At 47.6% G+C, this 72,089-nt stretch overlaps 1 protein-coding gene and 1 pseudogene across 1 annotated transcript; one reads left to right on the forward strand and one right to left on the reverse strand.

Annotated features, from left to right (window-relative positions):
- Positions 1-25,434: 25,434 nt before the first annotated feature.
- On the reverse strand, positions 25,435-33,542 carry LOC117833350 (uncharacterized). Its single transcript, XM_034712808.2, has 13 exons — positions 33,373-33,542; positions 33,220-33,286; positions 32,661-32,771; positions 31,848-32,037; positions 31,631-31,716; positions 31,288-31,465; positions 30,041-30,152; positions 29,557-29,684; positions 28,045-28,251; positions 27,839-27,948; positions 27,109-27,232; positions 26,677-26,826; positions 25,435-25,983 (listed from the first exon to the last, which is right to left on the reverse strand). The coding sequence occupies exons 1-13, from the start codon at positions 33,464-33,466 to the stop codon at positions 25,762-25,764; spliced, it is 1,779 nt and encodes a 592-aa protein (XP_034568699.1). The 5' UTR covers positions 33,467-33,542; the 3' UTR covers positions 25,435-25,761.
- A 37,766-nt stretch (positions 33,543-71,308) lies between these two features.
- LOC140220242 (uncharacterized) overlaps positions 71,309-72,089 on the forward strand; it is a 5,660-nt pseudogene continuing 4,879 nt past the window's right edge.

A 72,089-nucleotide genomic window follows, 5' to 3' on the forward strand; every position in this document is an offset into this window, starting at 1 on the left:
GGTCGTCTCGCTGATACGGAAACCAAATGGTTGCATCTTCACTGAAGCCATTATAGAAGCATCGAAAGTACTCCGCTACCTTTGTAGCCGAATACATGCAACCTGGGAAAGCTGATGCCGCTTCACCAAAGGACATGCATCGGCGACGTTCGGTTGGGTCTTCTGCCGATTCGATGTTGGGGAACATCATGCGATCCACCTGCTGCTGAGTGATCTTGCTCATGTAAAGGTTCAGCCACAAATTGATGAACCACCAGGGTCCGCCTTGATTACCGATCGGCTCTCCCTTGGATAGTCTTATGCCGATTTGATGGAGCATGTGGTACGCGGCCCCCAGCAGATGTTTCCCAAGAGGGACATGGTTTCCTCTGGATAGTGCTTCAGCTAAGGCCTGGGTGTTGGTTGTTGGGCCGGCGGCTCTTCCACAGAAGAAGTGTTTTTCTAACCACATCATCAAGAAAGCCGTGTGCTCCCTATTCTCAACAGTCCCGGTCCTCTTATTGCTTCTGATAAAGCCCTTCCACCCGCCGATTCCCCTTGTGTCCAGCCGATGTGATGTTGTGGCTAGGAGGTGGTAAGGTGTGTCCGGGGAAGATATGTCAAGGCCGGTCAACAGGACCACATCGGCCAGTGTTGGGGTCATAGGACCGTGCCCAAATAAGAAGGCATTAAGTGCATCAGACCAGAAATAACAAGCTGCCATCACTAACGGCTCATTTTTCTCCATCTGGGATAAGGATAGGTTGATGCACTGGCCGATTTTGAGCTCTTCCCATGAGACGCTCTTGGATGCGGCTACCCGTTGGTACCACTCTCTCCAATCTGGGGTTTCATTCGGCCAGGACCTAAAAGTACCCAGCCAGTGATCTAAGTCCATATCAGACAGTTTGAAGGGTATCCTATGGGTTTCCAAATTTATAAGATCTATTGGATCTGGGCTTCCCATGGGTCCGAGACAAACAAGGCTGGGATTTCCCGTAAGGTGAATGGTAATTTGGTGCCTAACTGCCTAAAAAAGGAAAGGGGAGTGTAGAAAAGTAAGAAACAGATCTAAGGTAAATATATTGCCGATAGAAGAAGGATTCGGTATTTACCTCTGGAATGAAGTTCTGAGTGATCGGCGTAGTCGCCGGTGCAGATGCGGACGATGGAGCCGCGATGGGGATCGCCATTGGGATCTCCGATGAAGCTCCTTCTTCTGTGGATGGAGCAACGACTGTCGCCACCACCGCCGGAGGCGCTACTTCTGGGACATCGCGCGCGGGAGAGCTGCCGGAAGGAGCCGCCATTGGAGGAGAAGAGGAAAAAGTAACAGGAGGTGGAGTTAGGAAGCTTCGGCGGCAAGGGAAAGATACCGAAGGAAGAAGAAGGCGCGCGCGCTGGGAAAAGAGACGTGAGCTTGAAGATGAAGTGTGGGGTGAAACGCTATTTAAAGGATGCCTGAAGGGGGGTAAGAATGGAATTTTCACCGCGCCGGCGTTTCGAGTTTTTCGGGAGTAGTGGCTGTCGTGGGCGCCCGTTTCGAAAAATTGCAATGATCAGCTGGAAGACTGCGAAATGGAAGGATATTTTCACTGCGGCCGTTTCGGAGGGGAGGTTATAAAGAATTTCGAAGTAAAAGACTATGTTTTACTCCGAAACTGGGGGGCATGTGTTGACGCCAGATTTCGTCACTAGTAGAATCGGCGCCAAGAAGAGGGGGAATCGGAGAAGCACAGTTGGGAATCGGCCAAATGGTGCTACAGTGTGAGATCGGCCAGTGACTTCTGTCTCACTTCGGGTCGAATATACCAGATTCCCAATCGGTAGCCTTTTGCCGATGAGGAATCGGCCGATTGAGAGGATGGGTTAAATGGGCCTGTATGGGCTTGGAAAGGGATAGAAGGATGAGGAGGAAATCAGCCCACGAAGAGTGGAGTAACCAACCTAGCACAAATCGTGCTTGTAGATATTCGTTTTCTGTTTGAATTAAGGATAGAATTCTAGTCGGTTAAGAAGTTATCTGTACGGGGTTATAAATAGCTACCTTTGTAAATCTGTAATCATCAACCAATCAATACAACAAGTTACTTTTTCCTCGTACTTACTTTCAAGCAAGCGACTTCGCTATTACTTTTCTCCTTTTCACGAGTTCGTGCGGGTTGGCAGGGCTGCATCATCTTGATCTCCGGCCGATTCTGTAAGTTCCGTTTATCGAGTAATATCTAAGCTTTAACTTCGGGTGTATCGCTGTTGTTTCATTTAGATTTATTCACTAGTTATCGATATTTACTAGAATTATAGGGTTTTCGCCTGTTGTTCTAGTTTTATCACCAGTTATCCAGCTAGGAATCGGTAGTTTCGGCTTCATTACTTTCATGCTGTTAAATTCATCTATTGCCAATTAGATCTATTCCTAGTGTTGTTATCATAGCTTTGTATCGATTGCTCTAGTAATTCTCTATCTACAAGGCTGCACTGATCGGTTGCTTTATAGCCGATTTCTTCATTATAGCAAATCGGCCGATTCGCTGATAAGCTCTCTCGAGATCGAAAACTTAGCCGATCGTGATTTCTGAACCTGACACGTATTCTTCCTTGCCAATCAACAGGTCAGATTGGCTGGCACGCCGCGCGAACCGCACCAGGGCATTCACCCGAACAGGAGCTAAGCAGATTCTCCCGGGTCGTGTGTCGGACGTTGGGATTCGGTTGACCGATTTCTAGCGCCAACAGCTTCGCATAAGCACGATATGCACTAGTAGTGTGCACGCCATTCTGAGGCTCTTCTGGGTAAGGCGTATTGAGAACGTACTCTTTTTTCTCTTGTTTGAGAACAATTCTCAGGTTCCAATTCCACACGACAAAATTTGTTCCATTTAGCTTTTCTCCATCTAGGATTGATCGCAAATTAAAGTTTGAGGCACTCGACATTTTCTACAACAATAAGATATGCAACGGTCAGCACTTCTATTATTAACACTTTTAATGAAAGAATTCCTGCTATATTATGCGAACGTTCCCCGGCGTTGCATAGCGGGACGAGATCCAATGTTCACTGTGATACTAGTGAGCTTTGGCATCACTGCTAGCATCATAGTGAACAAGGTAGGAAACACTTGCCAATCGCATCCAATGCGACTCTCGTTTGTTGGGCGACATCATATGTCTCAGCTCCCAACACTTATGCCCCAAAGACCAGGTCTGACTTGATAGCTCTGTCAAGCAAACTAACACTATGCCACAGTGTCTGATGAGGACACTACGAGTACATCTACACCAGCAGCACCTCAGGCGCCTCCAGTTGCTCCTCCACCTCAGGCGCCTACAGTTGATCATCCAGTTGGGCCGATCACTCGAGCCCGTGCGAGAGAATTAAACTTCATCATGGTGTTAAGGAATGAAGGCCATCGGAATAAGAAGATGGCCCAACAGGGCAGCCCAGGTGGGGCGCCTAGGGTTGGGCGCGCGTGACCCCTCCCGACTCCAGGGGCTGCGCCCCCTTTATTTAGTCGGAGTCCTTTTTGTTTACGACTTGAGTTTTGTTTTACATCTAGCTTTAGCTACTCTTGAACACGCGCAAATACGCGCTGTCCTTGTGTGATTCAGAACTCCACCTTCGAGTGATATTTAGATTGCCCGCCTCTTTTTCTTGTTCGTTCTTCGACTGCGGACAGGAATCGATCTTCGTGATCAGGCTGATCTCGCACCGGCGAGGTTGGTAACCATCGGGAGTTGGTTCAGCGATTGCATTGGCGCTTCGGGTTCGCTTGTCGTAGTCGGATCGTGAGGGTCTACTTCCACCAAGTCGAATTTATCTCCACTCACCGAAAGATCGGGCACTCCGACTCTATCAAGTGGTATCAGCTTTCCAGGTTGATCGGTGAGTTTTACCGAGTATTTTTCCCTTCCTACAGTCCACAAAAACCAAAAGAAATTTTTTTCAGGTTAGATCCTTGTCCCACCAACCGTTTAGCCTCGCACATTCTTTCAATAAGTGTCTTTGTTGAATTTGTGTGCCTACTCATTCAATTGTTGCTGGTTACTTGTGTTTAATCTCTTGTTTCTCGTTTTCCCTCTAACCCTAGTTTTCGCAGCCGCCGCCATTCCGCTGCTCGCCAACCCTACCACGCCGCGCCCACCGCCCCCCCCCCCCCTCACGACAACCGCGCCGCGCCATCCCACCCCTCTGATCGCCCCTCCCCTGTCCAAAACAAAAAAAAGGGTAGAAAGCACTCACAAAAAAAAGGAAAGTGCAAAAAAAAAGGACAGAAGAAAAAAAAATAGGGAGAAGGAAGGTGATCCGGTTTTGTTTCGGTGGAAACCCCCCTGGGTCACAACACTCCAGGGCAACTTCCCCCCCCCCCCCCCCACGCATTCCGTGCCAGCTTTTCATATCCGTATCTCTCTTTCTTTGTACTTTTTTTTCTGAGGTCCGCCTTACTCCAGGCAATCGCTCCTCCAATCTTTCACGAGTTCCACCGGTTGGTTGCAGTTCGCCCCTGTGTGCATGGTAAGAACGGATAAGAATTTGATAACAGCACTAGTGTGAGCGCCTTGTGAGCCGTTACACCCCTATTTTGTCGTCGCTTTTGTTCTTGTATTTGCGCTAACCATGGCAAATGATGTCGACGCGGGGGCTAACCAGCTGCAGGGCATACGGGCACAAGTTGAAGGGCTTGTCACTGACATTCAGACGATTCATGAACGGCTGGACTCGACGATCTCCTCGACGACCGAGCGATGTGATCAGCTCGACCTTGCACAGACGACCGCTAAGGCCACACTCGACTCAGTTGTGGCAAGACTCGATGCATTGCACACAACAGTCGCAGAGTTGCAGCAGGGTTATGGTGGTGACTCAGACCAGGACGATGGCGACTGCCGAGGCCGTGCCCGCCGCGTGCCACACCGTCCCGGTAATGATTCCTTTTCCAAGATTAAATTTAAAATTCCACCTTTTAATGGCAAATATGATCCTGCTGCATATCTTGATTGGGAATTAGAAGTTGAACAGATATTTTCATGCCATGATATTCTTGCTAATTCTCAAGTTAAAGCTGCTATTAGTGAATTTACTGATTTTGCTTTAATTTGGTGGCGTGAATATAAACACAAACATCCCAATACCATTCCAACCACTTGGGAGCAATTAAAAACTGCTATGCGCCACAGATTTGTGCCTTCTTATTATGCCCGAGATTTGCTTAATAAAATGCAACGTTTTCAGCAAGGTTCCAAATCTGTTGAGGAATATTTCCAGGAATTACAAATAGGCATGATTCGTTGTGGGTTATTGGAGGAAAATGACGCTGCTATGGCACGTTTTCGTGGTGGTTTGAACCGCGAAATTCAGGATATACTTGATTATAAGGACTACACAGATATGACAACATTATTTGAATATGCTTGCAAAGCTGAACGTGAAGTGCAGGGATGCCGCTCGACGACATATTCTAACTCTTTAGCAGGAAGAAGCTCGACATCCAACTCCGCACCCGCTCTCCCTGCGCCACCCACGCCCACCACTACACCACGCGAGCGAACAGCCAAACCTGCAGGCGCTGCCCCTTCCACAGGCGCCGCCCCTCCCACAGGCCGTACACGGGATATTCAGTGTCATTGTTGCAAAGGATTTGGCCACGTGATTTGGGACTGTCCGAACAAGCGCACTTTGCTTCTTCGTGACGATGGTGAGTACTCTTCCGCTAGTGATTCTGAAGATACTCGACATGCGATGCTTGCCACTGACCATGCAGCTATGGAGGTACATGTCAACCCGGGCGACGCCGATAGGTATGAAAGTCTTGTTGTGCAGCGTGTTCTTAGTACACAGGTCGCCCCGTCCGAGAAGAATCAGCGACACACTCTTTTCCATACCAAGGGCGTTGTGCAGGAGCGGTCGATTCGCATCATCATCGACAGCGGCAGCTGCAACAATTTGGTGAGTACTACGCTGGTTGAAAAGTTGTCTTTACCCACTCGTAAGCATCCACATCCATATCACATTCAATGGCTTAATGATGGTGGGAAAATTAGAATTACTCGATCAGTACGTGTTCCTTTCTCCATGGGTGCTTATTCTGATTTTGTTGATTGTGATGTTATTCCCATGGAAGCATGCTCTCTGTTACTTGGGCGACCTTGGCAATATGCTACTGATAGCTTGCATCATGGTCGTTCAAATCACTATTCTTTCATGTTTAAGGGTCAGAAAATAATTATACATCCAATGACACCTGAACAAATTCTTAAAGATGATCTTACTAGAGCTGCTAAAACTGCTAAACAACTTGACGCATCGCCATCTGTTAATTCTGAAATCAAGTTGAATGCTCCTATTTCGCTTGCCACACGTGCTGATTTTGATGAGTTACGCAATGCTCCTTTGCCATGCTATGCCCTTATATGCTCTAGTGTGCTCGTTTCACTTGATGATGCACCATCTTTGGATATTCCCCCTGCGGTTGCTAACATTTTGCAGGAGTACGCTGATGTCTTTCCAAAAGATTTGCCACCGGGACTCCCACCACTTCGTGGCATTGAGCACCAGATCGACCTCATTCCCGGCACACAGCTTCCGAACCGCGCATCGTACCGTACAAATCCGGATGAGACGAAGGAAATCCAGCGCCAGGTACAGGCGTTGCTTGACAAGGGTTATATTCGTGAGTCTCTTAGCCCTTGCTCCGTTCCTGTGTTACTTGTTCCAAAGAAAGATGGCTCATGGCGTATGTGTGTAGACTGTCGTGCTATTAATAACATTACCATTCGCTACCAATACCCTATACCACGTCTTGATTATATGCTAGATGAGCTTAGTGGTGCCATTATTTTCACTAAGATTGATTTGCGTAGTGGCTACCATCAGATTCGCATGAAATTAGGTGATGAATGGAAAACGGCTTTTAAAACGAAATTTGGGTTATATGAATGGTTGGTTATGCCGTTTGGTTTGACAAATGCTCCTAGCACATTTATGCGTTTGATGAATGAAGTTCTGAGGCCCTTCATAGGATTGTTTGTAGTTGTCTATTTTGATGATATCCTCATTTACAGCAAGTCTATGGAAGAGCATTTCGAACATTTGCGTGCTGTTTTTGATGCGTTGCGTGCGGCCCATTTATTTGCTAACCTCGAAAAATGCATGTTTTGCACCCAACGTGTCTCGTTTCTTGGCTATGTTGTTACTCCACAGGGCATTGAGGTGGATCGCAGCAAGATTGATGCCATTCGGGAGTGGCCTGCACCGACGACGGTCACACAAATTCGAAGCTTTCTTGGCCTTGCAGGTTTCTACCGCCGGTTTGTTCGTGATTTTAGCTCCATTGCAGCGCCTCTACATGAGCTTACAAAGAAGGATGTTCCCTTTGCTTGGAGTGATTCGCAAGAGGTTGCGTTCAACACCTTGAAAGATAAGTTAACAAATGCTCCTCTCTTGCAGTTGCCTGATTTTACTAAAGTGTTTGAGCTTGAATGCGATGCTAGCGGTATTGGGCTAGGTGCTGTTTTGTTACAAGAAGGAAAACCGGTTGCTTACTTTAGCGAGAAATTAAGTGGTGCTAGCTTGAATTATTCTACTTATGATAAGGAGCTTTATGCTTTAGTGCGCACTTTGCATACTTGGCAGCACTACCTTTGGCATCGCGAGTTTATAATTCATTCTGATCATGAGGCTTTAAAACATATTCGTACCCAAACAAACCTGAACCGTCGTCATGCTAAATGGGTAGAATTCATTGAGTCTTTCCCTTACATTATTAAACACAAGAGCGGGAAGGAAAATGTCATTGCTGATGCTTTGTCTCATCGCTATACCATGCTGTCACAGTTAGATTTTAAAATCTTTGGCTTGCAAACTGTGAAGGATCAATATGTGGATGATGCTGATTTTGAAGATGCTTTCGCCCACTGTATTCATGGCAAACCATGGGGCAAATTTCACATACAGGACGGGTTCCTATTTCGCGCTAACAAGCTGTGTGTTCCAGCTAGCTCGGTTCGTCGTTTGTTGTTACAGGAAGCGCATGGAGGCGGTCTCATGGGGCATTTTGGCGTCTACAAGACGCATGAAGTGTTGGCTGCCCACTTCTTTTGGCCCCGGATGCGCGCTGATGTTGAGAGCCTTGTTGCACGCTGCACTACTTGCCAGAAAGCTAAGTCACGATTGAACAACCATGGTTTGTACATGCCTTTGCCTGTTCCTACTTCCCCTTGGCTTGATATTTCTATGGACTTTGTTTTGGGATTGCCTAGAACTAAGAAGGGGAGGGACAGTATTTTTGTGGTTGTTGATCGTTTCTCCAAAATGGCTCATTTTATACCTTGTCATAAGACTCATGATGCTAGCAATGTTGCTGAATTGTTCTTTCGCGAGATTATTCGTTTGCATGGTATTCCAAATACAATAGTCTCTGATCGTGATGCTAAGTTTCTCAGTCATTTTTGGAGATCACTGTGGAATAAAATGGGAACTAAATTGCTGTTTAGCACCACTTGTCACCCTCAGACTGATGGACAAACTGAGGTGGTTAATCGAACCTTGTCCACTATGCTTAGGGCTGTTTTAGATAAACACTTGAAACGTTGGGAAGATTGCTTGCCTCATGTTGAGTTTGCTTATAATCATGCAACGCATTCTTCTACAAAGATGTGTCCTTTTCAGGTTGTTTATGGTTATATTCCTCGGGCGCCTATTGATTTGTTTGCCCTTGATGCCAAGGACGCCCCACACATAGATGCCGCTGCACATGTTGCTCAAATGATTAGCTTGCATGAGCAAACTCAACAAAACATTACTACTGCTAATGCTAAATATCAGGTTGCGGGTAGTAAAGGGAGAAAACATGTTACTTTTGCACCAGGTGATCTGGTTTGGTTGCATTTGAGAAAGGATCGTTTTCCTACTTTACGTCGTTCTAAATTGATGCCACGTGCTGCTGGTCCTTTTAAAGTGCTAACCAAGATTAATGATAATGCTTATATCCTTGACCTACCTGCGGAGTTTGGTGTTTCCACGAGTTTTAATGTTGCAGATTTGAAACCGTATGTGGGCGAAGATGAGGAGTTGCCGTCGAGGACGACTTCAGTTCAAGAAGGGGAGGATGATGAGGACACCACGAGTACATCTACACCAGCAGCACCTCAGGTGCCTCCAGTTGCTCCTCCACCTCAGGCGCCTACAGTTGATCATCCAGTTGGGCCGATCACTCGAGCCCGTGCGAGAGAATTAAACTTCATCATGGTGTTAAGGAACGAAGGCCCATCGGAATAAGAAGATGGCCCAACAGGGCAGCCCAGGTGGGGCGCCTAGGGTTGGGCGCGCGTGACCCCTCCGGACTCCAGGGGTTGCACCCCCTTTATTTAGTCGGAGTCCTTTTTGTTTACGACTTGAGTTTTGTTTTACATCTAGCTTTAGCTACTCTTGAACACGCGCAAATACGCGCTGTCCTTGTGTGATTCAGAACTCCACCTTCGAGTGATATTTAGATTGCTCGCCTCTTTTTCTTGTTCGTTCTTCGATTGCGGACAGGAATCGATCTTCGTGATCAGGTTGATCTCGCACCGGCGAGGTTGGTAACCATCGGGAGTTGGTTCAGCGATTGCATTGGCGCTTCGGGTTCGCTCGTCGTAGTCGGATCGTGAGGGTCTACTTTCACCAAGTCGAATTTATCTCCACTCACCGAAAGATCGGGCACTCCGACTCTATCAGTGTCTGACACCACCCAATGGATCAAGGTAGAAGACACCCTGCTTTGGCTGACCCATCACCTACTAACAAGACCCCAATGGTGCAGCTGTTGGAAGGGCATAAAATCTTAATTTTTCGTGAGAGATTTATCATGCTCATCACAGGCAGTGCATAATAATAATCATCACAGATAATCAAATTATTGTGATAGTATGGCCTTTCTTCATCCAATGAAACTCAGCACATGTCGACGACCACCAGTCCGCACACCTACGCCAAGACGTCGCATCTTGGGCGCCTTCTCCAAGGTATGACGGTCGCCAAGTCACTTTGCTCGTGTCAATGAATTACATAATCTAATTCAGCTAATACATGCTAGTAGCTAAATTAAAATTATAAATTACATCACAGGAGTGGCACGCAGGCCGAAAATGAATAACCTCAACCTGGTTGTAATAATTTGTGACACGTAGGTCACACGAATTTATTACACACGGATCATCACATGATTTTGAGGCCATACCATCACATCATTCTCTGCAAAAATGAATTAGACGTTTCTACAAACGATGCAACGCGTCCCCCCCTTTTTAAAACACGATCTGATCCCGTCAGTCGATAACGGATAGAATAGATTTTTCGCATGCTGCCAGCAAGCTAATAGACATGGCGTTCTAGCCGACATAGCCGTTCATGCCGCATATCGACTGCTTCGCTACACAAACTCACAACCTTGTGGTTAGCCGTGCGACGCTCGCACGCCATCGTAAAGACGGCCAGTTAGCCAGTCCAATTCGCACATAACGTTATTCGCAAAAATGATCTGATCTACAACCAACCATGCAAAAAATTTATTAATCTAGATAAAAAACAACACAAGTACAGCTCTGGTAGCACTATAAGGAAACGTGGTATGCTACTCGCTAGCACACAAAAATATAAGCGCGTAAATAGGATCACTTGCGAGTAGATGATCATAGATTATACCTTCACTTGTTGCACGTCGCAGCGGAAGTCTTGATGAAGCGCGAGTAGTCGATCTGATCGACGTCGAGGAAGTAGTTGTACGATCTAACAAAGTGCGCAACCTAGCAACACCTCCATGCCAGTACACACGTACAGGATGGGATGATGAGCCGGAGCGTGCTAGCACTCCACGGCACGTACTCGGAGATCCCCGCGATCAACCTTTGATCTGGGAGGGAAGGCTGCAGGTGCGTGCGGCGACAGCGCACCAGAAGGCGTGCGGCGGGGCGGTGCACCAGGAGGCGTACCGCAGGAGCCTGGCAGCAGGAACCTGACATGCGGCTGGTTTATTAGCCCCTAGGGTTAATCAAGTTGTGACCGGTGATGAGCAATGTATATAATGCTTGCTAATTGGCCTGCACTTGCTAATTGGGCCAGGCCCTCTTGGGCATCTCTAACAGACACGAGGTGCCAAAATGCTCATAGCTGGCACACCTCCACAGCAATTTCAAGTCAGCAGGGAGCCCCTACTTATTCATTTATATTTTTTAAATCCAGATCTTTTTAATTCACTCCCATCGAGAGTCGAATCCGATCCTGTTAGGTGCTAATCAGTGCTAATCAAGTGACTTAACCACTAGGCTAGAGATTCTTTCGCCAATTTCAACCATGTTACAGGTAGCATCCAATAGAATGCAAAAATTGTTGCAGGAACAAGGTCTAGGATGAACGCCTGGCTACTGTAAGCATCGTCGTTGATTGTCCATCTCAACCAACAACCGTGGAAGGTGGATCAGAGCATGACCACTAGATGGCACTTGCCGCAGCAGATCTACCAAATCCCCCAAAATGAATAAACCTAGGAGACGAACCAAGAATCCTAGGATATGGCCACATGGGAGAGGAGACGGGAAGGAAGTGAAACCTACCTACCTACGAGAAGGTGGCTACCGGAATAGATAGCCACCGGCAGATAGCTGCGCTGCCATGGTCGATGCCGCCGAGATGTGCCGCCCTCGCCGCAGCACTTGGATTGCGAGGATTCGTTCCACGCCTTTTGACTCACGGATCGAATACCGGCCGGAGTTAGTCGATTTCGCGTAGATTGAACAAGGAGGGTAGAAAACCACGAGTGAGCTAAACGAACACATAGTCTATAGTGGCTCGGGATTTAATCCGCATGGGGATGACCTCGTGAATCAGGTCGCAATCCTAGCCAATCTTGGGTTGGAGATCCGTGCGTGCAGTTGCAACCGTCCGATGTGTCTCCGCTCTTTGAAGCCCTAGCCCCTTTTCCTCTCTATCTACTGCCGCACACCACTCCCATGCACGCCGTCGCCGCTGCCGACCGCCACCTTCGCTGCCCCTATGTGCCACACGCTGCTGCTATCCCGCCGGCCCCCGTGCCCCATTCATGCCTCACTCGCCTGGCCACGTGCCACTGCAACTTCTGGCCTCCCAGCACAGCTGCAACTTCCAGCCTCCCCGCACCGCCCGTCGGCGTGCCACTGCAGCCTGCCATCCCCCGCACGCGCCCCGCCATGCTCCGCCACTTGGCTGCGACGCTGCAACCTCATCCTCCTCGCACTGCCCGGCCCCGTGCCGCCACATCCGACCGCCTCCCCGCGCCACTCGGCCGCGTGCCACTACAGCCTGCCACCTCCCTACGCGCGCCTCGTTGTGCGCCGCCACACGCCGCCCGCCTCCACCGGCCTTGCCGTCGTTGGAGAAGAAACCTATATGAAAACTTTTTTTCCTAAGATGTTGATTTAGATTTTAACAAATGTTGAATCTATCCTCTTAAAATGTTGAAATGGAGTGTGAGAAACATTGAAAGATAGTATCTTTTTCCAAAATGTTGAGATGTGTTTCGAAAAATGTTGAATCTGTTTGTTTTCAAATGTTGGTTTATTTTTTATATATTGTTGAATCCAATTTTTTAGAAATGTTGAATTTAGATTTCTAATTGGACTTATTGGGATTTAAAGTTGTACCTCTTATCTAGCTTCCACAAGTTATATAGAGCTCCCAATCGTGCTAGGGACCATCAGTCATCACAGTTACATCTTCGGTTCGGAACTTTTATCCAAGTCACGTACTTTCTCTTCACCAAAACTTTTATATCAGAGCATCTCCGAGGGCTTATGTAAAATGGATTGCTATCCCTATAAACTGCCAGATACCTTAAAATAGCCAAAAAAAATTGCTCCAACAGCATACCTATATGAATTGCTATTCCTAAATTTTTTAAGCTATGACCTAAATTTCTCTCTCCCACATGCAAATATACCGTTCTAAAGAGTGGATTGCTAAATCCTCTGGCAAGAGAGCCAACTGCTCCAGGTTGAAGCTTCAACGCCGCCAAAATCGTCACTACCCCCACACTGGACCGCCATCCTTCTCGCCTTCGACCACCGGTGCCACAACGGAAGGGATGAGTCCCTTCCCGCAGCCCCTACTGACCTCGAATCAGCGCGATTTGGAGATGGCGGCGAGTCCATTTGGCCAGCATAGCACCTCCAGTCATGGTCCCATGGAGCGCCACTGCGCCGCTCACCGTTGCCCGGTGCAATGCCTCCAACTGCAACCCCGCGAAGCGCTGCTCCCTCAGTTGCCTCCTTCCTGACCTCTAGCAGTCTTCTCTGCGGAGGCGGAGCAAGGGTTGGCGCCGATTCCAGCATCAAGCGGCACGGCTCGTTGATTTGTACAGCTAGCAGCATAGCTTGTCAATTTGCAGCGGAAAAGGAGTACCACAGAGCAGAGGACAGCAGAGGTCGGGAACAGAGGGCCGCAGCGGGGGAGGAGCAGATGGCGGGGGAATCTACGGAGGAGAAGAGAACGAAGAAGATACGGAGGGAGAAGGTTGATTTTGCACATTCGTTTCTAAAAATATTCCACTCACGAATTAATCCATGGAAGAATTATATGTATCCAGTTTTACCAAAGCTGTTGGAGAAGAGCACAAGAGTTATCTAAAAATCTTCTCTCTAAACAAATTTTAGGTCACCAGTTTTACCAAAGCTAATGGAGATGCTCTTACATGTGTGTTGGGGACCGCCCCACAACGCACCCTGAACGAGGCTGGCGGGAATCCGTTCTCTTAACCGGCTATAACCTTGTCACTCTCCCCTTTTACGAAGCTAACAATTAACCAAAGTCAACTGGTGCGAAGATGTCTATTCTGTGATTTTGCAGGCAAGGAATCGTGAAGTAAAAGCCCTCACAAAGCTCCCAGCAATTTGACTTCGGGGAGGATCCGTGACCAGAAGCCGAAGTTAAATGATTTCGACCGAAGAAGGTGGAAAGCTCACGGAAGCTTGCTCAGCCCCCACGAAGCTGATAAACGGGGAAGGAAATGGTGAAGACAGCCCCTGGGGCCACAATGGAGTAGGACAATTTTGTAATAATAATCTTGGCAAGAGGGTCAAAAGTGTAATCCCACTGTGAAAGCGACATCTTAAGTAGAGGCCAAGTTACTGTCCTGTACGGAATATACTTGGGATATAGTTGTTGGGTATGGGCATAACGGGAATGCAGAAATGTAACTTTATGGCCCTATAAAGGGAGACGAACCGTCCCTCCTTGGGACAGGCATTAATCACCGATAGGATAGCTACTGTTATGTTTACTTGAACGGGTACTGTCTTCGTTTGTCGTGACATTCTAACTGTTGCTTGGGTGAACCCCAACATCTGGCGCCCACCGTGGTCTAACTCGTTAAACAGCCCACGATGCCACCACAACGGAAAAATAGACCCGCAGCTCAGAGAGAAGACAACATGGTAGAGGCTGGTCAGCCTACGGCCCCCAAAGCCACAGATCAAGTCCTCCTTGACAAGGAGGAACGTCTTGCAAGAGTCGAGCAAGCCCTAAGGGCAAAAGCAATGAGCAAGCGACCTGCAGCCAAAGTCAACCACCAAAGCCAACAACTTGCGGCGAACGAAGCTGCCAACCGCACTGACAGCCAGCAGCCCGCAACACCCGAAGCTACTGGCCCCTCCAGCTTGGACAACGAGCTAGACTCAGTCCTCCGAGAGATAGAAGAAGTCAAAAGAAAAAAGGAGCAGTTAGCACGACAAGTGCAACAGCAGAGGGAGGCTGCGTCCAGGCTATCAAAGCTGAACGAGGCCAGGCGGCAGCTAGAAGCACTGCAGAAAGAAGTCACGGAGCTCGAAAGCCCACTCGAGAACGCAAACCAGGCCACAGCTTATTTTTATCAAAGTCCCACTTTTGATCAGGCACAACTCCAGCCCAGCCTCAACTTCGGCCAACGCACCCAACACCATTCGCCGGGGGTGTCCCTTGTGGTCGATGCCACATCGCCGCTCTCAATAGGGCTACAAACCGCACCACGGCCAACAACTTACAAGCCAACCACCCTGCCCAAATTCAACGGGCGCACAGACCCACGGCAATTCTTAATGAGTTACGAAGCCGTTGTAGCTTCGGTCGGGGGAGATGATGTCGTCCTCGCCAAATCTTTCATAATTGCTTGCGAAGGCGTGGCGTCGAACTGGTATTCACTGCTCCCTCCACACACGGTGATCAGCTGGCACGACCTCAAGATGAAGGTCACTCAAAATTTTTAGGGCTTCCATCACCCCCAAACGGCCCAGGCAGACCTCTTTCAGTGCAAACAAAAGGACAAGGAGCCACTCGCAGAATACGTAAGAAGATATGTCCAGATTCGTTCTCAAGCACCGCACATTGAGGAATCTGTAGCAATATCCGCTTGCATCGCGGGCCTTACCCCCAGCCCAACAGCGTCAAAGCTATCAAGGAAGGAGCCCAAAACCATGAGTGCCCTTTTCAGCAAACTCGATGAATACATCAGGTTCGACGAGGACCACCGTAGAAGAGTGGCGGAACGCAACAAAGAGAGGCAAACAAACCAAAGTCGAAGCTGGCAACAGGCCTTACAACAAGCCCCAAAACCAAAACCAAAACCAAAACCGTATCATGAACATTGAGGGAAACCAAAACCAAAGCCAGAGCCAAAACCAAAATAACAATACCCAAAGAGGGGGACACTCTGGCAGAGGACGAGGTCGAGGAAGACAACAAAAGTTATTTTACTGTGTCAACCACGGCCACCAGAATCATCACAATACAGAGTGGTGCCCCAAAAAGAAGGAGGAAGAGAGAAAAGCTGCGGAAAAGGCCGTGAAGGCTGCCGCATAAGCACCCAAAACAATCCACCACATAGCCTTTTACCCACACCCAAGCTTCTACCACAACCAACCCAGCTTCACCAACTTCCAGCAACCAATGACTTGGCCTCTTCCACCACATATACAACCGTACCACCAAACGATTCCGCAGCACACCAATTCCAACCCGCCTCAGAAACCCCAAGAAACACTACCTCCACCCCCAAGCATGCCAGCCATAATGCCCAAGCCGGAGCCCAGCACACAAAACAACAACCAAAACTCGTTGCCTACCTTCGGAATGATAATGCCAATCACTGGAGGCTCCTTACTAGAGTTCAAAAACAAGAGGCAGAGGCGGAACTACTTCAGAGAGGTCAACGTGATCATTCCCGACGGACCCCCAACAAAGCCAAAATGGGCACACATGCCCGTAACCTTTACCGGGGAAGATTTCAAGCTCAAGACAACCTCGCACAACGATGCGATGGTTATCAAAGCATTGATAGCAGGCTAGACAGTAGGGAAAGTCCTGGTGGACATAGGCAGCTCCGCAGACATCCTCTTCGCAAATGCATTCAGAGAAATGAACATTGACATGAACACGCTCGACCCAGCTGATATCCCGCTCCTCGGCTTTGATGGAAAGCCAGTGAAGGCCTTGGGAAAAATTGCTCTCCCAGTTTCGTTTGGGGACCGTGATAATGCCGAACACATCACCTTCGACGTGGTGGAGATGCACTACCCCTACAACGCAATACTCGGCCGTGGCTTCATCACCAAAATGGACGCAACAATTAGACAGCTGTACCTATGCATGAAAATACCCGCCCTTAAAGGGGTCATAACAGTGTACGGTGATCAACAAATGGCAAGGAATATAGAAAAAGGGGTAGCTCTGGGCCAAAAGAATGTCCACCATCTAGCCTCGTCGAACGAAGCCGAAAGCCCAGTAAAGCAAAAGTCCTACGACGAGCCCAAGAGAGATAAAGAGAAGATAAAAAAGCAGTGCGGACGGCGAAACAAAGAGGGTACTCCTGGACGGGTACATCGCAGACAGATTCGTAACAATTGGGGCGAACCTCAACCCAGATGAAGAGCGTGACCTCGTCGAGTGCCTCAACAAGAACAAAGACATCTTCGCTTGGTCTGCACGAGATCTAAACGGGGTGGACAGGGAAATTATTGAGCACAGCCTCGACATCAGGCAAGGGCTCAGCCAAAGAAACAGAAGCTAAGAAAAATGTTCGACAAAAAGGTCTAAGCCGTAAAGGCCGAAGTTGCAGGCTCCTCGAAGCCAACGTAATCAGGCCAATCCAATACCCCGACTGGCTAGCCAACACAGTACCAGTTAAAAAGAAAATTGGAGAATGGAGAATGTGCATAGACTTCACAGACCTCAACAAAGCCTGCCCAAAAGACGACTACCCTCTTGAAAGGATTGACAAAGTAGTGGATGACGCTGCAAACAGCGAAATGCTCTTGCTACTTGACCTCTTCTCAGGGTACCACCAAATCAGAATCAAAAAAGAGGACGAAGGCAAAACAAGCTTCGTGGCACCCTTTGGAACATTCTGTTTCGTCCGTATGCCAGAGGGGCTAAAAAATGCAAGACAAACATTCTCAAGGATGACGGCAACAGTCCTGGACAATCAACTTCGGCGTAATATACTAGCCTACGTGGACGATATCATCATAAAAAGCGTCAAACGAAGCGACCACATCATGGACCTCACAGAAACATTCGCTAACCTGAGGTCAGCCAACCTAAAGCTAAACCCAGACAAATGTGTATTCGGAGTCCAAAGGGGAAAAATCTTAGGCTGCTTGGTAATGACGAAGGGCATTGAGGCCAACCCAGACAAAATCAGGGCATTAGCCAACATGTCAGAGCCAACCTCACTCAAGCAAGTCCAACGACTCACGGGTAGGGTCGCAGCGCTAAACCATTTCATTCCGAGAGCAGCAGAGCGAAGCCTTCCTTTCTTCATAACACTTCGAAGCTCCAAAACATTTGAATGGGGACAAGAGCAAAGCAAAGCATTCCAGGACCTCAAGGAGTACCTGCAATCCATGACGAAGCTATGCCCACCAAAACCCAAGTCACCACTGCTACTGTATGTCTCAGCCTCAGCAACAGCTGTCAGCGCTGCATTGATCCAAGAGAAAGAAATCGAAAGCAAAATCAAGCAGATACCAGTTTACTTCGCATCCGAAGCACTGAGCGGCTCAAAGATGCATTACTCTGAGCTAGAGAAAATCGCATACGCAGTCATCATGGCAGCACGGAAACTACAACATTACTTTGAGGGGCATAAAATAGTCGTAGTAACAAGCCAACCTCTTCATGATCTCTTCTCAAACAGGGAAGCTTCAAGCCGTATCGCCAAATAGGCATCTGAGCTCTCAGAATTCATCGTCGACTTCGAAAGGTGTACGACTATAAAATCCCAAGTGCTGGCTGACTTCGTCGTCGATTGGACCTCGCCTAAACAGGAGCCACAGTGGCTAGAAACGCCATGGGTCGTCCATTGTGATGGAGCCTGGTGCCGTAGAGGAGCAAGCGTCGCAGCGGTGGTCACCTCGCCAACAGGTGTCAGAATCAAGTATGCAGCGAGGCTAGACTTCCCACCAACCGTGAAGTCAACCAACAACACCACAGAGTACGAGGGATTTCTGCTGGCCTGAAGAAAAATGAAAGCCATAGGGCAACAAACATTCGTCATTAGATCGGACTCGAAGGTAATTCGTGACCACATCGAGAAGGACAGCGAGGCCAAAGAGCCAGAGCTCATCAAATACCTTGAGGCAGTCCGAGCCATGGAAAAGCACTTTAGGGGATTTGATGTCAAAAGCATAGCAAGGGCACAAAATGACGACGCGGACAAGCTTGCGAAAGCAGCAGCGGAAGGCGAGCCAATCCCACCAGACATGTTTTACGAAGTCATAACCTCGCCTTCAATCAAAGAAGAAGATCCAGCCATCGTCAATGCCATCCAGCGTTACGACTGGCGCGCAAGCATAATGGCTTTCCTCAGAGGTCACTTCGAACCTCAAAATGAGGCCGAACGCACACGCCTAAAGCAAAGAGCAAGGGGCTACGCAATCATCGAGGGGCAACTCTACAAAACAGGCATCTCAACACCATGGCTTTGGTGTGTTGACTGTGAAATAGGCAGTGAGTTGCTCAAAGAAATACACGGCGGTTTTTGCGGAGCCCACATTGGCTCAAGAGCCCTAGCGGGAAAAGCAATCCGACAAGGATTCTACTAGCCATCAGTCCACACGGACGCACATCTGCTTGTACGAAGCTGTGAGGCATGCCAAAAAAAAGCAAGGCAAACTCATGCACCCTCACTTCCCATCTAGCTCATACCACCCTTGTGGCCTCTCCAGAGATGGGGCATGGACCTAGTTAGCCCACTGCCGGCAGCACAAGGAAATTGCAGATTCGCAGTAGTGGCAATAGACTACTTCACCAAATGGGCCGAAGCCAAGCCACTCGCCATCATCACATCAGCTTCAGTACAAAAATTTTTCTGGCAAAACATTGTCTGTCGGTTTGGAGTCCCAAGGGAGCTAACCGTCGACAATGGCAAGCAATTTGACTGCGTCTCATTCACAGATTTTTGCGCCAGCATAGGCACGAAGATAAAATTCTCGTCCATGTATCACCCGCAATCAAACGGAGCTGTGGAAAGGGCCAACAGTACAATATTCACCGCAGTCAAAAAATATCTTCTCAATCAGAAAAAGGGCAAATGGGTCGATGAGCTCCCAAGAGTCATATGGTCTCACAACACCACAGAATCCAGGGCAACAGGCTTCACTCCATTCAAACTCTTGTTCGGAGCTGAAGCTGTAACACCTGAAGAAATAAAAAACAAAAGTCTAAGAGTCCTCAAGCACGGGGACGTCGATGAAATCGCCAGAATAGAGAAAGACATGATCAAACTCAACATCAACGAAGCCATTGAGAATCTGGACAAATACCAAGAGGAAACCCGAAGATGGAAGGATCAACGCATTCGGGAAAGACAGATCAATGTTGGTGACCTCGTCATTAAAAGAAAGAAGAATTGGGAAAACCCGGGCAAGCTGCAAGAAGCTTGGGAAGGCCCCTACATTGTCACAAAGAGTGGCAGACCCGGCTCCTTCCATCTCGCAGACCAGAAAGGAAACACTCTCCCACACACCTGGAACATTGATAGCCTACGAAAATATTACCCATAGTTGTACCTGTTACCTTCGGCCTGTGGAACTATAAGCAGCGCCGAAGGTAACAAGAGTAATTTTACCTTCTTCTTCTTTTTAAGCTTACCTCTTTTGTAAGGTCATAGATTCTAGTCCGCACTCTTTTCCTTGCTAGGGGCTCCATAATGGAGGCAAGGTTTTTAACAAGGCAGATCCATGTACACCTTTTTTGCAAAGAAAGAAAGGAAACTTCCCCTAAAAATGTTTTTCGCATATGAAAGCAACAACAAGTTGCGTGACCTCGCGCCCGTGCGCGGAGGAGTTTCTCGTGTATAAAAGCAACAACAAGTTGCGTGACCTCGCACCCGTGCGCGGAGGAGTTTCTCGTGTATAAAAGCAACAACAAGTTGCGTGATCTCGTGCCAGTGCGCGATGGAGTTTTATCGCGTGTGAGAATAAAAAGCGTGCAAAAAGCCTAACACCTAAGCACGACAACTTTTGTAGACCGAGAAGAAACCAAAACCTCTCCCCCCCAGCTTCGCAAAAGGGGGGGCGACGCTTTTCGAAAAACACGTGCAAAATTTCTGCGACTTCGCAAGAGGAGAATCTCCAAGCATAAGTTATCTAACCCCCCTCTCGCAACATCACAAAAGTGGGGGTGACATTTTTCGAAAACACTCGGAAACACGTGCAGTTCCAAAAACAAATAACCACACTGACCTCGCACGAGGTCAACCAACATAAGGTCCAACAACGCGTGCAGTTATGGTTGAAGCGACCGCAAGTCGCTGTATCAACCGGCTCTCGCAATAACTAAGTTAGCAGGTTGCCCGAGATGGCAACCCAGCTTTGACTTATCTAACCTTGCAATTGACCCACGAATAAACGAGACTAAAGTACAGCAGTTTAAAAAATACATAGGTGCACAAGTACTTCATAAGGCACAACTTCGTGCACAATCAAAAGTATATGACCTCGTCAGCCTTACACAAAAAAACCAATAAACAAATAATCTACTCTGCAGCATCCTCCTCTTCGTTAACAGCACTAGGCTGCGAGCGAAGCTGAGCTAACTGCTCACAAGCCAGCTTCTTCACGTATTGCTGCCCGAAGGTTGACCACATGCGCTCAAATAAATTCTTTTTGGCATTCTCCACAACAAAAGACTTCAGAGCACATCCAATATCTGAGGCAGCCGGCGCAACATAATTGTCTTCGGAAATATTTTTAACATGCTCGCATCCTTGTTGCTCTAGCAAGTGAAGGGCGCTTTCCAAGAAGAACGCGGCGGAGTAATCATTCAAGCCCTCAAGAACCTCGGCGAGACTCTTGACCTCGTCCAACAACCATTCGAACATGCGCTCACACCCTTCTTCCAGCGAGCAGTCATCAGGCTCGGTGCCAAACACACCAAGGGAGGCTTTATAAACTTCATGAACTTTCTCAAACCTCTCCCTTAGGGTAGTCTCTATTTGGCTCAACAATTTTTCCCTCGTTTCTAACTTAGGCTCCATCTGGCCAACCTTAGATTTTAAGCCCGAGATAATCTCGCTGTCCCGCTGGGCACCTTCGCGCAAGTCTTGGATAACCCGGTCTTTCTCTTTAACCTGCCTCTCAAGATCCACCACTTCTGATGACAGGCGATCAATCTCGTCGCCCCTGGCCTCGTAATTTTCGCCGAGTCTGCGAGAGTTCTCTTTCAACTCCGCATTCTCAACCTTGACCTTTTTCATTTCCAAGGACATAGCTGCAATGGTCGCTTCAAGTGAAGCCACCTTCTTCGCAAGTTCCGCAGCTGACCTCTCGCTCTTGGCAAGCCGATCCCTCGTAATCATAGACGAATAAGACATCTGCAAGTTTCAAACAAAGATTAGGCCAAGTCGCAGCAGACGCAACAAAGATAGTGCACACCACACATATCATCAAGTCAGCCAGTAACCATACCTTCTTTACGAGGTTGGCTTCTAAGTTCAAAAGCTCTTCCGAGCTCATCAACTTTACGGACTGCTGAAAATTTGCGAGTCAAAGATACAATTATAAGTATGCCACAACAACAACAAAGTCCACAAACAGCAATGATCACCCACAAGCAGCCCTCACCTTCATATCTCCTCGCCTCGACGGCGACCAGAACAATTTCTTTAACCCCATCCGAAGTTGCCGCGCCCGCCTTCTCCATCTTCTTTGAACCACCAACATCTGCACAGGGCTTGCAATCTTCACCCTCATCCCCCCAGTCCAAAATCAGGTTGCGTGGATTATAAACCCTACCTTCGACGCACGTCACTAGAACCTCTGTGCGCCCGCTCAAGCCCAAACCTTCGTTAAGCCCTTGAAGACCAGCCGGCAAGCTCTCACCTACATCATAACATTTAACTTTCAGCCTCACATGATCCTCGCAGCTAACCTCACCAACGTCCCCCATAGTTGCCTCCAAATCCCGCAAAAATGCCACCGAAGCCCTCCCACAATCAAAGAACCGAAGCTTCGGCAAAACCACCTCTACATGCTTACCAGATCTAACAGCCTCGGCGCAAGCACCTTTGGGATCAGACGAGAACGCATCCACAAGCTTCGCTTTTTCGGCAGCTATCCTCTTCTCATGCTTCTCAGTTTCAATCGAGAGAGGTTGCGCGCTTTTAGCCCTCAAGCTTGTGGAAGGCGGTGCAGTCTTAATGATGGTCACTGAAGACACATCAACCTTGACACTCGGCACAGTAACACGCGCAAAACGAGGCTTGTTAGCTCCTCTCTTGGACTGTGCAGCAGGCCCGGCGGATGAAGGTGCAACAGCAGGAGGGCGCACGGAGATAGGAACAACGTATGCCGTTTGCCCAAGTCAGCAGATGAAGCTATCGGCCCGAATGGCAGCATGGCAGACGAAGCCCCCGCAGTAACATCCTTCCTCTTCTGCGCTTCCAAGCTAAGGGTTTTCTGTTTCGCCTTAGCAGCCACTTGTGACTCAACAGTGAGCTTCGTTGCGGGCGCCGGCACCCTGACAACGCCTCTTGCCCACAACTTCGGGACGAGGCGGAACTGCAATCCCAAGCAAGTCAAAAATCCGATTGACACAACGCCCGTGTCTCACTACGGACTCAAAAGAACGCCCCTCGAGCTGGGTCACCGGACCCAAGATCTCGTAAGCCATATCCTCTACTCTCTGTACAAACAAGTCCGAGTCGGCGCCCCTCTCCTTACTAAGCCCAAAACAGGGGTATGGCACAGTCTTCTCACTCCAAGATACCTTCTTCTCAATGAGCTTGAACGGCTTCGCAAAATCAGCAGATAAAGGCCAAGCTCGGGCGGCGACATACTCCTCCACAAGATCACGCCCAGATATCAAGGGCCCAACAGCCCTATAGGCAGCTTCGCACTTTGTCACAACTGCCATCTGAATAAATGAAGGTGTTGTGAGCACGTCCATCAGCCCAAACGTGGCGTAGAATGGGAATCCAGTGCCAAGCCCTGCCATTTCAACTTTAACATAAAACCAATGCATCAGCCACGCATCATCCCACTTATTCCTCTGCACGAAGGTAAGTTCTACCCTCGGCAGATTCCTCTTATCGTTCTTCCGACGTGGCACGAAGGTACAGCACCCAAAGTGATTCTCACAGACGCCTTTACCATCATCAGAATAAGTCCTCTTCTTTTGGATATGAAGCTCATGCAACCTCGCGAAACCCTCCACATCAACGCTCCCGCCAAATGTGTGTTGCACCCAGTAAAACTTAGACAAGTTCATGATGGCGTTGGGGGTCAACTGGTGCAGTCTAACGCGATAGCGATCCAATATAACTGGCAGCTGCCTATCACAGGGAAACCGAAGCCCCGCAGTGAACAGATCCCTAAAAACAACAGCTTCACCAACCTCGGGCGTGGGAACCGCCTCGTCCCCAGGAGCTCTGCCCACCCCCTTAGGGAAGAAGTTGCTCTCCTCAAAAAATGTAATGCCTCGCGAAGTCACCTGGGAGCGCCCGAAATAGAGAGTAGGAACGCATGGAATCTTCCTCCCGGCGGATGTCTCCGACCTCACCCCAACCTCAGCATCCTCCTCCTCCTCCTCCTCAACCTTGCCAACCTCCTTACCCTCCCCCTCCTCCTCGTCCGAAGATACAGCATGAACCTCGATCCCCCCTATACTTTTCGAGGCCTGGCCATGCTCACCTTCGCCTTCATCCCCGTCAGAGGACCAATCAGGCGAACTGCTCCCGGAAGATCCCTCTTCTGCAGAAACCAGGCCATCCTTCGTATAGATCCGTTTCTTTGACCTCTTCCCTTCAGACTCTCCGCTGCTCACAGACACCGACTACGAAGCAGGACTACCCCCACCACCAGAGGCAACCTGAAGGGCCAACTCCTCCGAAGACATTGTCTACAACTCTACCTGGTGCTAGCTGCCACGAAAATGAAGTTGGCACCCCACCAAGAAAACGGAGCCAATAGAGCACAACGAAGCTGCGCGGCGAAGGCACAAGTGGCGAAAAATGCAACACGAAAGCGATAGCGTAAAATATGCCCCACCCCCCCCCCCTCCCGGTAAACCTTATATAGGCACGGTAAAAACCGCCTCGAACCACTAACTGCCACATAGAAAATGACCTTACTACCCCCATATAACGGTGAAACGCCTCGGCCCGCGCCGCCGTTCAGGGTGACGTTTTGAGGGCGTTTTTGGACTTTTCGCGGGATCGGTCGACGGCGCCTCTGACCTCGCCCACGAAGGGGCTACTGTTGGGAACCGCCCCACAACGCATCCTGAACGAGGCTGGCGGGAATCTCTTAACCGGCTCTAACCTCATCACTCCCCCCTTTTACGAAGCTAACAATTAACCGAAGTCAACTGGTGCGAAGATGTCTATTATGTGATTTTGCAGGCAAGAAATCGCGAAGTAAAAGCCCTCACAAAGCTCCCAGCAATTTGACTTCGGGGAGGATCCGTGACCAGAAGCCGAAGTTAAATGATTTCGACCGAAGGTGGAAAGCTCACGAAAGCTTGCTCAGCCCCGACGAAGCTGATAAACAGGGAAGGAAATCATGAAGACAACCCCTGGGGCCACAATGCAGTAGGACAATTTTGTAATAATAATCTTGGCAAGAGGGTCAAAAGTGTAATCCTACCGTGAAAGCGACATCTTAAGTAGAGGCCAAGTTACTGTCCTGTACTGAATATACTTGGGATGTAGTTGTTGGGTATGGGCATAACGGGAATGCGAAAATATAACTTTATGACCCTATAAAGGAACGAACCGTCCCTCCTTGGGACAGGCATTAATCACTGATAGGATGGCTACTGTTATGTTTACTTGAACAGGTACTGTCTTCGTTTGTCGTGACATTCTAACTGTTGCTTGGGTGCTTGGGTGAACCCCAACAATGTGCCATAATAACCTTTGCAGCTCCTACAAATTAGAGAGAACTGAATAGCGGGAGCATCACTGCATGCAGAAAGCATTTCGCTGCCAACTTGGACTGTTCCTCTTATTACTTCCCCAAAAGGTGAGTAAATCCAGGCTATTTCAGTCAATGCTCAAAATTGTTAAACACATTTAACTTGGTCTAAAAGTAGTCATCAAGATAAGAAAACTCTTGCCGAGAAAAGATTGTCCGAATTTCCCCGGGGGGCTAACATAGGCCTGACAAAAATCTTCGACCCATCAAAAGACAGTATTTAAGGAGAGGACCATCTACATTTGTATGAGTTCATGCACATGGCAAACAAATCAAACGATTAAAGCACAATTTACCAAAATCCATGAGGACTAAATCCCCATCTTCTTTTCACCCCCAGAACCTGCTCAGAAGACCCTTCTTTTCTTTCTTCATTCGGTTCTCAAGGCTAGGAAATTCTATCGCATTGTATGCCATGTCGAGCACGATTGGATTGCATGGCACTGCTTGGAAGGGAGGTGGGAATTGTGCGATGCGACATGGAACTTTGGTGTTTGGCTCACCAATCGCTGATTCATAGCTCTCTAGCATATCAAGAAGATACTTGTTCTCCTGCAAAATACCAGTATATTATTAGTACTTTGTTAGTGAAAAATGTCCGATAACAGCTTGGCTTGCTATGCAAACTGCTCAACTTAACCACTTCCTGATAACAATGAAGATAGGCTGAATAATGGTCACTGGCAGCTAGCAATGTACGAAATAGCGGGCTATAGCAAAAGGCTGTAGCGGCGCTATAGCGGCTAATGCTAGCTGCCGCTACAACAGCATTGTACTAATTAGCGGGCTATAGCGACGCTATAGTGGGCTATAGCTGAGCTATAGCAGTTGAGCACATCTCTACGCTAAATCCCATAGCCCACTATTTTGTACATTGGCAGCTAGACATATCAGGCTATTCAAATTCATAATATCAGATTGACGCTCAAAGTTTGCACAATAGCAAGTCGCAAAAGGCCCTTATCACCCGTATTTAAAAGCCAAAATGGCATCAACTTTTGGGCATCCAGTTACTCGTCAAAATTTGCTAATCTAAACATAAGAAATAACTCGGTGCAAACCTAGATCACCAGGCCCTTATCCCCCATATTTAAAAGCCAAAATGGCGTCAACCTTTGGGCATCCAGTTACTAGTCAAAATTTGCTAATCTAAACATAAGAAAAAACTCGGTGCAAACCTAGATCATCAGGGTATCCTACCAATGCTGCAATGCTAAATGGACAAATTTCATGACGATAACGTACCTTTGTTTTATCATCACCAAGCGACATAGTTGAGACTCCTTTGGAAAGTTTTAAAGGAACACTCTCCTCCTCCATAATACCTGTTGCATGTTCCATGCAGCTATTGGATCTACAATTGTCAGATAAAGACTTCAGATCTTGGATTAAAGCCTGTGAAAATGAGCATGTGTTAGAATTGAGCACCTGTTCTACAATTAAAAAAACATAAAAGCCAATATTTGGAGAAAGCCAACAAAGTCAATTGTGATTAATTTTGCTTGTACTTAGAGAAGACCAAAAACTATGTTATTAGATTAACTGGACGACAAATAAAACTCCTGTATGTAAGGTCAAGTTCTCACATTAATAGTCCTCAAGACCCAAAGAAGTATATGAATAAAAAGTTTGTCTATACGAATAAATAGTTTGCAAGCTGTCAGTTCAGTGTCAAACCTTGTCAGGACTATTTGCAAGCTGCTGCAGTGCGGAATCTGTGAGAGTACGGGCGTGGCAGAATAATGCATATGCTTCTGCCCTTTTGCCAGCTGAACTATATGACTTTGCCAAAAAGAAACATCTGCACAATTATTCAAAGTGAAACTTGTAAGGATAATCCAACGGGCATTAGATGTAAATTTTGTAGCATATCAACTGAAACCTTGCTAACAGGCAGAAACTATGCAAGTGATTTGCATTAAGCTCTTCGATAACCTGATTATATATACATAACTGGTTGATAGTACGCAACAAGGCATATCTCGAATACGCAGGAGAGCTGCGTATCATTGCATGAAGATAGAAGAAAAGGCTCAGATAGCCATACAACCACACACCACCCACACCCTTAGGGTCTTAAATTACATCCACACCCATTTTTAGAATGAGGGAACCACCACCTAAACAACAGCAACAAGGCGTATAAACTAACATATATATGGGTAGAAACTGGGAGTCCTAAAATAGTTCACGGAAATTTTCTTTTTTTGTCAACAGCAAGTCTGTGACCTATGTGTGTGAGTGTCGAGTTTGTAAGGGTTCCTATCCCTTTTTCCTTCTTTATACAACAACGTGCAGTTCTCTGCGTGTTTGAGAAAAGAAGTTCACAAACAGATTTATTGCCAAAGGAGATACAAGGGATAAAAAGAAAGCTGGTCGTTAAAGAGTTTGCTAAACTGTAACAAACCTCTCAGCTCTGAAAGCCAAGCCTTTCATCTCATACTCATGGATAAAAGAGTTCTCTTCTTCATTTTTGTTTCTGCCAGAGCTAACTAAATCTGTCAAATCTGTTGTATTCTGCAGAAGGCAGTTTCACACAAGCTTTTGCACATAAGTCCAGTAAAAATGTGATAGACCAGCTCAAAAAAGGGGCACGATAGGAAACAAACATACCTGAACAAGCAGATCATATAGCCGAACAAGTTCCTCTGGCTTTGTTATTCTCTCATTTTTCTCATCTCGATGCTTTGTAAATTTACTTTTAGCAATGCTAACCAGTAACTGGTTACGTTCTATAGTCTTCAATCCTAAAACAGCACTAACAGCCTTGTCAAGACCATTCAAGTCATCCCTTATATTCTCAGCATTGCCAGCAGAAGCCTGCATTTAGCATTTTAGTCAAAAACAGCAATCACTGTATATCATATCTATAGTATTAAGGGGGTGTTTGGCAGCACTCCACCCTACAAAAACCAGCTCCACTCCACCAACTCCACACTTTCCTAGCTCCACTCCAACTCCAGAAAAACATGGAGTTGTTGTACGTGTCTCGCAGATTGTAGTGCTCCAGCTCCAGAAACGCAAAGACTTGTTGTGAATAGTCTATTTTGTCCTTTGTGAATGGGTCCACATGTCATACTCTTCTATTTTCTCCTCTCCTCTTCCTCTTCGACGCTCAGCCCACGCGCGGCGCGCCGGGGTGACCACCTTCTTCCGCCACCACGCCATGACAGCACGCACGGGTGCCGGGATCCTCTCCTCTTCCTCTTCGACGCTCGGCCCACGCGCGGCGCGCCGGGGTGACCACCTTCTTCCGCCACTACGCCATGACAGCACGCACGGGTGCCGGGATCCTCGCGGCGGCCAGCCTCGACGCCCGCCGCCGACGCTCCCCCTCCCCCTCCGTTCTCCTGTGCCGGCCTCGCTCGCTCCGGCCTCTGCCGACGATGACATCACGCGCTCCTCTCCTCTTCGACGACCACCAGAGGAACGGCCAGCGCAGCGGCGGCGGCGGCGTGGCCCGAGCTGGTGGCGGCAGGCGCATCATTGGGTCGCACAGCGGCCGGAGGCAGGGGAAGGGCCGCACGGGCGAAGTGAGCAGGGGCGGCGTGGCTAACGGGTGGGGGTGGCGATGCCGCGGCCGGCTGGGGCGGCGCGGCGCCGGCGGGCGGGGGCGGGCGCGGCACCAGCGGGCTAGGGTGGCGTGGTCCATCGGTCGGGGGCGGCATGGTTCGTCGGTCGGGGGTGGCGATGCCATAGCCGGCTGGGGCAGCGGGCGGGGGCGGACAAGCGGGGGCCGGCGGCCTAGGGACAAGCGGTGGCGCTAGGTCTCACGACGAGAAGAGAAGGGGGCGACGGGATGAGGGGAGCCGACAGGAGTTTTTCTTTTCTGTGAATCGAACCGGTACATGTGTAATGGGTGGCAATGGTGGGTAAATAGCCACCAACTCCATGAGGAGGTCTGAAAGGGAAGTTTTTGGAGTACCCCTTGAGGTACTCCAGCAAAAACGTGGATCTGACCCCCTGCTCCACCTTTTTTCTGGAGCCGGAGTTGGTGGAGCTAGACGCGTTTGGCTACGATTTTTTTGGAGTTGGTGGAGTGGAGCTAATTTTCCTGGAGTGGAGTGCTGCCAAAAACCCCCTAACTAAATTGTACTATGACCTATAAAACAAAATATTTCATACCAGGTCATTGCGGATGCAGCTCCGAGCATCATGGTATGCAGAAAATATTTTATCAAAAATGCCAAGCTTTTTATCAGAAGCAATCGATTCTGTCGCTGAACCGTTCAAGTCTTTCTCAAGCTGCTGAGCTGATCATATCGCACGATTAAAGAGAGGTCCACAAATATAAAAGTAACATATGCATCAAGAAAATTTGCACAAATAAGGATTCTAATCAGCCATCCATTATGGCTCAAGTTGTCTACAATATCAGTTTAAAATGACATATTATCTGGTGATTCTGAACTAATAGTACCGTGAATTAACTGATTAGGAATAAGATAGTACTCCCTCCGTCCCATATTACTATTCGTTTTGGCTTTTTTAGATTCATAGCTTTTGCTATGCACCTAGATATATGGTATGTCTAGATACGTAGCAAAAGTTATGTATCTAGAAAAGTCAAAACGAATAGTAATTTGGGACGGAGGGAGTAACTATATACCTTTCAGAATGGAGACACGAGTCTTTGCATTTGTAATAGGAAATCTGCGACCAAGCCAGTTAAACTCGGTCATTGAAGCTGCCTGCTGTGACCTTGTCTCAGACAACACAGCCTGCAAGTTTTTCAAAATACAACTATTAGAACATAGGAAGACAAAAAGCGTCTACTGCCAAAAAGAAACTTAACACAAGTTGGAGTCAAATTTTCATCACAAAAGAAAGTTGGGAGTCAAATTTATGAAATTATCTTCAGATAGTTCCAAGTTCCAGAAAATAAAGTCAGAGCAATGGTCGGACAATCATAAAATCAACTGGCAGGATGAATGCAGTACCATCTATAGCATATTTTCTTTTCTTCTGCAACTGTACTTTCTTGTGTAGAATTGAACTAATAAAGATATAAATGCTATACGGGTAGTACACTAGTACTACAATCAGGAGGGAATAAAAAGGAGATATCCCAGAAACGCTAGAGCACTATCTTCTGTAGAATTGCAATATTTAATGCAAGCAAAAACAATTAGCACATACAAGCCCAACATCTTAAACTGTGTATAGCATAGAATTTCCGATGGCACCATGATTTGCTTTGCGAACAGACAAATCACCAAATATTCAACTAAAACATTCAACATGACAGGTGTGCGATGCCTTGATCACAACAGCTAAAGTAATATTTGGCCACGTACAGTTTAGACCCTAGTGCTACTGTACTAGTTCAATGGTGCAACATTCACTAGTGCGCTTGCACATGTAATACTGGTAAATGGAAATGCAATGATCTGCTAAACAAGTCATTGCAACTTGCAAAATGGTATTTAAGAATGACTTATACAGAAATGACCAACAGTTTGTGATGCATTGCAGCATGACAATAATTAATCAGAGGCCTGGACAAGACTGATTACAACTAATTCTTATTTATGATATAATGGACTCTGTGTATGGAAGTTATGGGCTTTAACTCTGGCCTACTGGCTGCTGAATGGATGCAACCAAAATTTACTTCAATACTGCTACAATCAAAGAATGCATCTGCACCTTGCTATCTGACCACATAGTTTACTGTGCAGAACCACTAAAAGAAGGGTGGAAAAAGGCATTCCCCAGGAATCTAGCTCCAGAGAAAACTTCTAGCAATTATTTTTTCATGGCATATTGCAATAATGTGTTAGTGTATGAATAGTGACTTATAGTTCTTAAGAAGACGTCAAGGTATGCCAGATAAGCTATTAGAAAAGAAAATACCTCCATCTTCGCTTTGAGAAGATCATTAGCAGTATCTAGGAGTTCATGTGCTTGTAAAGATGATCCACCAAGTTTGTGTGAACAGAAATCAATCATAGGCTCCACTTCTTCAATGCGCTGACGGCATAAAAGCTGATTTTCTATGCTGCCATACTTCCCAAGCTCCTCATATACAGCCCTATGGAGAATTGATAATAAGATACTCAAATCATCAAAGAATAAAAGAATATGACCCTAAATACTCATCATTCAATAAGGAACGACAATAAAAAATTTATATACAAAAAATAGTGCCAAACTCCAATGGTCCTAATTCTGACAAAACATGCACAATTTCACAAACCTTGTATTCTTGAAATTTATCATCGCTGCCTCTATGTTCTTGTCTTGCTCAAAAAACAAAGCACCTTTCATATATGACGCATATGCCTATAAAAACATATTTCAAGCAAAATATTTCAGGTTGAAATTGAATTATACCTGTTTTCAACATTCGTACAAAATCTTATTAAAAGTCTAGAACTGAAGAAAAGTGAAACAAAATCTATCAAGAAACGCACCTCAGCTTCCAGAGATGTTCTCGAATCTCCTTTCACAGAGCATAATTGCGAAAAAAGTGATGCCCATTTAACTGCTTTCCTAAATCGACCCAACATGTAGATACGTTGTTGTGCATTTGTACCAGCAGTTTTCTTTTCCATGGCATGACTCCATGCTCTTTCAGCCATATAAAATACTATGTGGAGATACCTGTGCTCAAATGTTAAAATGCTTCAGAAAGTAAACTCCAGATTGACACAAATTGCAGTGGTCATTTCTCCCACTGTCTGATAAAACATAAAAGGTTGCAAAAATCAAATTATGACTGTGATTTCTGTTAAACTGCCCAAATAAGCCATTAAAAACATTACTACCACATGCATATATACTACAAAAGTGTGCATGCCTGCATGACAATAAATATGTATGAGGGAAGAGCTTCATACTATTACTCCAATAAAATAACTCAAAACCTCTCTTAAGCAATTTAACTATCAAACAAATGTACAAAAGAGCAATGGATGTTTTCCCATTACACTGGAAGACACCAGATCAATTAATTGGTTTTACATGACTACAAAACCAACAGCAATTTCATCAGCTTAACAATCATGCTAGTCCTAATGTTCATTAAGAATTTAGAAATATGAATGAAAAAGTTCATGTGGTGCTATTAGCCAACATCAACAAAGAGTCATCTAAGGCACATGCTAGACTTTTAGAAACATGACATATCATGAACATCCTTCCATTTTTTCCTTCCATATTTCATTCTGAAAAATGAGAAAGAAACAACATGCCATATAGCAGAGTATCAGCAGAAGGCACCACACCTGACATCTGTGACTGTTGACTCAGTTATATTCCTCCTGGTGTATTTACCACGGCCATGCAGGAACTTGAGAGACTTGTACAGCCTTCTGAGTCGCGCAGAACAGTACCTCCTACAGATAATGCAAAATCATTAGGCGAAGAGGCACATACACCAATTGGAACGACATACTAACTAATAAAAGAGCATGATAATCAGGGCAATCTAAACATAAAGAGTCAGAACTGGTTGAAAATTAGAGACCACAATTTCCTAGAAACGCAGTCAAATGGAGCAAGCATGGTAAAGCAGATATGTAAACTAAATCCTTGTTTTGAACAGTATCACGGGTTCGGATTCAAATAGACAGGGAACGAGGGCTTTCATCGACAATTTGGGTTACAAGGCACGGCAACACAAAAAGAAACACAATCCTTCCCAAATTTCATCTGAGATCAAAGCATATAAGAAGATATATGAGGCCCTAATCGATCTACACGCATGGAATCGAGTGGAATCAAAGCCGCAGATCTGGGACGGGTGGAGCAGGATCGGATGGACGCGCGTGTGGCATCACGCACCTGTACCGCGTGTAGTCGCTCTGGCGGAGGCCGTGCTGCATCTGCGCCTCCCTCATGAGCTCCAGAACTGCGAGAGACAAGAACGGTCCGGAAACTGAGCGAGGGCCAGATCGCCGGAGGAGGTGGAGGGGGGGGGGGCGTGGTAAAGCTGACCGTTGATGGAGAACCTGACGGCCGGCTTCTCCTCGGCGACAGCGGAAGATTCGACCTCCATGTCCGCCGGCTGCTGGTCCCCGGTCTTCGACATGGCGGCTGCGGCGGGTGTGTGCCTCCAGTGGTGGGCGAACTGCGACGCTTAGATGCGGTCGCGACGATGAAGGGAGACGGAGGCGGAAACGTCGTGGGTTACGAAACGAACTCGCCCACGTGGGCTGGGCTGGGATTTACGGGAGAGAGCGAACGGCCCAGTAGAGGGTGTTTTCGTTGGATCCTTCCTAATAAAAGCCGGCCTGTTTGAATTGAGCGCTAATGGGTGAAAACGCTAAGCTTTATGCATTAGCACATCCAAACAGAGTGCTAATAGGCAAACAGGAGTGCTAATAAGGAGGGCTAAACTTTAGCCCACCTTAAAAAAAATGCAAAAGCATTAGCTGGTGAGAAGGTGCTAATAGGTGCACCTGAAATTCACGAAAAGATCGAAATACCCCTGCCAACATTATCCTATCCTCGCGCGTACCCCTCCCCCTCGTGAGATGCTGCCGTCGCCGCGTGCTCCTCCCCGCCCCAAGCCGCACCGCGGCACCCTCCCTCCTTTCCTCGCCACACGCCGACGTGGATTCCTACTAATGAGGACATCATCATGATGGACACGCATGAGTTATGGTCTTCCCCACGTTACAATTCGTCACCAACTCAGTTGTCGCATTCGTTTCGGTTTCAGCCGACACCCCTGCACGGTTTCAGCCATATCTCTCTCATACGATATCAAAACGAGGTGTTCTTTGATGCGTTGGAACGGAGATGACGACGCCGTTCTTTTGATTCTGGTCCTAGCTTTAGAAGGTTCGTAGATCATTCTGCGTGACCACGACAAGGTGCTGCGTCACCAGTTTTGCGTCAACTTGGCCTTGTATCATGACGGGCCTTAAGCCCAAGTTGTGGGCGCCCCTTCCTAGTGGCCCCCAACCCTAGTTCGCCCTTTTGATATAAACTCAGTAGCCACCACCTTAGAAACTCGAGGTTTGTTTAGTTCTAGTTTTCCTTTGAAAAACTGAGATTGATTCATTATAATTGTGGCGACAAGTCCTTTTACAGTGATCCAGGGCCCCTGTTCTTGTTCCCTTCGACTGTGTCGATTAGTCCTTTCAAATTGAGAGCTTGAACCCTTCTTTACTTCATTCATATTTGCAATATCAGATTGCGCAATTATACTTTCTTGCTTGTATCCTTCGATTCGCTTGCAGGGAAAACCTTCTCGGCGAGGTCAATCAAGTTGTGTTTGGTTGATAACCAACGGAGCAGCGGTGTAATGGTTGCAGGGATCCGAATCATGTCTGATTAGCAGCCTGGATTGTCAACGTTGAGTCTCCACCAATCAAATTTATCACTAACTTTCGGAAGATCAGGCCAGTGCTACATCAAGTGGTATCAGGATTCCATGTTACCCGTGAGGTATACTATCGTGTTTCCCCTTAGATTCAGTTCGTGTCCAACACCTATAGTCCACAAAAAATCCAAAAATATTTACACTTTCCGCTATCCTATCGCCTTTTTAGCCTTTGCAATTTTCGTTTCAAATTCGCTTTGTTAAGTTTGTGTCCGTAGTCGAGTCTTGTTGCTAGTTTAGTGTGTTCATGGTCGTAGTTTCCACCGTCCGTCGCTGTTTGATTGTTTCCGCCACCATCCCATCCACCTTTACCCAAACAACAAGTTGAGCTCCCACATTACTTGACTTGCCCCGCTAGCCGCCTTGTGTGAACTCTCACCGCGCAATCCCTAGATAGGTTGCAAGCTGCATTGTGTCGCCTTTGCATCGCAGCCCTTCTTGATTCATCTGGCAAATACCTAATTAATGCATACCAGGGACGTTGGTGCTCCTATATTGCTTGCTGAGAAGCTTTGCTCAGCTGTGATCAGTGTTGGACAGATAGGGATGCTTTGCCCTGGCCGCCGCCACCTTACCAGCCATGTTGTGCCTTTCCGAAACTCTAATTCGGGCGACCTTCCTTAAAACAGCCATAACTTTTCGCTCGGAACTTCGATTGAGGTAAAATTTAAAAAAAAAATTCAGAACAAAAAGTTACACATATGATTCAACGCTCTTGGCATTTTTGCAATTCTTAGCTTTCTAAAAAAAATCAGAAAGTGGGAGTTTTCAAGCCTCTAAGTTGTTGCACAGTTTTCAGCAAACATGCATGTTTTTCTGGAGACCACATCACACCTCTGTTTAAGATGTAAATTTTTGTGATTCCATCTTGTGTGATTCCTATTTAGATAAAAATATAAAAACATAGTTGAGAAAAATAAAAAAGTGGCTTCCTACTAGTCTTGGAGGGAAAATTAGGGAAAATAATTAAAACAATTGCATGAGTTGCTGGTTGCTTGTTCTTTGAGTTCTATCCACCGTCGCTCATTCCATCTTGTTATGCTACGTCTAGGGACACGTCTTAGCCAACAATTGTGACTTGTACTTTGGATACTTATTGAACTTTGCTAATCTGCTTCGGCTATTGTTTTTCCTTGCTACCATATTGTGCCTGCCCAAAGCTCCACATATACTTCTGTCAGTACATGTTCACCTTGTAACTGTTACACCCAAGCTTGACAACCGATTGTACCATCCTGTTGGCTTTGGTAAGAACACTTGCAAGATGGTAGTAAGCCGTTTGAGATATTGCTTTCCACTTTCGCCACCACCCATTAGTTGCTAGTTGATAGGGATAATACTTTTGTGTTGTCTTTTGCTGTCTTCTAACTATGTCAGGGAAAGGGAAAGGAGTGGAGTCTCCTTCGGACTTCAATGAGTGTGTGTCCAAGGACGAGCTTACGAAGCTTCTTGCTGACCAGCGCACCTACATCGACCGGAAGTTTGATGACTTGATGCGCAACATTAACATTCTGGTTGAACATGTTGAGCAACAACCTACCCTAGTGCCACCACGCCGATGCACCCCTCATGATGATGGTCTGGAGGATGATGATGACGATGATCTTGATAATGATGCACGTGACATGGACCGTCTTCGGTGTAATCGTCGTGGTATGGGAGGTAACAATCATCACCATGGTAATAATGATCCTTTTGCTAAAACTAAATTTACCATGATACATTTTGTTGGTAATGCTGATCCTGAGGCTTATTTAGATTGGGAACTTGCTGTTGAACAAAAATTTAATTCTCATTTAGTTCCTGCTGAGTATAGAGTTAGGCTTGCTACTAGTGTTTACTGGTTTTGCTCTCTTTTGGTGGAATGATCTTTGCAATAATAATAATGCCACTGTTGTACCTCAGGCTTGGAATGTTTTAAACAACGTATGAAATCTCATTTGTTCCTCATTATTACCAACGTGATTTGCGTATGAGACTACAAACTTTAAAATAAGGTGAAAAAGGAGTAGAAGAATATTATCAGAAATTGCTCATTGGTCTAGCACATTGTGATATACATGAGGATGATGAAGATACTTGTGCTAGATTCTTTGGTGATTTGAATCGTAATATACAGGATATTCTTGATTACAAAAATTGGAACAGGTTCAACCAATTATATCATCTTGCTCTTAAAGCTGAAAGAGAAGTACAGGGACGTCGTCAACAATACACTTTCAGGTCGAACCCTGGACGATCTTTTCCGCAGCAACGTTCCGACGTCGACAAGCCCAAGACTTCTACTGCCCAGCCACCAGTGACACCGTCTGCTACTACACATGCTTCCGAGGTGAGCAATTTGTCTCTTGTGCAGTCCCAACCGCAGAAGAAAGTTATGGCCCCTGGTGCATCATCGAACAGCTCCAACAAAATTGTGTGCCACCACTGCAAGGGCATTGGACATGTAATGAAGGATTGCCCAAATTGTCGTGCTTACATAGCCACCGCTGATGGAATAGGATATGTAAGTGCTAGTGATGTTGAAGATGAATTGGTTCTTGCTGCTAACATTGTTGCAGATGAAGCGAATAACGAGGAGGAGGTTGCCATTGATTCTCTGGCTGCCTCGGCGAGTTATGAGAGCCTTCTTGTGCAGCGGGTGTTGACTTCCCAACTGGGACATGAGGAAGAGAAGTTCCAACGCTGCAATTTGTTCCACATGTTTCTCATCGTCAGGGATTGCCATGTTCTCACCATTATTGATAGTGGGAGTTGCAACAACTTGGTGAGTTCAGATCTGGTCGAGAAACTTGGTTTGACCACACATGCGCACCTGCATCCGTACCACCTACAATGGTTCAACAATAGTGGTAAGACAAAGGTAACTAGATCAGCGCGTGTGCATTTTTCTATTGGCTCATATAATGACTATGCTGATTTTGATGTTGTACCTATGCAAGCATGCTCTCTTTTGTTAGGCCGCCCATGGGAATTTGATGTTGATGTGTTACACCATGGCAGAACTAATAAATATACTTTTATGCATCAAAACAAAAATATTACTTTCCTTCCTTTATCTCTTGCGGATATTAGGAAAAATCATAATGAGCTTGCTGAAATTGTTAAGAAGGATCATGCATTAGTTCCATCTCATTCTACACATAATGGGATTAAGTTAAAAGAGGGTGTTTATCTTGCCACCACTGCTGCTACTGCTGCCTTATGTGATAATCATGATGCACCTTGCTATACTATGCTTTGTTGAGATGTTTGTGTTACCGATAATCCTATGTCTCGTACTTTGCATCCTGCTGTGCCTAACCTTTTGCGGAGATTGATGATGGGATGGAGTCGAGGATGACACCAATTCAAGAAGGGGAGGATGATGAGGACATCGCCATGCTGGACACGCATGAGTCATGATCTTCCCCATGTTACAATTCGTCACGAATTCGGTCGTCGCGTTCGTTTCGGATTCAGCCGATGCCCTTCCACGGTTTTGGCCATATCTCCCTCATACGACATTGAAATGGGGTGTTCTTTAATGCGTTTGAACGTGGACGATGCCGCCGTTCTTTTGGTTCTAGTACTAGTTCTAGAAGGTTCGTGGATCATTCTGTGTGACCACGACAAGGTGCTGCGTCACCAGTTTTGGACCAACTTGGCCTTTATCGTGACGAGCCTTAAGCCCAAGTTGTGGGCGCCCCCTTCCTGGTCGCCCCCAACCCTAGTTCGCCCTTTTGATATAAACTCAATAGCCACTGCCTTAGAAACTTTGGTTTTGTTTAGTTCTAGTTTTCCTTTGAGAAACTGAGATTGATTCGTTGTAACTGTGGCGACAAGTCCTTTTATAGTGATCCAAGACCCCTGTTCTTGTTCTCCTCGACTGTGTCGATTAGTCGTTTCAAATTGAGAGCTTGAACCCTTCTTTACTTTGTTCATATTTGCAATATCAGATTGCGCGTTTATACTTTCTTGCTTGTGTCCTTCGATTCGCTTGCACGGAAAGCCTTCTCGGCGAGGTCAATCAAGTTGTGCTTGGTTGATAACCAACGGAGCAGCGGTGTAGTAGTTGTAGGGATTCTAATCGTGTCTGATTAGAAGCCCGGATCGTCAACGTCGAGTCTCCACCAATCGAATTTATCACTACCTGTCAGAAGATCGGGCCAGTGCTACATCACCCCCCCCCCCCCGCCGCCGCCTCGTGCTTCTCCTGCCATCGTACCGTGCTCCTTCCCCCCACCGCCGCCACGTGCTCCACTTGCTGCCGCCATCGCCGCTAGCTCCTCTCCGCCTCTACTCACTTCACGGTGCCCTCCCTCCTCCCCTTGCCCAGCCCAGTTCTCCGTCGCCGGAGATGGAACCACATGGGCTGTAGGACAGTGAGGGCTTCATGGACTTCTTCTCCCGGGGGGATTCCACGGCGCTGTCCTCCAATCTCAGCGGCTTCTTCTCTAGCAGGTTGTAATTTATGTTGAAGGTTGGCATTCTGAAATTGTATAACAGCTTGGCAAGTAGAGCAGTAGCAAGTAGAGCAGCATAGCAGCTTGGCAAGCAAAGCAGTAGCAAGCGGAGCAGGGTAGGCAGCACAGCAACTTGGCAAGTAGAGAGCACATGGGTGGCCAAGGAAGGGGACCAAGGCGCACACGAGGGGACCAGAGAGGGAAAAGCACGGGTAGAGAGGACTTTCCTCCATGTGCTACCTTTCCATTAACATTAGATCCAAACAAAGGGGGGCTAACCCATTAGCTAGCTAAAGTTTAGCAAGTGATAAATTTTAGCAATAGCACATCCAAACAGGACCTAAGAACATCTCCAACCACCATATTACCATATTAGGAAGATTAATGAAAAATTTCCAATAATTATTGAGATAATCCAATAATTTACCCCAACTATCCCTAAATAAAGGAGGAGTTGTGACTACCCATCCAATACAGTAGTTGGATTGGGATGAGATAATTGGAAAACTGCAAAAACAACTCTTCCAATAACAATGTCCCCACTAACTAGTTATTGGAAAATATTTATTAGTGGACTGCTGGAGATGTTCTAACTCCAAACTTTAAAATATTTTAATTTATATTTTTCTAATTTAGTAAAAACATAATGTCCCTCTAAAATACAAATTAGTAATTGTACTTCCATTTTCATTGTGGACGATCCATATGATTAGTCTAGCGAGGGGATGAGAAGTAATGTATCGTCCACTCATTAGAATTTTGCATTAAATATATGCTTGTGTATTCATTCAAGATATGTGGCTGACAACTACTCCCTCCATTCCAAATTGTAGGTCGTTTTGACATTTCTAGGTGCATAGTTTTTGCTATGCACCTAGATATAGTGTATGTCTAGATGCATAATAATATCTACTTATAAAAACTTAAATGACCTACAATATGAAATGGAGAGAATAATGAGAAGGGGAATGAGAATCAGTGGTGAGAGCTTGTGGAGAAAATTCACTTGGGAATAAGATTTTAGTCATATTTCCTTATTTATCTTTTGAAGGGAATTAAAAGTGGGAGTTTAAGCGAGACTTCGTATCCTTTGTTTGGTATGGGCGGTTTACGGGTGGAAAATTATATCTTCAGTCATGATTAACGATGTAGAGGCATCCATCTTCCACTTAAAATAAATTCCCACCTGATTCCCACTCATCCCCATGGGAAGTGATGGGTGGGAGTTGCTTCTCTAAACTCACATTCCTTGTCCCACTAAAATTTCCATATCCACTAAATAAACAATAGAATTTTAATCTCTCACATATAAACTTCCTTTCCCTCCCACCAATTACCTCCAACCAAATGAGCTGTCAAGTTATTTCCTTGCCCCTTCCTTCGCTAGGAGACCCATTAGTGAAGGAACCTAGGTGGAAACCGTGGAAGCCTATCGAAACTGTTTAGAGTTCCTAGAGATCTTTATACGGTTTGTTGGAAAATGAAAAATCTATTCTTGAATTTTTGATAAACTTTTCGTACAATGGTTTAGGTGCTAAATGCTAGAAAATAAGGTAGCTTCTAAACCCATGGTAGCACTGTATGCTCTCAATCACTACTTGCCACGTGCTTAAAAATTATTAACTATCTGTTGGCGCTAAAAGTCAGCCGATTGACCCTTAGCGTCGGACACACGACCCGGGAGAATCTGCTTAGCTCCTATTCGGGTAATCGCCCTGGTGCGGTTTGCGCGGCGTGCTAGCCAATCTGACCTGTGGATTGGCAAGGAAGAAAATGTGTCAAATTCCAGGGGTTCCGATCGGCTAAAGTTCCGATCTCGAGGAGTGTATCAGCGAATCGGTCGATTTGCTATAAAAAGATAATCGGCTATAATACAGCCGACAATCACGTAGCGATTGTACAGAAAACTACTTGGAGTAAACTAGACAAAGCTATGAAAACAACACTTGAAATAGGTTTAATCGGCTATATGATAATGATGAATGAAAAATAACAATAACAAAACCGACAGCTCAAATCTCAAGCTGGATAACTGGTGATAAAACTAGAACAATAGATAAAACCTATAATTCTAGTAAATATTGATAACTGGTGAATAAATCTAAACGAAACGACAGCGATGCACCCGAAGTTAAAGCTTAGATATTACTCGATAAGCGGAACTTACAAAATCGGCCAGAGGTCGTGTCGATGCAGCCCTACCAACCTGTACGAACTCGTGAAAGAAGAAAGGTATTGGCGAAGTCGCCGACTTGAAAGCAAAGTGCGATGAAAAAGTAGATTTGTTGTATTGATTGATGTGTTGTTTTACAAATCCCTAAAGATGGCTATTTATAGCCTGTTACAACCAATTTCTTAACCGACTAGGATCTATCTCTAATTTTAAACGAAAACGAATATTTACAAGTACAACTCGTATCGGAGTTGGTTATTGTATTCCCACGGGCCAATCTTCCTCCATCTTCTTTCTCTGACCCATTTTGAGCCCATATTGGCCCAATTGCTCCATCCTCTCAATCAGCCGATCTCCACCAACTCTGTCTGCCAAAACACTGTAGCGCCAATCGGCCGATCCCCAACTGTAGCACCAATCGGCCGATTCCCAATCGTGACCTTCCAATCTGCCGCATCAGCCAATCTTCTCCTTTCTCGACGCTGATTCCATACGTGTCGAAATCTGGCGTTAACACATGCCCCTTAGTTTCGGAGTAAAACATAGCTTTTACTTCAAAATTCCTTTTCAACTTCTCCTCCGAAACAAACGCATTAAAAATATCCTTCCGTTTCGCGGTCTCCTACCTAATGATTGCAATCGTTTCGAAACGGGCACCTGAGACAACCACTCCCCCGAAATTCGTGTAGGCGGCACGGTAAAAATCCCGCCTTTACCCCTTCTCGGACCGTCCTTAAATACTGGCATGTCCCGCACTTCTTCTTCACAAGCCAGTAACTTCCTTTCTTTGGCGCACTAGTTTCCATCTTCTTCCGGTGCCCTCTTGGCTTCCAAGCAAATCCTCCGGCGACCCCCCAGTTCATCCGCATTCCGCCTCATCTTCCCAATGGCGACACCATCGGCAACCCCTCCAGCAACAGAAACTCCGGTAGCAGCTCCATCAGCGGCGGCAGCAGCTCCATCAGCGGCGGCAGCAGCTCCATCGGCGATAGAGGTCCCACTGGCAACCTCGGCGGTGGTAGCTCCATCAGCAGCCCCGTCAGCGACGATGACCTTCATCCCGGAGGTATTTATTGGAAACTTTTCTTTTTACCTTTACCGCCTAGGCATTGGCTTTTAGATCCATTCTTAGTTCTTCCCTTATTACCTTTTTAGGCGGTTAGGCACCAAATCACCATTCGCCTTTCTAAAGCTCCCGATCTCATTTGCTTAGGCCCTATGGAACTGGATCAGCGGTCAGGCACCTTTAGATCTTGGCCGAATGAAACCCCGGGTTGGAAAGAGTGGTACCAAAGGATAGCCGACTCCAAGAGGGTTCAATGGGACGAATGAAAAATCGACCAGTGTATCAATCTTTCTCTATCTCAGATGGAGAGGAATGAGCCCTTGGTGATGGCAGCCTCCTACTTCTGGTCCGACGCCCTCAATGCTTTCCTCTTCGGCCATGGGCCTATGACCCCCACTCTGGCCGATGTGGTAATGTTGACCGGCCTTGACATTTCCTCTCCCGACACCCCCTTCCATTATCTGGTCAAGCCATCCTATCAGCTAGAGACAAAAGCAATCGGCGGATGGAAGGGGTACATCAAGAACAACATGAAGACCGGGGCCGTTTCAGAAAGAGAATACGCGGCCTTCCTGATGATGTGGTTGGAGAAACATCTTTTCTGTGGCAGGGCAGTCAGTCCGTCTTCCAACACACAGGCTTTGGCCGAAGCATTATCGAGAGGAGCCTCTGTCCCCCTCGGGAAACATCTGCTGGGATCGGCCTATCACATGCTGCATCAAATCGGCATCAAACTATCCAAGGGAGAGCCGATTGGAAACCTAGGTGGCCCCTGGTGGTTCATCAATCTCTGGCTCAACTTGTATATGAGTAAGATCTCTCAGCATCGGGTGGAGCACATGACCTTCCCCAACATTGAATCGGAAGAAAACCCCACTGTACGGCACCGATGCACTTCTTTCAGTGAGGCAGCATCAGTCTTCCCCGGTTGTCAGCTCACTGCCACCAAAGTAGCCGAATATTTTAGATGTTTTTACAATGGCTTCAGTGAAGAAACCACCGGCAGCTACCGGTATCAGAGGGCAGAGCCACTGTTTGAACTCCCTTTCTGTTATGATTCGATGACCAACACCTTTGAGAATGACCTTATGGACGTCTTGATTAAACCGGGGATCTTACCGGCGAACTTTTTCTTGGGGAAGGATGCCCCTACTTATGAATTTTATAACCCATTAGTTGCGGCACGACAGTTCGGCCTAGGTCAGCTGCCGATTCGAGTCTATTTTGCCGGTCGCGTGCAATTCCGAGACGGGCTCACCAAGGGCCTTGACTACAATCGGCTGTGCGACCGAGTGCTTGATTCCAGCACCATCGATTTGAACGACTGGATAGTAGCTCCTTTTGCTGTCCAACCATTCAAATTATGGTGGGCAGAATGGAAACAACATCTATTTTGTGCATCCCCCGCGACATACTGCAATGATCTGGATCCTGAGAACATCAACCCGAGTGCAGAGGTACTGCTTTTCCTTCAGCCGATTTTGATGTTATTTTCTTTCTTATGCCACAAATTTGTCGCTAACTCTTGCTTTCTTTTATAGTCCGGGAGTCAACTTCCCCCAAAACGCAGTCGGAGTGGCAGGCCGATAAAGAATCGCTATCCGTACACGGAATTCCCACTCATCGGCCATCACGTCCCGACCATTGATGACATCACCACCGGCCGATTGAAACAGACGCCGAAGAAAGCCATAAAGAAGACAAGCCGCCGAGTGCGTGCCCGCACGGAATCGGCCGATCGGTCTGTGGCGGCATCGGCGGAATTTTTGGCTGCACCGATTCTCCCGGTCATCGAGGAAGTTGATCCCCAAGCTGCCACGGAAGCTGGAGCGGCCGCTGCATCACTGCTACTGGAAGCCATTCAGGTAACCTCATGTTCACATCCTCCTGAGCATTCTACAGATACTAACTTCTCTTTTATATCAGGCTGCACAAGATGCCCCAGTGCCTCCGCACCAATCGGCAACGCCCCAAATAGAAATCGGAGCACCAGTAACTCCTCCCACTGAGGTAAAGAATCCCTTCATTCAATCTTTTGATACTTAACCAAAAACTTGACCGATTCTGATGCAGGCTACCCTTGGTACGTCAATTGTGCCTTCTCAACAGCCATCGGCCAGGGAAACCACGGAGGTACGACAATCACAACAAGTCATCAGATCTAAACATTTGTATCATACTCATAAGAACTTGTTCCTTGTACCTTTCCAGGAGGCCGGTCCAAGCAGGACGCCAATAATCATTGAGTCCTCCTCTTCCGATGAGCCGGTCGCACTAGCTCCCGAACCAAGGGCAGCAATCCCGTTGACGCAAACAGAAGAGATCCGCTTCAAAGAGGTAAGAGACTTGTCACTCGAATCGGCCGATTTTCCTATTACCATCAGCTAATCGATGCTTATCATTTTACTTTCCTGCAGGAACAAGACACCCCCAATAACAGCGTCTTCTACTTCACGATCGCACTTTCTGATGACGAGGAGGTTGCCTCACGTCAGGTCACCCTAAGCTCAGTCCCTGATGATGTCCGTGCCAAACTCGAGAGCATACGGACCCTCCTCCAAGAAGACATCGTCCGATTGGTGGAGGACGCATTGCCGATTCGGCAGCTCTTTAGTGATATCAGCGGCCGAGTCCCAGAGGAGGTGGAAAACGCCCTGGCGCCAGCCGCATACATCGAATCAATGCAGATCCCAGTGTTCAGGGCTTTGCGCCACATGGCCGATCGCGCCAAGCTGGCTAAGGCTCGTGAGGAGGAAGACTCCTACAAGCACCGAGCCCAAAATGTGCATCACCGGATGAACTTCCTCAAAAATTCCCGCCCGGGTATCGTTGGTGCCATAGATCGCCTCAAGCGCCGAAGGGCGGAGCTTGCCAAGGAGATGGAGCAGGTGACTAGGGACATAGCCATTGAAGAGAAGAGACTCCAAGACCTCCCCTCTGTTATCGCTGAACTGAAGCAAGAGAGACAAAACCTAGCCCATGAAGCAATCAGACTTCATCGCCACATGCCAGAAGTCCCAGGATCGGCCGATGACGACAAGCGAATCTTAGACTCGACCGATCAAGTTAGGCAACAAGCGATTGCGGCCATTAATGCCCTCCTTGGATGAACTGTAAAAAAGCTGGCCGCTCTGTAAAAACATTAAAGCTTTTTGTCCGTTTGGCGTATGAATCCAACTCTGACCCATCCTTCGTGGCGGCTTTTCATTTATTACCCCTTTTACTCTGATGGGACGCGTCTTACCAAACTTTCACCTCTTTTCTCTTTATAAGTATGAGACCCCGTATTGTTTTCAAGGGCACTCGCCTCGCTCGTCCTCTTCCTGTGACGACTGACCCCAAATCTCTCGAGCTAATCTTAATCTAAGTCCCTAATCACATCTCAGCTTTACCAAGTTTAAGTACTCAACCTCCAAGTCCGGTCCCGACCCCCTGAGACCCGACCCCTCTCCGCTGGCCTCTAGTTCCGACCCCGCCGACCCCAACTCACCGCCGGATCCTTCTAAGTCTTCCCCCAACACCTCCCTTCAATCTGACCGGTGGGCCCACGAGATCTTTTCCCCCAGATCTCCCTCGACAGGCGCACTCGAGTTGCATGCCCGCTTCAGAGTTCCCCCGCCGCATGGCTCAACTCCTCCGACGTCCGCCGCTCCGCCTCGTCTTCGGCCCGCGACCGGATGGATTCTCGCGCCCCCTTCCCCAATCGCAGCGGAAGCCCCTCTGCAACCCTTTCTGCAGCACCTCGCCGCTCGCGCCCATCATCACATTGCCAGATCCAGGCCGCAGAGCCCGATGCCGCCCGTCTTTTCCGTCACCTCGCCACAGTCGCGCCGCCCGGTCTTCACTACACGACGATTCCTCCTCCGCCAACCCAGACCACGCCAGCGACAGCTCCTTTCCCGCCCTATCAGAAGCCGCCCCGACAATCTGTTGCTCCGCGCTCGCCCGCGCGCCCGCAGCCGCCTGTCTTCTCACCTGTGTGCCCTCGATCCTAGCATCATTTTCCCGATCACTTCCATCAGCTCCACCGCACGACGACGCCCGCCTCCGCCAAATCTCAACCACCGGCAAACCCGCGCCTGCGCCACCCTGACGCCAGTGCCCCATGACCACCGGCGTCATCCCCGAAGTCTTGCTCCACCGCCCTCGTCGTTCAATCACCGCCCGGGCAGAGCACTCCATTGCTTCTTCCCCGGCATTCGCGCCGCTCCCCTTCTCACTCCCGCGCCGCTATAAAAGGGAATGTGCAAGCCCCGCCGGAGTTTTCCCTTGCCCTAGCTGCCATCTCTCTTGCTCCCTGTTTGAGCTCACAGCGCCACCACACTAAGTCCCTGAGGAACTCTCCTCTCCGCTCCACACCGCTTTCCCCCAATCCACTAGTCGCTTGCTCCTCCGTGCTGCGTAAGAGCTTACTTGTGATCCACAAGAAGCACCGCCGCCGCCGGAGCACCGCTGGACATCTCCGCCGCAAGTCTTAGTGTTCCAGTTCCTCCGCCCAAACCTGCTCTTTCCCGAGCCCAAGCTTCCCTTGTAAGACGAAGGTAAGCTGCTGACCCCTTGTCCGCCTCGTCCGACCCTTCTGTTCGTCCGACCCCTTGTCCGCCTCGTCCGACCCTTCTGTTCATCCGACCTTGTTTTTCCGTCTCGCCCGACCCTGTCTGTTCTGCCGACCCTTGTCCGCTTTGCCCGACCCCTCTTATCCGCCCGACCCCGGTTCCGTCTCGCCCGACCCTGTCTGTTCCGCCGACCCTTCTCCGCCTCGCCCGAGGGCTCAGCTGTATCTTTTTCTTTGAACCGAGGGTGTATGTGTAAAACTTGGGGACCCTTCAGCGTTGAGTTTGAGGGCCCCTAACACACCAAATCCTCTAGATCAAGGGTCAGATCTTAAGTTTCTTCCCTCCGACCCTTACCCCTTGATCTCCATCAACTCCATTGAACCTCCCCACCCTCCTGTAACTTGTCGCAAGTTTCTGGGCTCAGACTTGCAAGTGTTGTTGTTGAAATAACCGTCTAAAATGCTAACTCTTGCATTGCATTTCGTGTAGAGCTGCGTCTCACCGACGGCTACTACGAGCTGCACCCGGCGCCAGAAGATGACGGTGTAGCTGAGCTCCTGCCCCCAGAAGCCGAAGCTACCCCAGAAGTCGAGCAGTTCCCTTCCTCTTTGCTCGAAGGCAAGCCCCGGATGCATGAAACCCCTATGTTTTCCAAACTTGCGCATGCCTCCTGCATCTTGTTTGCGCATTTACGTATAGGAGTTGTTTGGAACCATAGATGCATAACCTAGCTCCCTTGATCTGAACACTAGCTGTTGAACCGAGTAGATGCTTTGCTTAAATAGGAAGCGGTAAAAGCCGAGTGATTTCCTGTCACTCGCGAGTTTATAGGAGTTGGTTGAGTTCTCTTCTATTACAACTGTAAGGATGATGGACGGGGCAGGGTTTTGGGTAACTCTTTGGTGGTCGGTTGATCGCCCCGTCTGTCTATGAAACTTGCTAAGGCCTGATAGTGGTGGTGTTCGTGATCAAGTGTTTGAAAGTACTAACCTCATACTTAGTATGGGATGAGGAAGCCTAGTACCGGATTGAACCTAGACGTGAGCGGTCGCCCCATTGTCCTTGGAACAGAGTTTCCCCTGCTAGCTGTCACACGTGGTAGCAAGTGTGGTCACAGAACGGCAGAGGCCGGGTCTGTGGAACCTTGCACCAAAGGAAATGGGCCCGACACGGGTTAGGGAATTGATGGGGAAGGCCGACACAGGAAGCGACCCTCGGTGGTGCGCGGATGTCGTGAGGTTAGGTTCACCATGCATGGTTAAAGAACTCGAATCGATTCGTCTGCCTCTCACAGTTTGAGACTGCTTGATCGCTATGCTACCCTCAGTAAGAAAGAAATATGATGATGACATGGTCTTGATGATGATGTATATATATACCTTTTGGTTGGTTCTATATTTGCTTAGAGTAAGTTGCTAAGTTAGACCGGTAATGAACTTAGAACCTGAGCTAAAACTTGAAAATAGGGATCTACATAGTGCTTTTGGCAAACAAACCCCTCAGCCAAAGAGCCTTGCATGTCTAGAAGTGGTGGAGTAGTTACCCCCGGTCGGTTAAGTCTTGTTGAGCTTAGTAGCTCAGCCTTGTTGTGGCCTTTCTTTTCAGGTGAAGCCACTGCTCCCGAGTCCTCCTCTGTTGGCACTTGGCCACCCCAACTCCCTCTGGGTTGGACGGTCGAGTGGGATCCCTCCTCGGACGGCGAGGAAAGGGATCACTGATGTCTTGGCAGGCCTCACCAAGGACGTCCGACCCCGACGAAGTAGCTTCCGCTCGTTTTTGCCTTCTGTCTGTTTCGTTTGAACCTTGTAAAACTCTGATGTTGTTTGTTGTTGAACTAAAATGGTCAATTTGTTTAACTCGGTGGACTTGTTGTATTCTCTGGAACCACTCACCTTCGTGTGAGGTTGCTAACTCGGTCCTGTTCAAGTGGTTAAATCGGATGAAATCCGACGGCACTTCGTGTTAACTTGGCTAAGGCATGGGTGTCGCATGTTAGGCGACTTAACCATGTTTAATCAAGCTAATCCGAAGTGGATCCACCACACTTCCCCTCTGGTAGTTCGTACCATCGGACTATCACCAAGATGTCTTCTTCATCTTCTTCCTTTTCCTCCTCCTCCATCAACCAGGTATGAGATCTTACTTCGCCCCTGTTCCATGGTTCGACATTATGATTAATCTGACATCGAGCGACTGTTTGTCAATTTTTTAGCCGAGACGCCTTAGTCCCGAACTGGAACGGGCAATCGAGATCATGCACTCCGATGAACCGTTGTCGCAGGAGGACAAAGACTTGATCAGAGCTCACCGTGAAGAACTTAGGGACTACGTTCCTGCAGAAGTCAAGCGGATCTGGGATCACATCGACGCCAACTGCTCTAGGTGGCTGCCAATCGAAAGGAGTCATCCGCTTCCTCGCCCCGTTGCCCTTGAAGACGCTGCAGCGGGAACGTCTCAACCACCGCTGGACCGGAGCCATCCTCTTCCCCGCCAAGTTGAGGCTGAAGCCGCGATGAAGGATGTGGAGGAGAGAAGCATCCGTCTCTTGATAGAACTAGGTCGGGTAGAGAGGGAAATTAAGAAAAAGCGTGGTTAGTAGGGGTGTTGGTACTTTTTGTCCTAAGGGCAACTTGTACCGTGTCGGCCATGTAACCTATCGTTCGCACCGAATAATAAATCGGCGAACTTGAACGAATGTCTTGTTCTCGAGGCGATGTTGTTCTTGCATCGGCTACAAGATCTACTAGGAGCTGGCCGCATCATCTTGATATATTCTGTAACTACTTATGCATCGACCCATATACTAGGATAGTATCTTTTCAGGTACCTCCCGTTCAAAGCTCTCATGAATTCTTCTCCCTCGATCATGTCCAGTATGTTCATGTTTCCTGGAGCGTATCGGCCGATTTTATACGGCCCTTCCCAAGTGGGCGACCATTTACTAAACTTGGGATCTTTAGACCCTATCGGCAGCACCAACTTCCATAACAAATCTCCTTGGGGGGAATTGCTTGACTTTGACCTTCTTGTCGTACCACCTGGCCACTCTCTTTTTATTTTCCTCGATGCTGATCAGAGCCCTTAATCGTTGACCTGCCAAATCGTCGAGCTTTCCTTTCATGAGGAAGGAGCTGTCAACTGATCTTGAAGCGATGTGCGTCTTGACCCCATTCTTAATTCCCAAGGCAACACTGCCTCGTGACCATACACCAACTGATAAGGAGATACCTTAGTAGCTCCGTGGCAGGCCATCTTGTAGGCCCATAAAGCCTCGGTCAAGCATAAGTGCCACTTCTTAGGTTGTTCTTCAATCTTCCTTTTGATCAACTTAATTATCCCCTTATTGGATGATTCGACTTGACCGTTAGCTTGAGCATAATATGGAGAAGAATTCAGCAACTTGATTCCCATATCGGTCATGAATTCCTCGAATTCTCCCGAAGTTAACATCGTCCCTTGGTCGGTGTGATGGTTTGAGGAATACTAAAACGGTAAACAATGTGGTCCCTTACGAAATCGACCATAGCGGCCGATGTTATGGCCTTCAACGGGATTGCCTCCACCCATTTGGTAAAGTAGTCAGTGGCTACCAATATGAACTTGTGCCCCTTACTTGAGGGAGGATAAATTTGTCCGATGAGGTCTATTCCCCAACCCCTGAACGGCCATGGCTTGATTATCGGATTCATAGCCGATGCCGGTGCACGATGTACGTTGCCAAACTTCTGATAGTTTTGACAACCTTTATAATACTTGAAGCAGTCTTCGAGTATCGTCGGCCAATAATATCCGTTATTCCTAATCATCCACTTTATTTTATGAGCCGATTGGTGGGCTCCGTATACCCCTTCATGGATCTCTCCCATCAGGATCTTTGCTTCTTCCGTCCCCAGGCATTTGAGCAGAACTCCGTCAATCGTTCGGTAAAACAAATCATCATCGAGTAGCACATACTTTGTGGCTTGAAAACGTACTCGCCGATCCACTTTCTTGGATGGATCCCTTAAGTAATCAGCGATCTCCTTTCGCAAATCGTCAGCTGCGAGTTCCAGAATCAGGGCGTCCTGAATCGGCCGATACTCGAACGTGTGTTGTGCGAGCCTATTGGCCTCTTCATTATTATCTCTGGGAATATGCTCAATAACTGCAGTCTTGAAGTCTTTTAAAAGTTGGAGGCAGTCTTTGTAGTAAATCTGCAGGACATCATCTTTGCATTCTAATCTTCCCGTTAGCTGGTCTACGATGAGCATGGAATCCCGAAAAATGTCCACAGCGTTGGCTTTGATCTCTCTCAATAATTGAATGCCTTTTAGGACAGCTCGGTACTCTGCCTGATTATTGGTCGCTGAAGCTTCTATCGGCAGAGAGAAATCATAGCTTGCCCCCCGAGGCGATATGAGAACGATGGCGATTCCTGATCCGGCGCCACATGACGAACCATCAAAGTATAGAGTCCATGGAGCTGGCTCCACGATGGAGATTTTTGGTCCACAGTGTTGGGCCACGAAATCGTCCATGACTTGACCCTTGACAGCTTTGGCTGATTCATACCTTAGGTCAAACTCTAACAGAGCCAGGATCTGTTTTTCGATTCGTCCTTTCAAAATCGGCAATGATAGCATGTACTTTACCACGTCATCTTTGCATACGACTATGCATTCTGCCGACAAAAGGTAGTGCCTGAGCTTGGTACATGAGAAATAAAGACATAGGCACAGCCATTCTACCGGTGAGTATCTTGTCTCGGCGTCCAGAAGTCTTCTGCTAACATAATATATCACCCATTCCTTCCCTTCGAACTCCTGTACCAGCGCCGATCTGATAGCCCGTTCATCGGCCGATAAGTATAGTCTGAACGGCTTGTTAGCTTGTGGTGGGACCAATAGAGGTGGCGAGATCAGGTATTGCTTGATGTCTTCCAATGCTTTCCGCTGTTACTTCCCCCACACAAATTTCTGGTCGGGCTTTAATTTCAATAACGGCGTGAAGGATTGAATACGCCCAGACAAGTTGGATATGAATCTTTTGATAAAGTTAACTTTGCCGATTAGAGATTGCAACTCAGTTTTGTTCTGTGGGGCTACAACTTTGTTGATGGCCGCTATGATCTTTCGGTTGACTTCTATCCCGCGCTCGTGGACCATGAATCCCAGGAACTGCCCGGCCGATACGTCGAATGCACACTTGTTCGGGTTCATTTTCAACCCATGTTTCCTCGTGCATTCCAATACTTCTCGCAGATCGGCCAGATGTTCTTGATGCCCTTTTGATTTGACCACGACATCGTCGATGTAGATTTCCACCAGGACGCCAATGAGTTTGTGGAAGATGTAATTCATAGCTCGTTGATATGTGGCGTCGGCGTTCTTTAATCCGAAGGTCATTACTACCCACTCGAATAAACCGAGGTGGCCCGGACACCTGAAGGCCGTTTTCGAGATGTCTTCTTCGGCCATTAATATTTGATTGTACCCAACATTGCCGTCCATAAAACTAATGACTTTATGTCCTGCGGCGGCATCTATCAATACATCGGCTGTCGGCATTGGATACCCATCCATTGGCGTGGCTTGATTGAGGTTCCTGAAATCAATGCATACGCGCAGTTTTCCATTTTTCTTGTATACGGGTACAATGTTAGAGATCCACTCGGCGTAACGGCACTGCTGAATAAATTTTGCCTCAATTAGTCTTGTAATTTCGGCTTTTATGTCAGGTAGAATTTTAGGATTACATCGCCGCGCGGGCTGCTGATATGGCCGATATCCCGGCTTTATAGGCAATCGGTGTTCAACAATGGACCGGTCTAAACCAGACATCTCATGATATTACCAAGCAAAACAATCTTTAAATTCCTTCAATAAATTTGTCAATTTACACTTATATTCTGGATCCAAGTTAGCACTAATGTACGTCGGCCTCGGTTTGGTGCCATCACCTAGATCTATCATCTCTAATGAATCGGCCGACGTAAACCCGTGCCCCAGATTCCCATCTTCTCGGACGAACTGATCCATCTAATCTGAATCTTCGGAGCCAACTGCTCGGATCGGCTGTAGGCCAAAATCGGACACTTTCAGGAAATCGGTGTCCCAAGTTCTTCTGGATATGCACTTGACGTGTTCGCAGCTCCACTATTGCGTATCGGTCGCAACAACACTGTAGGCGGAATTGGCGGTGACAATCTCGATGTTGTCGCCGACCCACTGCACAAGGCATTGATGCATTGTAGACGGGACACAGCAATTTGCGTGTATCCAATCGCGACCGAGCAACATATTGTAGGACCCTTTGCCATTAATAATAAAGAAGGTAGTGGGAAGGGTCTTACTGCCGATGGTGAGGTCGATGCAAAGCGCTCCACGGGCGGGGGATACGTTGCCTTCGAAGTCCTTGAGCATCATGTCCATCTTGGCTAGATCCTCGTCGCTTTTACCCAGCTTTCGGAACATGGCGTACGACATGATGTTGACTGCAGCGCCTCTGTCTACTAGTAGCCTGGTGACGGGCTGACCGTTGATGTGCCCTTTGAGGAACAATGCCTTAAGGTGTTGTCATTTTTCATCTTCGGGTTTCTCAAAAGTGGCTGTCATCGGCTCCAAAGCCAATTGCACCATCTGTTCCTCCATCTTCATCGTGTCATACCGATCGGCAGGAGCCATGAACTCCATCGGCAAGATGAACAACATGCTGACATCAGTTGCTGATTCCTGGCTGCCATCTTCCTCATTGTTGTTTCTTTTGGGGTGCCAGACTCGAGACCTGTCATCCCTCTTATACACCATCTGCTTGTGCTCTTCTTCCTGTTGTTCCCATTGGCGCAGGCGTTGGATTCTTCATTTTCAGGATTTGGTCAATCCGTTAGGGCACCACCTGGGGTTCACCAGTTTGGCCGGCGGTCTGGCGCGCTCCCAGTCTGGCTCCCATCCCAGGGGATTTTCATCTGACACCCGAGCATCAGCCATCTCTTCTAGCTGATTGTGTGCACTGACTCTGCCCCCTGGTCGGTCGTGCTGGTTAGACCTGCCCCCCAGCCTATCATATTGCTCGCGTCTGTCCCTTGGCCGATCATATCGGTCCATTCTGCCCCCCAGCCGATCACGCACTGAAATGCGTCAATCCTCTTGTTCGCGCCAATTTCTGCTGATTGGCTCTGATCCTCTGTCCCTGGTGCGAGACCCCCTGAATGGGCGATTATTGCGATATGGACCGCTGCACTCTGAGCAATTATCGGCCGATGGCAACCTGAGGTTATTTTCCCAGCAATGGATGAAGAACGGGCATCGCCAATGATCTTTGTGTCGTCGCATCATTTCTTCACGATATCTTGAACTTTCCTGCTGCCGCTGATATTTGTTGAGCAGGAATTGGGAAGTAACAGGTATGCGCGGCCTTTCCGATCCTTCACCCTCGTCGTCGACTCGTCGCTTCCCCTTGACATCCTCCATAGAAGCCTGATTTCTAGGGTCCACAGTGCCACTCTTTTTAGCCGATTCCGACGTCAGCACCTTGGTTTGAAGTGCGTTTCTTCCCGTATCAACCATGTTAGTGGGAAAAGGATGCTGATCAATCTTCACCGGCTTTGCTGGCTTTGTCGGGACCTCGAACTTGAGCCTACCTTGCTCGATGGCCGATTGTATCTATTGACGGAAGATCTTGCATTTGTTTGTGTCATGAGATGTGGCATTATGCCACTTGCAATACTTCATCTTTTTTAGCTGGTCGGCCGACGGGATCGTATGATAGGGTGAGAGTTTGATCTGCCCTTCTTGGAGAAGTAGGTCAAAAATTTTGTCGGCTTTTGATGTGTCAAAACCAAACGCCTCCGGTTCCTTTTTTCCGAAAGGACACGATATCGGCTTTTTTCCTTTGACCCACTCCGCTAGGCCGATTTTCGCTTCCTCCTCAGATTCAGATCCCTCTAAGTACGCCACCTTCTTCTGAAAATTTCTCCGCTGATCAAAAGGGCGTACTTCCTGATCGGCCAATCGGTGAACGATTTGACTCAGGCTCTCAAACTTGTGGGAAGCGTACTTCTCTTTGATGTGCAGCAGGAGGCCTTGGAAGGCAATATCGGCTAGCTGCGCGTCGGTTAGGACTAGGGTGTAGCACTTGTTTCTGACCTCTCTGAACCTCTGCACATAATTGGACACTGGCTCGTCGCTCCTTTGCCTGAGGCTGGTCAGATTTGAAAGCTTCATCTCATGGACCCCCGCGTAGAAGTATTTATGGAACTGCTTCTCCAGGTCAGCCCAAGAAACTATGGAGTTGGGCGGTAGCGTAGTGAACCACTGGAAAGCTGACCCGGACAGGGACGATGAGAACAGACGCACCCGTAGAGCATCTTGTGCAGCCGCCTCCCCGCAGTGGATAATGAATCTGTTCACGTGCTCCACAGTTGAAGTATCGTCTAGCCCCGAAAATTTGGTGAAGTCGAGCACTTTGTATCGATGGGGAAACGGCAGTAGATCGTAGGCAGGCGGGTATGGCGTCCTGTACGTGTAAGTTTGTACCTTCGGCTTCAACCCGAACTGATCTTGAATTACATTTGCTATCCTTGCCGTCCAGTCCACTTGCTGCTGATGAATTACTAGCTGAGGAATTGGCACATGTTGGTGGATCGGCGGCGGGATGATCGGGTGATGAATCAAGGTATGCGGCGGATTCTGAGGTAATGTGGCCGGCTGAGCGGTTGGCATCTGGTGACGCAGCGAACCGGCCATCTCGTCATACAGTATCATCGGTGCCACGGCTCGGAGCGCCTCCGCAGTACCTGCCTCCCTGCCGATTTCTGACGTGGCAGGTTGATACTGTGGAACCATCGGCCGGACGGCCGTTTGGAATGGTGCCTGGATTGGAGAGCCTCCATAGCCGGCCGATTGATCCAGAACGGCTGATGTCGATGGTGCCCCTCAAGGTGCTGAATTTGATGGCAATGATTGCGCGGAGGAAATCTGAGCAGGCTGAGGCGGCGCTTGTGTCTGAAAGCATGGTGCACCGCTATATCCTGGATGCATTGAAAGCAGTGAAGCATTGTGCCCTCCATGTTGAGTTGGCATCGGCTGAGGAGCCGAGTGAGACATGCTTGGAAAGCTCCTGACTGGGGCCGTAATGGGAAGGGCGTATGCTGGCCCCTGATATCCTTGAGATACGCCATTGACCAGGGAGCTTATGACGGCATTGTATACTGTGTTAGCCATCATCGGGGATTGATCGATGAAGGCCTGGTAGACAGGCTGTTGAACCATATCGGACATCTTGCCCGAGTCTTCAGCGATGGTGATCTGGTAGGGAGTTGGGAAAGGAGCTTTCTTGACGGTCTCCTCACTCCTGATACGACTGAAAGATTGCAAGCATGTTTTCCGATATTGCTCTATCTGCTTTTCCAACTCTTCCTTGTGGTCGTCCTTGAGATCTGCTTCCGTCACTTCGATGACGTTGTCTTCGAAGATTTCAGCAGCTTTCGACATGTTGGAGGTTGAAGTTGTCCTACCGGGTGTGCCAAAAGTGTGTTGGCGCTAAAAGTTAGCCGATTGACCCTCAGCATCGGACACACGACCCGGGAGAATCTGCTGAGCTCCTGTTCGGGTAATCGGTTGATTCCCAATCGTGACCTTTCAATATGCCGCATCAGCCAATCTTCTCCTTTCTTGACGCTGATTCCATACGTGTCGAAATCTGGCGTCAACACATGCCCTCCAATTTCGGAGTAAAACATAGCTTTTAATTCAAAATTCCTTTTCAACTTCTCCTCCGAAACAAACGCATTAAAAATATCCTTCCGTTTCGCAATCGTTTCGAAACGGGCGCCTGAGACAACCACTCCCCCGAAATTCATGTAGACGGCGCGGTAAAAATCCCGCCTTTACCCCTTCTCGGACCGTCCTTAAATACTGGCACGTCCTGCGCTTCTTCTTCACAAGCCAGTAACTTTCTTTCTTTGGCGCACTAGTTTCCATCTTCTTCCGACGCCCTCTTGGCTTCCAAGCAAATCCTCCGGCGACCCCCCAGTTCATCCACATTCCGCCTCATCTTCCCAATGGCGACACCATCGGCAACTCCTCCTGCAACAGAAACTCCAGCGGCAGCTCCAACGATGGCGGCAGCAGCTCCATCGGCGACAGAGGTCCCACCAGCGACCTCAGCGGCGGTAGCTCCACCAGCAGCCCCGTCAGTGACGATGACCTTCATCCTGGAGGTATTTACCCAGAACTTTTCTTTTTAAAGTTGAGCTAACCATTCTAAGTGAACAACATTTTCAAAACTTTTCAGTGTGGAAAAACAATTGATTAGATAACAACATCAACATCACTTCACATTTCCTTTCATTCCACTTCTTACTATGATATGATGTAGTGATCAAGGTTCTCTTAATCGAGAGTGGCGGCAAATTGATCCAATTGATAACCTTGCAAGGTGGGCCTATACACACGGCATATGCATGCCCCGTCGAGCCGCATATGGCAAACGATTATCTTAAAGAGCGATGGCAGCTGCGAACTCCTGCGACCCTCGAGTGCTAATCCCCACCGGTACCACCCCGGGCTAGCCGTGAGTAACTGACTAGCACACGAATAGGAAATAGGACCAACTCAAACTACAATCGTGCCATAAGGTACTAGGTTTTACTAGTTTCAACTACCTCTTACTTCCAGCATGTGTATAGTACAGTTCAAACTTGATCAGCAAAGCCGCAACGAACGGGCCTTAATCGACACAGGTGGAGCGCAACCAACAACACTAATTTCAACTTCATTTCTATCTCTACCTAGTCTCCAACTTTTCTTTCATCAGTGATTCACTCTCAAGTAACTTGCCATAAATATCGAAAGGTCCTATGTCTCGCGAGCGACAGGCAATCACTCAACTTCTACTATTCCTAATTAAGCATGGAACTTCTATTGACCTACACATACTAGTGTTTGAACTTGGGAGTCCTAGGGATCATGCAACTAAGGTTCCATTCAACTCCTAGGAACTTAATGCATAAAATAACACATAGTTAAGATAATTGTATAGTTTTGAAATTAGGGGTTATACTCCAGGGCTTGCCTTTGAGACTAGCCTTGGGATCTTCTTAACTTTGGTTCAGGTCTTGGGATGCTTCAACTTGAGAGGCTTCACACTACCCACTCTTAGATGCGACGATCAATTCATAAAGACCGTCGACTAGCGGATTATCTACATGAAAATGCATATGTATGACGTTGATTGAAAGGTCATGACGCATGCATGAAGTCAAGTTTAGAGAGTGCAACAACTTAATCATACAACATTTAAAGATCAAAGAAGAGCATATAAGTATATCATTATCTACACAAGCAAACATGAGAGTTTTCATGTGAGACATATCATTATCAAACTAAGCCAATAATATTTCAGTAACTTTGATTGTAGCATGGCATGAATACCAGGTCCTAAATAAGTGATTTAGCATGTCATGATGGCAACAAGATCTAGGTAAAACACGTTTATGAGTGATACTATAGCAATGACATACTAGAGGCTAAATAAATGACATAGTCAAGCAACCATAGAGATTCTGCTAGCAAGCTTTTCAGGGATGAAGATACTATTGATAAAGAGCATAAAAATAATTTACTAGCCCATAATTCTAGCAGAAAGTATTTTTAATAATTTAAACTAGTTTATAGAAAGAATAATTATTCAGGAACCATTCTGTGTTATATGAACATAAATCATTTATAGGAGATTACTAATCATGTAAACGCATCACTATAGAAGTTCCTGCATGATTGGACTTCCATAGAGTTTATTAAAAATCAAACATTGCAAAACTGCAGATATGAAGAATAATTTATATCTAAAGTTATATAAGCCATTTGGTTCTACAAACTTTCCAGAATACTAAACATAGTAATATATCACTATGAATTTATCAGGATTTTATGAGTACTCGAGCTATTTATTCCAAAATAAGAAGATTAAACAACTTGCATTTTAATAAGCCACAGAAACACATATTTCACAAGAACAAGTATTTTTACTAGGTATATATGATCATTAGGAAGCCAACAAAATTTATTTCACATTTTTATCATTTTTCTATGATTTATACGGGTTTCCAAAATTTCAGCCATTTCAACTAGAACTAAAATGGAAAAAGAGAAAGTTCCTTTCGCAAATAGGTCCTCGGAACAGAACTATCCTAGCGGATCTGCCCTTGCTTTTGCACTAAAGCCCCTATATCTAGCACTTAGGCCCCTGGAAGATTTTCCATCTAGCACTTAAACCCATACCTTTTACACATAACCCCCTAGACTTCTATTTTCTGCACACACAAACCCCACCCCTTCTTCAACCTTGGGCTCGCACGCATGCATGCACGGCGGCAGCGGTGAGGCCACAGCAGTGCGAGGATGGTGCCTCCCACCCCAATGAAAACTCTAAGGGCTTCCCTTCGTTCAGGCGCATCACCTCCCCTACTCAACTTCGCAAAACCCAAACCCTAGCTATCCCGGCGGCAAGCGGTGGCGCACGCCCGGCGGTATGCACAGGAACGCGCATGGAAAGTTGACTAAAATGACTCAAGAGCGAGAGCATGACCACCAGGGCCTCACTAAAGTTCGATTTGCACAGTTAGTTTGCGAAGACGGTGGCCGAAGGCAAGGACTCCATGGGAGGGCGGCCATGGCGGGTTGGCGGCTCGAGCGGGCACGTGATTTTTAATCCCTGACACCTGGAATCATGGTGGCGAGAAACAACTGGTGGGGAAGGAAGCTGGGAAGGTGAGATAGGCGCAGGCTACGGTGATTTGGAAATGGCGGATCAGGGGCAGTGGATTTGGCCGGCACCCGGAGGACAGAGGGGCTCGCTTGTTTTGCTCGGTTGTGCACCGGGCCGCGAGAGGAAGGAAAAGAGCATGGAGCAAGAGAGTGGAGACTGGAGGGTGAGGCCGGTGCTTGGCAAGGATAAGGTCAAGCGGTTGGAGGTTTGGAGCAGGTGGCTGGGCCCTGGGGTCATGCACTCATGCAGACGGCGTCCGGCTATGCCTTGATTGATGCGCAGGCTGCGGCATAGGCACCGCATGGGTGGTGTAGCTATTGGCGACAGGATGATGGCGGTACGGCACAGTTTACTACGAGGCCGGGCATGTGGGGGCAGATGACAGCATGGCGGTGTCAGTGTTTTAGACTGGCAACCCACCTAGGGGGTACCCTAGGTGGTCTTTAGTGCGGCGGGTGTCGTCGAGAATCAAGGAGTCGATGGTGATGCAAGGACCACGATTTAGACAGGTTCGGGCCGCTAGATTGCGTAATACCCTACGTCCTGTGTGTTGATTGTATTGAACTTCTTCTTCGTTCTCTTTGGAGGGGGTCCCTACCCACCCTTATATAGTCGAGGGAGCAGGGTTACAGGGTAGAGTCCTAGTCGAACACGATTACAGAGTTCTACTCCAAATCGGTAGAGTAGTTTCCTTGTGCATTCCGACTAGTCTCCAGGAGTTCGTGCAGGCTACGTTACCCTGCGACGTAGCCTCCATGTCCTGATCATGTCCGAGTATGTCCCTGAGTGGGTCGTACAAGGCCTACTCGTGGGCCTGGGGATGTATGCCCGACAAGCCCCCAAGTACTTTGTAGTCGAGAGGAACAGCTCCGAGTACTTGAGGACGCCGCCCAAGTTCCCCTTGGTACTTTCTGAGTTGTAGACGCGGCCAATCCCTCGGGCACTGGTGCTGTCGCGTGACTGGAAGGTACTCTTAGTAGCCCCTGATGTTTGCTTCGAGTAACCTTTACGTTGAAACTTTTTTATATGGTAGTGCGATAACAATCGCACTCCATATGGAGTAGCCCTCGAGCCTTAGGTTGAATCAAAGAATCAGGCTGAGGGTCGAATTTGTGATTTCGCTCCGACTTGGGTAGTCTTCAGAAAAAAGAAAGCTTTATCCAACGGGTACGGTATACGCAGCCCTCGAGCACTTGGGCGATTACTTGTAGTCGATGAAGGGGTCAAACTTTTGGCCAGAGTATCCATTGGAAATTATGGTGGTAAATCTGATTTATATCTGACCTTTGCTTGATTGACGCTTGGAATCTGAAGATGCTGCGGTATAATAGGGGGGCTAGCGTTAATTAGCGGTACATGGTTTTTACCAGATCTATAATTTGCGCCCCTTTCATGTGCCCCCAGCACCGCCGCTCTTCCCTGCGGCACCGCTGCCATTGTTGCTTTTGCCTGACCTTTGAGAGAGAGATCTGCTGCAGCTCCTTCCTTCTTCCATTTTTCTCAAGATCGACTGATGCGCGTCAAGAAGATGGGGAAGAAACCCGAGAAGACCTAGGGGGATACTGCGGCCACCAGTAAGTTGAGATCTAGATCCAAGAAAGGCAAGGAGCCCACGCTGCCGGCGCCAAAGTGTGGCTCAACAAACCAGACTGCGCCGCCGCCCCCTGGGATCACTTGGCAGCACTCCGTGATGAAGGAGCCGGTGGTCCAGGCTTTGGTCGATGCGAAGCTTCTTCAACCAAAGGTTGAACTTGAATGGAGGCCTGCATTTGGGAATGCGTGGCAGTTTGAAGAGCACCCTAAGGAGATAGTCATGCTTGCTCATTTCATCGAGAGAGGACTAGCGGTGCCCACTTCCAACTTCTTCAGAGGTATTCTCGGGTACTACAACCTTTAGTTAGTTCACTTGAATCCAAATGGCATGCTCCACATGGCTATCTTTGTACACTTGTGTGAAGTGTACCTGGGTGTTCTGCCTAGTCTTGATCTATTTAGGAAGTTATTTCGCTGTAAACCACAACCCAGTGCGACTAGGACAGAAGTGTTTGGAGGGGCTGGGTTTCAGCAGAGGAACTCGAGTGCTTATCTTGAGTATGAGCTGCCCGACTCCCATGGCGACTGGAAGAAGAGATGGTTTTATATAGGTAATCATGATCCTGTCCTGCCAGTAGTCACCGGCCATGCTCCAAAGCATGCGGACAATTAGGTGAGCGAGCCCGAGGACACCCCTGAGATCACTGACCTGCTGACTTAGATTGTTGAGTTAAGGTCTTTGGGTTTAACTGGCATCAATGTAGCTGCCAGTTTTCTCAAGCGGAAAGTTTAGCCCTTGCAGCAACGAGCTCATTCAGGCTCCGAGTACTCGTTCTTTGATGACCCGTCGCGTATTTCCCCTGAAGACATATCTGATGACGATGTGGAGGCATTGTTGGGCAAGTTATTCAAGAACTATCAAGGCGCACCAGTACTTCCGGGAGTTCTTCGTCAGTTTGATGGTTGTTATGGACCAACAGAGGTATGTTCTTCTTTCCTTTGCTTAATTTGGGTAGTTGAGGGCATAGTAACACTTTTCTGAGTAATAATTGTTGCCTTGTGGTTTGCAGTCCTAGGTGCTTTTTGGTTTCTTACTGTCGTCTGAGGGTAGGGAGTTTGCTGTGGTTGACACTGACGATGCTCCTTCTCCTCCTGCCAAGAAATGGCAAGTAGTGCGAAAAAGGGCTGCTGCTCAGCCTATTTCATCTTCGTCGAGTTTGACCCCCGACGGGTCACAGAGTACCAAGGTACTTAGTCGTGTGTTGTATTCGGTGGTGATGAGGTTACTTCAGATGAGGTAGTCACAATTGCCAAAGACGCGGCTGCCAGGGTTGCGGCTATTGAAGAGCCGCCTGTGGATGTGCTGCTTTTGAACTCGGGGTCCGAAGCTTCCGAGCAAGTGGCCTCTGTACCGGTGGTCCCTGAGTTGATAGCCCCCGAGCGGGCTACTGGGACATCGGTTGATGAGTCTATAGCTTCTGAGCTGGCGGATGTGGTGAGGACACCGGCGGTGGCTATTGACGCCTTGTTATCTGAAGATGTCGTCGGTGGTGAGTATGCAATTTATTCTGGTAGTCGTGTGTACGTAGTCTCAACTTTGCTTCTAATCAGGACTTGGTAGTGAAATGGAGGGCCTTCCTCCTACAGCCCCTGTGGTGTCGACTATCGAACTGGTGGTACCCGAAAAGAAACGTGTTCGTTTGCCACCGCGATCATCCTTGTAAGGGTTTGTGCGACGCCTCCTTTTTATGATTTTGTATTCTGTAGCTATTTTTGTGATCCTGTGACTTGGTTGATCCAGGGATGCAGAGGACACTATTCCTGTGGAAGTGGGGGCGGAGGCTAACCCGCCCGCTTTACTCTCTGGATCCATAGTCGACTTGACTATGGATGATGCTCCTGAGGTTGCCGACACAGGTTGTCTAGGTGCGTATATATCCATGCTTCGGGAGGTCATTCGTTCAGTAGAGGTCCCGTCGGTTCTCGAGGGTTCCTCTAGTGTGCCGCCTTCGACCACTGAAGTTGCGCCAATAAAGCGTGCAACTGGTGCTAAGGATTTGGCACTAGTTGTTTCGACGAAGATGGGTGAAGTCGGCGCGGCAGGTATGTAGATGTTTGTTGCCAAGAGTATTCGCTTGTATCTATTTGCTGATCATGGTTTGCCTTGCCTTCAAGGTCTGTTGTTTGTGGGGAGCCGGAGCTTGAAGTTGCCAATAGTACTAGTGGTCTGGTACTCGAGTTGCCTCCAGAGTCGGAGATTAGGAGAGCTATCCAAAGCTTTCAGATATATCATAACTCATTTTTTTGTTCTATTGTGTTCCGAAAAGTCTTGACGACTACTTTTGTTTTGTTTGAAGGATCTGTATGACAAAGCTTAGAGGAATACTCGGGCTCTTCAGGAGCGCAGCGAAGCCTCTCAATGGGTGGCGCAACTGGAGCAGGAGTGTCGCGGTCTCACAAATTCCTTAAGGGTTCACGAGGAGGCTGCAAAATCTTTTGCTATTGAAAGGAATGATCATGAAGTCCTCCAGCAGCGATTGGAGAATCGTTAGAAATCTTTGAACCAGAGATATCAAGGTGAGTACTCATGGTTTCTCGAGTGTGTTTTTGATTGTAGTCGGAATTCTGATATGTTTGGTTTGGTACAGAGCTCAAAAGTAAGGAGGCTGCCGCGAGTAGCCAACTACTTGACTGGAGAAATGCTCATGACCAGGTAGCTAACGAGGCTGCCCATCTTAGGGCAGCTCTGGTTGAAACCCAGGTAGCCTATAAGCGTGAGAGAAACAGGAAGAATCGCAATGGGGTGATGCTGGCGATGGCTATGGTGGAGTGCAGAAACCATGGTAGGACCATAGAGAGACTGGAAGGCGATCTCCAAGAGTTGACCACTGCACAGGATGTAGTCAATGCCATCGCTCCACTTGAAGATGATGCTGGTCCTCGCTCGCTAGTTGAGAGACTAAGAGCTGCCCCAGGTAAAGTTGCTGGACTTTGTAAGGCTTTCTGCAAACAAGTCCTTGCGGTGGTCAAGTCGTATTACCCGAGGGTGGACTTGTCGGTGGCTGGTGATGGAGTTGCTCGGAACTGCATAGAGGATGCCTATGTGTAGTATCTTGAGGAGGCTGAGCCGGTTGCTTCAAACATGTCCGAGTTTGTGTCTTTGGAGGAGCCATAGTCCAAGGTGTAGCTTTGTCGAGTTCTTATGGGTGTACTCAAACAATTCTCTGTAAATATTTTTATTGCGAAGTCTGGATTCTGATTGTGATTGATGGTCTTGTTTGGCTGACTTTGTAGTCAGGATCGATTTGAGTGCTCGAGTAGTCATAGTACCTGGTGTGGTCTCCAATTATTGGTGTTGTTGTTGAGGGTACGGTGACCATTATTGCTTTGTACTTTTGAGAAGCACGGGCGAACTATTCACTTTTGTTTGTTGTGGTTGAGTGCCTTCACGTGCGCAGGGTCAAAGCACCTGTCTTACTCTTGTCAGCGTTTCAGGCTTGATCGTCACAAGCAAACAGTAACTTCTGAGTAGTTGGTGGTTGTGGCCTTTGGCTATAAATAGGCCCCTGGGCGCTCGACCAAGGTCATGCTTCTTCGCTGTAGTGATGGCTTGCTTTAGGTTGTTGTTGTTTGATAGTAGAAAGCTTTCAATGAGCACTCTGGTGCTAGAAGATTCCTCGTGGATTATAGCCACCTTCCCTCCACATACTCTTGTGCTCGTAGGGATATCCACGATGCTAGAAGAATCCTCGTAGGAGGGTTTGCCGCGTGCCTCATCTTGCAGCTCATGATCCAGCTGAGTTTGTGCTGGAACTCGCGAGTGATGGGTGATGAGTGCCGTGGTCTTTATCCAGCTCTCTGATCAGAGGTGGAAGGGTGGCATGCAGTGTGGATCTGTGCACTAAAGCTATCAAGGGAACAGCTCGGGTAGTGCGCCCATCATCTTGGTATTTTTCTCCCTTATGCTGCGTTGGGGATTCATTGTTGCCGCTGTCGAGGGAGCGGCGGTGAAGGAGTTCCTAGGGTTGTCAGGGAGGAGGACCAGGATATGGCTGCGTATTGCGCAGCTTCCTCGTGTGCAGGTCCAGTCTTTTGACACTGCTTGCACCTTGGTGATCTAGTAGTCGCCAGGCCTGTGTATCCTTGTGATATAGTAAAAGCTTGGGACTTCTGTCCAGACTACCAGTAGTCAATTGCTTGTAGTCGTTATTGTGTCATTGTGCTGTATTTTGTATATCATGACTTCATTGAGTAGTCAGATGTAACTATGAAGCTTTTGAATCCAAAGTATGTTATCTTGAGTACTCCTTGTCTGATGGTTGCGTCAATCTTGTGCCTTTGAGCAAGTGCTGTAGTTGTAGCTCAGTACAATGACTTGAGTCATGGCTTTGAGAGACCGCCTAGTTTTGGTGAAAAATTTATGAAATGTTGAGCTAAGAAGCTCTAGTGGCCAAGTAGCCAACAAGTTGCGATAACTCGGAATCTTGATGGAATCAAGTCAAATGGAGCGCTCGAGGCTCGGAGAGCTAGAGAGCTCGAGTGGCTGTGGATAGCCGACGAGTTGTGATAACTCGAAGAGACTTGATGGAATCAAGTCAAATGGAGCGCTTGAGGCTCGGAGAGCTAGAGAGCTCTCAAGTGGCTGTGGATAGCCAACGAGTTGTGATAACTCGAGGAGACTTGATGGAATCAAGTCACACGGAGCGCTGAGGCTAAGAGAGCTAGAGAGTTTGAGTGGCTGTGGCTAGCCAAACAAAGGCAAAGATGGAGTTTTGCCAAAGAACTTTTTTGTTTTAATTAACTATCATGAAAGCCCGAGTGTATATCTTGTAGTCTGCTATGGGTAATAGCGACACAGATGTTCTATAATCCACGAGTTTGGTATTTCTTCTCCTGAGAGGTCCTGTAGTTGATACGATCCAGGCCCTGTGACCTTGGATATGACGTAGGGACCTTCCCACGACGAGTTGAGCTTGTGCAACCCTGATGTGTCTTGGATGCATTTAAGGATCATGTCTCCCAAGTTGAAGGAACGCTCTTTGACATTGCGGTCGTGGTAGCATCGTAGTCCGTCGAGATATCTAGCTGACTGAATTAATGTAGCACATCTTGTTTCCTCCAAACTGTCGAGGTCCAGGCGTCTTGTTTCTTCTGCTACTCCTTCATCATATTGTTCAACTACAGGAGACTGCCACATGACGTCTGCAGGGAGGATGTCCTCTGACCCATAACGAGGAAGTAAGGAGAGTGCCCAGTAGACTTGCACGGTTGAGTATGTATTCCCCAAAGAACATTGGGTAGTTCTTTGAGCTATTTGCCTCCTTTTGTATTGCTGATGTTGTGCAACCTTTTCTTGAGAGCTTCGAGTAGCATGTCGTTGGCACGCTCGACTTGGCCATTGGCCCTTGGATGAGCAACAGAAACATATCGTACGTAAATTCCGCTGTTCTCACAGTATTCCCAGAAGTCGTGATTGTTGAAGTTGGATCCCAGATCAGTGATAATCCTGTTGGCGAAGCCATAGCAATGTATGATTTCGTCCAGGAAGTTGAGGACTCGGTCTGCCTTGGGGCAAGTGATAGGTTTGACTTTAATCCATTTGGTGAATTTGTCGATGTGCACCCTAAACAGGCAATTGCTTCTCACACAGCACACATCATATACCGTCGGGTTGCACTTTACCACCCTGAACTGCTGCTACAGATAAAGTGGGCCATCGCTTCACAGCTGCCTTCATCTCATCCCCACTAGGGTACAAAGCACCTACGCAAGCCTCATTCTTCCTGTACTCCCAAGGGATATTTTCCCCTACATTGACCTGTAGGGCAGAATGGTCATAAGTTGACTAGTTCCGTGGGACAGGGTAAGCATCTTCCTCATCCAATGAGTCATTATCCATGGCACCATTAGCCTCTTCTCCTTCCCTCTCCAGTTGCTCAACTAACCCAGGGATGTCTTCCCCCTCATCATCCTCCCCATTTGGCTCACGGTTGCAACATCATCCTCTGCATCTTCCTCTTCTGCTCCACCTTCATCATCTTCTTCATTTGGGCCATCAGTACTCTCCACACCTTCCTCAGCTTGAGCTTCAGCACCTCCCACTTCTTCTTCCATAAGACTGCTAGACCCAACCTTCGTGAACACTTGAACATACAATATGAGCGGCAAACCACGCTTCATGCAACCATTTACATAAGCCCGGTAGTTCTGGGTTTCTTCAAGCGAGATCATCTCCCAAAAGTTTATATCAGGCCGTCACCTCACTACAGCCCTAACAGACAGATCCACTTGAGCTCTATCAAGATCGAAAGCCTTACAAAGCCACTTGCATATTGAACTCCAGGTCCTCTCTCTTGCTCTTGGTAAATTCTTGCAGAACGACTGAATTCAAACAAATCTACCCCTTCTAGACAATATCTAACCTCCCCCTTACCATAGAACACTTGGAAAAATAAACTTTTCAACATGCCTACCAATACATGACACAAACAGTGGAAATTACTCTTAAGAACTTAAATTAGTTAACTCCAACGACACCTACATTTCCATATATGGTACAAACATCTAACTCTATCATTGACAGTAATAACCATTTTAGAGTTATCCAAAATTACGAACTAATTCATTTCATTTTACCCAGTCCATATATGCGATACTACCATAGTCAATTACTAAGGCCCTGTTTGGCACGGCTCCACTCCTAAACTCCAGCAACTCCATCAAAAAATTCAGCCAAACACCCCAACTCCAAAACTTCATGGAGTTGCCAACTCCATGGAGCTGTAGTGCAAATGAAGGTGGAGTTTTGGAGCACCCCTTTTGCTACTCCAGAAACATCTCTTTTGAACCTCCTCGTGGAGTTGGCTGGTTACACCAAAAAACGTTTCATTCTATTCTCCCTTCTATTCTCCCGAGCCCCACTCGCCGCCAGAGCCCCGCCCGTCGCCGCCCCCGCCGCCCGCCGCCGCCCCCGTGGCCGGCCGGCCCCGCCACCCGTCGCCGCCCCACCGCCCGCCGCACCCGTCGCCGCCCCCGTGCCCGGCCGGCCCCGTCGCCGCCCCACCGCCCGCCGCACCCGTCGCCACCCAAGCTGCCCCGCCGCCCGTCGCCGCCCAGCGCCGCCCCCGTCGCCGCCTACCCCGCCGCCCGTATAGGGTCTCCCGTGTGTGGCACAGTGCAGTGAAAAAAGGGGAAGAAGAAGATGGGATAGAGAGAATGACAAGTGGAGCCTTAATTGGGGGGCAACAATGGCAATCCACACTGAAATCGATCTTTTTTAGAGCTGAGAGCACCTATCTAGCCAAACACCCCATTTTTGTTCTGGAGTTTTGGAGCGGAGCTGGCTCCATGTGGAGTTCTGGAGTGGAGCAGCTCCATCCGGAGTTGGAGCCATGCCAAACAGGGCCTAAATATTACTAAATTAATCTAATAGTAAACATCGGGTCAATATACATGACAAGAACAATAATTCTAACTAAATCTAATAATTCTAACTACCCCTGAAACAACTCGATTCTGAATACCTATACATAATATAACCCTAGCATTGCAAATAATATTCATTTAAAATTAATCTACATAAATCAACAAACTAATTTTACTGTCAACTAAATACCTACACTACCGGAAACCGAGATAATGCCGAGTGTTTTTATATTTGCCGAGTGCAATCTATTGGGCACTCGGCAAAAGACATGTTTGCCGAGTGTATCAACATATACACTCGGCATTAAAAATACACTCGGCAAATGTCTTGTTTGCCGAGTGTCACGAATGAAACACTCAGCAAACAACGACAACGACACTCGGCAAACAGAACGCACTCGGCAAATCTCTAACATGTGACAAGCACGCACGCTAGCCGTTACGAAGCTTGCTGGGCGTTTGCACTTTGCCGAGTGCCGCTAACGAGCCCTCGGCAAACCGTAACTTTCCCGAGTGTCCGTCCGGAGGCACTCGGCAAATTACAACCGTTGCCGAGTGTTCTTCAAAGGCACTCGACAAAGTTTATTTTTGTCGAGTGTTTTCTGTAGACACTCGGCAAAATAATATTTTTTTCCTTCCCTGCCCTCCAAACTTTTTCCACTCTCCACACACAACATGTGATACTACATGTTCAAATTTCGTATATTTGTGGATTAGTTTGCTATATTTAATAAATTTATAGCACAGATAGGATTTTTTCGGTTACGGGAAAATTTGAACCGCAAGTGTTTTAAATAATGGAATAAGTTCAGTGGAAAAATTCTATTCATGTTAGTGAGTCCACTCTGGGGCCTTACCCAGAAAATGAAAAGAAATTTCGAACATCTTGGTCAGAAAATACAACCACGAACGTGTGGTCCAATGATTTTTAAATTCTAGAAAAAACAAACGAACTCTGAAAATCACGAGATTTGTCAAGATCTCATGATGTCATACATGGAGACTTTGGAAAAAAATTGAGAAGGTTTTGTACCTTCTGTCACGTACGACTCTTACAAACTGGAGCATCTCGAGAGAAGAGTCTAGAAGTTCAGAATGATCTGTTAAAATTTGGAGTCAAAGTGACGGTCGAATTAGAGTTGGACTTCAAACCTTTTTTGTATAGGCAATGGACAATATAGATTGGTTCCTTTCAAATTTTGTGAATTTTTCGTATCCTTTTGATAATTTTAATGTATTAACTTCAATTATAGAATTTAAATTGAGATAAATTAAATTTGAGCTATAACTGCCTAAAATAATGGAACAATATTCGTAGAAAATCAAATATGTATTGTTAAGTGAATTTGACCATGTTTTTCGAAGTACATCTAAATAAATTTAGTAAAGCACGTTAGGGAAGGTATGTGTACATGAAATATGAAAGACGTTTGCCAAGTGTTTCACGGTTTGCCAAGTGTTTGGGAGAATACACTCAGCAAACGTAGTGTATGGGCCCACCACAGCGCATATACCGGTTCCAATTGGTCAAAAAAATATTAAAAAAGTGTTTGCCGAGTGTCCTGGATCTGGGCAGAGTGTCCTGGATCTGGGCACTCGGCAAACACTGATTTCTATCCCAGGCGCCCGCACAGTCACCTCACTCACTCAGATCACTTCGCACACCTTGAGCTCCCTTCACCCGCCACCGCCCTGCCCCGTGCTCGCCACCGCAGCACCCGCCGCCACCGCACCCGCCACCCCGCGCCTCCGGCGACCCGCCCCCGGCTCCCCTCGGCCGCTGCACCCGCCACCCCGCGCCTCCAGCGGCCCACCCCCAGCTCTCCTTGGCCACCGTACCCACCGCCCCGCGCCTCCAGTGGCTCGCCCCCGGCTCCCCTCGGCCGCCGCCCTGCTCAGTGCGGCCGCCCCTTCCCACCCGCGGCCGGTTCCCCGCCCGGCCGCCCTCCCCTGCCCACCACCAGTGCGGCCGGTTCTCTTTGGTGAGAATGTGGTTGTCGGCCATCGTGCTGTTTTCTTTGTTGCAGGTTTTGGAAACCTCCCCGTGCAGGGGAGCTACTGCCGAAATTTTGACTTAACAGTACTTTGTTTCTTTTAATGCAGGAGAGGCTCACAAGGACCGTCCTCAACTCATCACTTTGCAGGATAGCAAGGTGAGGCATCTTACACATCTCTTTCCATTTGATGTTCGTATATCACATAACCTAGTTAGGCGTCTCCTGTTCGAAAGAGATACGGTTGCAAATATGCAAATATTTGCATATCTATAACCGTACCTGTTTTGAATTGTCCACGTTTTTTGGACAGCCCGAGGATGTGTCGGTGCGGTTAGTTTCCATGCTCTACTCCGATCCGTGACAGAGTTTTGGCAGCACCTTCCTGTTGTTCTCCGGATACACAATCTCCGATCCTGGACGTGTATTTGGAGAACAGCGGGGAGGTGCTGCCAAAATTCTATCTCGGATCGGAGTAGGGCATGGAAACTAACTGCACCGACACATCCTCGGGTGGGATTAGGACCTATCTTCACCTATTAGACAATATAGGAACATGTAGATACAACGTGATTTTTTATATTACTCGCTGTTATGCTAGAGAATGGATGACCGTGAGTGGATGTACACGGGCCGCTCTAGTCAGGATTCATTGATCGATGAATGGATTGAAAAGACCGATGCATTTTTGGAACGGGCGTTTGCTAGGGTCAAAGGGGCTAGTGTCACTTGGTGTCCATGCAGTAGATGTGCAAACATGCATCAAAAAACCAAGCTAGAAATAGGCAAACATCTTGTGAAGAACAGATTTACATCAGACTACACCAGGTGGATCTACCATGGTGAAGCTGATCGTGGGAGAGACGAAGTGTTGAGACAACGCATCGAGGAATATGATGATGATGCCGGGTGGGAGACATGTTAAGTGACTATCATGAAGCACAGTTCGATGAGACACGTAGGGAGGAGGAGCCAGAGGCTACCGCAAAGGCGTATTACAACATGTTGTCTGCGGCACAGCAACCCCTGCACGGTCATACCAAGGTTTCTCAATTGGATGCCATTGCACGCCTAATGGTCGTGAAGTCTTAGTTTAGCTTGAGTCGAGATGCCTTCGATGTTATGTTGACTGTTTTTGACAGCCTGCTCCCGGATGATCATATCTTGCCAAAGAGTATGTATGAGGCACATAAACTCCTTCGTGCGCTTAAGATGCCATACGAGTAGATACATGCTTGCCCGAAGGGATGCATCTTATTTCGGAAAGAGTATGCAGAAGCTAAGTACTGTGTGAAGTGGGAGTCGTTTAGATTTCTGGAGGTAGACTCTGGTGATGGTCAGAAGAGGCAGCTCGCAATCCCCGTGAAGATCCTACGGTACCTTCC

This window comes from Setaria viridis, chromosome 8, assembly GCF_005286985.2.
Source record: "Setaria viridis chromosome 8, Setaria_viridis_v4.0, whole genome shotgun sequence".
Taxonomy (NCBI): domain Eukaryota; kingdom Viridiplantae; phylum Streptophyta; class Magnoliopsida; order Poales; family Poaceae; genus Setaria; species Setaria viridis.

Bases quoted from the DNA above. Each gene is read 5' to 3' on its own strand.
- LOC117833350 (XM_034712808.2), bottom strand. From the start codon at position 33,466: ATGTCGAAGACCGGGGACCAGCAGCCGGCGGACATGGAGGTCGAATCT. The intron at 30,153-31,287 runs GTATTTTCTTTT...AAAAACTTGCAG, and splicing joins TTCTCAAAGCGAAGATGGAG to GCTGTGTTGTCTGAGACAAG. The intron at 29,685-30,040 runs GTATATAGTTAC...CGATATGATCAG, and splicing joins TCGTGTCTCCATTCTGAAAG to CTCAGCAGCTTGAGAAAGAC.